This window comes from Rutidosis leptorrhynchoides, chromosome 2 (genome assembly GCF_046630445.1).
Source record: "Rutidosis leptorrhynchoides isolate AG116_Rl617_1_P2 chromosome 2, CSIRO_AGI_Rlap_v1, whole genome shotgun sequence".
Taxonomy (NCBI): Eukaryota; Viridiplantae; Streptophyta; class Magnoliopsida; order Asterales; family Asteraceae; genus Rutidosis; species Rutidosis leptorrhynchoides.
In genome coordinates this window covers 690,569,121-690,641,209 of record NC_092334.1, presented here as the reverse complement: position 1 = coordinate 690,641,209, position 72,089 = coordinate 690,569,121, and the positions used below count along the sequence as shown (strand labels likewise).

At 32.7% G+C, this 72,089-nt stretch overlaps 1 protein-coding gene and 1 long non-coding RNA gene across 2 annotated transcripts; both read right to left on the bottom strand.

Moving 5' to 3' along the window:
• Window positions 1-23,314: 23,314 nt before the first annotated feature.
• Window positions 23,315-26,543, bottom strand: LOC139894056 (uncharacterized). Its single transcript, XR_011774789.1, has 3 exons — window positions 26,238-26,543; window positions 25,959-26,077; window positions 23,315-24,644 (listed from the first exon to the last, which is right to left on the bottom strand). It is a non-coding gene; the product is annotated as an uncharacterized lncRNA (long non-coding RNA).
• A 25,146-nt stretch (window positions 26,544-51,689) lies between these two features.
• On the bottom strand, window positions 51,690-53,101 carry LOC139894055 (uncharacterized). The gene is made up of 2 exons (XM_071877252.1): window positions 52,704-53,101; window positions 51,690-52,503 (listed from the first exon to the last, which is right to left on the bottom strand). The coding sequence occupies exons 1-2, from the start codon at window positions 52,924-52,926 to the stop codon at window positions 51,800-51,802; spliced, it is 927 nt and encodes a 308-aa protein (XP_071733353.1). The 5' UTR covers window positions 52,927-53,101; the 3' UTR covers window positions 51,690-51,799.
• Window positions 53,102-72,089: the final 18,988 nt, after the last annotated feature.

The window sequence follows — 72,089 nt, the reverse complement described above, 5'->3', positions numbered from 1 at the left end:
ATTGTCTAGACGCATAAGCAATCACCTTCGTTCGTTGCATTAATACACAACCGAGACCTTGCTTTGATGCATCACAATAAATCACAAAATCATCATTCCCTTCAGGCAATGACAATATAGGTGCCGTAGTTAGCTTTTTCTTCAATAACTGAAACGCTTTCTCTTGTTCATCATTCCATTCAAATTTCTTCCCTTTATGCGTTAATGCAGTCAAGGGTTTTGCTATTCTGGAAAAGTCTTGGATGAACCTTCTGTAGTAACCAGCTAGTCCTAAAAACTGGCGTATGTGTTTCGGAGTTTTCGGGGTTTCCCACTTTTCAACAGTTTCTATCTTTGCCGGATCCACCTTAATACCTTCTTTGTTCACTATGTGACCGAGGAATTGAACTTCTTCCAACCAAAATGCACACTTTGAAAAATTAGCGTACAATTCTTCCTTCCTCAATACTTCTAACACCTTTCTCAAATGTTCACCGTGTTCTTGGTCATTCTTTGAGTAAATAAGTATGTCATCAATGAAAACAATGACAAACTTGTCAAGGTATGGTCCACACACTCGGTTCATAAGGTCCATGAACACAGCTGGTGCATTAGTTAAACCAAATGGCATGACCATAAACTCGTAATGACCGTAACGTGTTCTGAAAGCAGTCTTTGGAATATCATCTTCTTTCACCCGCATTTGATGATACCCGGAACGTAAGTCAATCTTTGAATAAACAGACGAGCCTTGTAGTTGATCAAATAAGTCGTCGATTCTCGGTAGTGGGTAGCGGTTCTTGATGGTAAGTTTGTTCAACTCTCGGTAGTCGATACACAACCTGAATGTACCATCTTTCTTCTTGACAAACAAAACAGGAGCTCCCCACGGTGATGTGCTTGGTCGAATGAAACCACGCTCTAAAAGTTCTTGTAATTGGCTTTGCAGTTCTTTCATCTCGCTGGGTGCGAGTCTGTAAGGAGCACGAGCTATTGGTGCAGCTCCTGGTACAAGATCTATTTGAAATTCAACGGATCGATGTGGGGGTAATCCCGGTAATTCTTTCGGAAATACATCGGGAATTCTTTTGCAATGGGAACATCATTGATGCTCTTTTCTTCAGTTTGTACTTTCTCGACGTGTGCTAGAACAGCATAGCAACCTTTTCTGATTAGTTTTTGTGCCTTCAAATTACTAATAAGATGTAGCTTCGTGTTGCCCTTTTCTCCGTACACCATTAAGGGTTTTCCTTTTTCTCGTATAATGCGAATTGCATTTTTATAACAAACGATCTCCGCTTTCACTTCTTTCAACCAGTCCATACCGATTATCACATCAAAACTCCCTAACTCTACTGGTATCAAATCAATCTTAAATGTTTCGCTAACCAGTTTAATTTCTCGATTCCGACATATATTATCTGCTGAAATTAATTTACCATTTGCTAATTCGAGTAAAAATTTACTATCCAAAGGCGTCAATGGACAACTTAATTTAGCACAAAAATCTCTACTCATATAGCTTCTATCCGCACCCGAATCAAATAAAACGTAAGCAGATTTATTGTCAATAAGAAACGTACCCGTAACAAGCTCCGGGTCTTCCTGTGCCTCTACCGCATTAATATTGAAAACTCTTCCACGGCCTTGTCCATTCGTGTTCTCCTGGTTCGGGCAATTTCTAATAATGTGGCCTGGTTTTCCACATTTATAACAAACTACATTGGCATAACTTGCTCCGACACTACTTGCTCCGCCATTACTCGTTCTGACACCATTTGTTCCTTTCGTTCTATTAACCCCTGGTCCGTAGACCTCACACTTCGCCGCGCTATGACCATTTCTTTTACACTTGTTGCAAAATTTGGTGCAGAACCCCGAGTGATTCTTTTCACACCTTTGGCATAGCTGCTTCTGATTGTTGTTGTTGTTGCGGTTATTATTGTTGTTGGGATGATTGTTGTAGTTGCTGTTGTTGTTGTTGTTGTTGTTGGGCCGTTTGTTGTAGTTGCGATTGATGTTGCGATTGTTGGGATAATTGTTGCGATTATTGTTGTAATTGCTGTTGTTGTTGTATTGGTGATTCTTATCACCGTTTTCCTCCCACTTTCTTTTGACTTGCTTCACATTGGCCTCTTCAGCAGTCTGTTCTTTAATTCTTTCTTCAATCTGGTTCACTAGTTTGTGAGCCATTCTACATGCCTGTTGTATGGAGGCGGGCTCGTGTGAACTTATATCTTCTTGGATTCTTTCCGGTAATCCTTTCACAAACGCGTCGATCTTCTCTTCCTCATCTTCGAATGCTCCCGGACACAATAGGCACAATTCTGTGAATCGTCTTTCGTACGTGGTAATATCAAATCCTTGGGTTCGTAACCCTCTAAGTTCTGTCTTGAGCTTATTGACCTCGGTTCTGGGACGGTACTTCTCGTTCATCAAGTGCTTGAATGCTGACCACGGTAGTGCGTACGCATCGTCTTGTCCCACTTGCTCTAGATAGGTATTCCACCATGTTAACGCAGAACCTGTGAAGGTATGCGTAGCGTACTTTACTTTGTCCTCTTCAGTACACTTACTTATGGCAAACACCGATTCGACCTTCTCGGTCCACCGTTTCAATCCGATCGGTCCTTCGATTCCATCAAATTCCAAAGGTTTGCAGGCAGTGAATTCTTTGTAGGTGCATCCTACACGATTTCCTGTACTGCTAGATCCAAGGTTATTGTTGGTATGTAGCGCAGCCTGTACTGCGACTATGTTTGAAGCTAGAAAAGTACGGAATTCCTCTTCATTCATATTCACGGTGTGTCGAGTAGTCGGTGCCAATTCCTTCAAAATAGTTAAATGGAACAAGTTAATCATACAGAATATTAAGAGTAGTTAATAGTATTTCGTAGCATAATATGAACTCATTTATAAAAGCTTTTTCTTCATATTAGCGTTTTATAAGTTTAAATTCGGGTAGTACCTACCCGTTAAGTTCATACTTAGTAGCTAATATACAATTCAACTACTACAATTCTATATGAAAAACTGATTATAATAATATTTCGCGTTCAAACTTTTATACAATATTTTACAAACTTACAATACCGCTTATTTTACATAAAGCATGAAATATAGCACACAATAACTTTGATACAAGATAGTTGTGAAGATAATTCTAGCTAGTACACAAGTCGTTCAGCAAAGGCAATAAAGACACGTAATTCATACGTCCAGAAACAAGTCATGCATTCTGGTTTTACTAGGACTACTTCCCATCCTTGGTCTTGTGCAACATAACCGTTATGGCAGTTGATAAGACAGCGTGTTGTAACGTCGTCAAAGGGACGAGGGTTACGTAATGTCCAACAGTCCCGTAACAATCTAAAAACTTCATTTCTTACCCCAATTACCGACTCCGTCACTTGTGGAAACGTTTTGTTTAATAGTTGTAGCCCGATGTTCTTGTTCTCACTTTGGTGAGAAGCGAACATTACTAATCCGTAAGCATAACATGCTTCTTTATGTTGCATGTTAGCCGCTTTTTTCTAAATCACGAAGTCCAATATTCGGATATATTGAGTCAAAATAATTTCTTAACCCGTTGCGTAAAATAGCATTTGGGTTCCCTGCAATATATGCGTCAAAGTAAACACATCGTAACTTATGGGTTTCCCAATGTGATATCCCCCATCTTTCAAAGGAAAGTCTCTTATAAACCAAGACATTCTTGGAACGTTCTTCGAATGTCTTACAAACTGATCTCGCCTTAAATAGTTGTGCCAAAGAATTCTGGCCGACTCTAGACAAGATTTCATCAATCATGTCTCCGGGTAGGTCTCTTAAAATATTGGGTTGTCTATCCATTTTGTGTTTTTAAACTGTAAAATAGACAAGAGTTAGATTCATAAAAAAATACTTATTAATACAAGCAATTTTTACATATATCATAAAGCATAAGAACACTATATTACATATATTACACCACACGAATACAACTATCTTATTCCGACTCGCTCGTTTCTTCTTCTTCGGTTTTGGTTCGTTTTGCCAAGTTTCTAGGGATATATGATGTTCCCCTAATACGAGCCGTCGTTGTCCACATTGGTTTAGAAAAACCTGGTGGTTTAGAGGTTCCCGGGTCATTGTTACAACTTAAGGACTTCGGGGGTTGACGATACATATAAAGTTCATCGGGGTTGGAATTAGATTTCTCTATTTTTATGCCCTTTCCCTTATTATTTTCTTTTGCCTTTTTAAATTCAGTTGGGGTAATTTCTATAACATCATCGGAATTCTCGTCGGAATCCGATTCATCGGAGAATTGGTAATCCTCCCAATATTTTGCTTCCTTGGCGAAAACACCATTGACCATAATTAACCTTGGTCGGTTGGTTGAGGATTTTCTTTTACTTAACCGTTTTATTATTTCCCCCACCGGTTCTATTTCTTCATCTGGTTCCGATTCTTCTTCCGATTCCGATTCTTCTTCCGGTTCTGACTCTTCTTCCGGTTCTGACTCTTCTTCCGGTTCCTCTTCGGGAACTTGTGAATCAGTCCACGAATCATTCCAATTTACATTTGACTCTTCATTATTATTAGGTGAGTCAATGGGACTTGTTCTAGAGGTAGACATCTATCACATAATATCAAACACGTTAAGAGATTAATATATCACATAATATTCACATGTTAAAAATATATAGTTTCCAACAAAATTTGTTAAGCAATCATTTTTCAAGTAAACACGGTCGAAGTCCAGACTCACTAATGCATCATAACAAACTCGATAAGACACACTAATGCAAAATTCTGGTTCTCTAAGACCAACGCTCGGATACCAACTGAAATGTCCCGTTCTTATTGATTAAAAACGTTCCATATTAATTGATTTCGTTGCGAGGTTTTGACCTCTATATGAGACGTTTTTCAAAGACTGCATTCATTTTTAAAACAAACCATAACCTTTATTTCATAGATAAAGGTTTTAAAAAGCTTTACGTAGATTATCAAATAATGATAATCTAAAATATCCTGTTTACACACGACCATTACATAATGGTTTACAATACAAATATGTTACAACAAAATAAGTTTCTTGAATGCAGTTTTTACACAATATCATACAAGTATGGACTCCAAATCTCGTCCTTATTTAAGTATGCGACAGCGGAAGCTCTTAATAATCACCTGAGAATAAACATGCTTAAAACGTCAATAAAAATGTTGGTGAGTTATAGGTTTAACCTATATATATCAAATCATAATAATAGACCACAAGATTTCATATTTCAATACACATCCCATACATAGAGATAAAAATCATTCATATGGTGAAAACCTGGTAATCGACATTAACAAGATGCATATATAAGAATATCCCCATCATTCCGGGACACCCTTCGGATATGATATAAATTTCGAAGTACTAAAGCATCCGGTACTTTGGATGGGGTTTGTTAGGCCCAATAGATCTATCTTTAGGATTCGCGTCAATTAGGGTGTCTGTTCCCTAATTCTTAGATTACCAGACTTAATAAAAAGGGGCATATTCGATTTCGATAATTCAACCATAGAATGTAGTTTCACGTACTTGTGTCTATTTTGTAAATCATTTATAAAACCTGCATGTATTCTCATCCCAAAAATATTAGATTTTAAAAGTGGGACTATAACTCACTTTCACAGATTTTTACTTCGTCGGGAAGTAAGACTTGGCCACTGGTTGATTCACGAACCTATAACAATATATACATATATATCAAAGTATGTTCAAAATATATTTACAACACTTTTAATATATTTTGATGTTTTAAGTTTATTAAGTCAGCTGTCCTCGTTAGTAACCTACAACTAGTTGTCCACAGTTAGATGTACAGAAATAAATCGATAAATATTATCTTGAATCAATCCACGACCCAGTGTATACGTATCTCAGTATTGATCACAACTCAAACTATATATATTTTGGAATCAACCTCAACCCTGTATAGCTAACTCCAACATTCACATATAGAGTGTCTATGGTTGTTCCGAAATATATATAGATGTGTCGACATGATAGGTCGAAACATTGTATACGTGTCTATGGTATCTCAAGATTACATAATATACAATACAAGTTGATTAAGTTTTGGTTGGAATAGATTTGTTACCAATTTTCACGTAGCTAAAATGAGAAAAATTATCCAATCTTGTTTTACCCATAACTTCTTCATTTTAAATCCGTTTTGAGTGAATCAAATTGCTATGGTTTCATATTGAACTCTATTTTATGAATCTAAACAGAAAAAGTATAGGTTTATAGTCAGAAAAATAAGTTACAAGTCGTTTTTGTAAAGGTAGTCATTTCAGTCGAAAGAACGACGTCTAGATGACCATTTTAGAAAACATACTTCCACTTTGAGTTTAACCATAATTTTTGGATATAGTTTCATGTTCATAATAAAAATCATTTTCTCAGAATAACAACTTTTAAATCAAAGTTTATCATAGTTTTTAATTAACTAACCCAGAACAGCCAGAGGTGTTACTACGACGGCGTAAATCCGGTTTTACGGTGTTTTTCGTGTTTCCAGGTTTTAAATCATTAAGTTAGCATATCATATAGATATAGAACATGTGTTTAGTTGATTTTAAAATTCAAGTTAGAAGGATTAACTTTTGTTTGCGAACAAGTTTAGAATTAACTAAACTATGTTCTAGTGATTACAAGTTTAAACCTTCGAATAAGATAGCTTTATATGTATGAATCGAATGATGTTATGAACATCATTACTACCTTAAGTTCCTTGGATAAACCTACTGGAAAAGAGAAAAATGGATCTAGCTTCAACGGATCCTTGGATGGCTCGAAGTTCTTGAAGCAGAATCATGACACGATAACAAGTTCAAGTAAGATCATCACTTGAAATAAGATTGTTATAGTTATAGAAATTGAACCAAAGTTTGAATATGATTATTACCTTGTATTAGAATGATAACCTACTGTAAGAAACAAAGATTTCTTGAGGTTGGATGATCACCTTACAAGATTGGAAGTGAGCTAGCAAACTTGAAAGTATTCTTGATTTTATGAAACTAGAACTTTTGAAATTTATGAAGAACACTTAGAACTTGAAGATAGAACTTGAGAGAGATCAATTAGATGAAGAAAATTGAAGAATGAAAGTGTTTGTAGGTGTTTTTGGTCGTTGGTGTATGGATTAGATATAAAGGATATGTAATTTTGTTTTCATGTAAATAAGTCATGAATGATTACTCATATTTTTGTAATTTTATGAGATATTTCATGCTAGTTGCCAAATGATGGTTCCCACATGTGTTAGGTGACTCACATGGGCTGCTAAGATCTGATCATTGGAGTGTATATACCAATAGTACATACATCTAAAAGCTGTGTATTGTACGAGTACGAATACGGGTGCATACGTGTAGAATTGTTGATGAAACTGAACGAGGATGTAATTGTAAGCATTTTTGTTAAGTAGAAGTATTTTGATAAGTGTCTTGAAGTCTTTCAAAAGTGTATGAATACATATTAAAACACTACATGTATATACATTTTAACTGAGTCGTTAAGTCATCGTTAGTCGTTACATGTAAATGTTGTTTTGAAACCTTTAGGTTAACGATCTTGTTGAATGTTGTTAACCCATTGTTTATTATAACAAATGAGATGTTAAATTATTATATTATTATGATATTATGATATATAATATATCTTAGTATGATGTATATACAGTTAAATGTCGTTACAACGATAATCGTTACATATATGTCTCGTTTCGAAATCATTAAGTTAGTAGCCTTATTTTTACATATGTATTTCATTGTTAATACACTTAATAATATATTTACTTATAATTTAACATAATTAATCAAGTGTATCAATATCTTAATATGATTCATATGTACCTAGTAAGACGTTGTTATAACGATAATCGTTATATATATCGTTTTCGAGTTTCTTAAATTAATAGTCTCATTTTTATGTATATAACTCATTGTTAAAATACTTAATGAGATACATACTTATAATAAAAACATGTTAACTATATATATAACCATATATATGTCATCGTATAGTTTTTACAAGTTTTAACGTTCGTGAATCACCGGTCAACTTGGGTGGTCAATTGTCTATATGAAACATATTTCAATTAATCAAGTCTTAACAAGTTTGATTGCTTAACATGTTGGAAACATTTAATCATGTAAATATCAATCTCAATTAATATATATAAACATGGAAAAGTTCGGGTCACTACAGATATGATATGTCAAAACATTGTATACGTGTCGATGGTATCCCAAGATTACATAATATATGTTAGAATACATGTATAATACAATATAAGTTAGTTAAGTTATGATTTGTATAGATTTGTTACAAATTTCATGTAGCTACAACAAGCAAAATTATCCAATCTTGTTTTACCCATAACTTCTTCGTTTTAAATCCGTTTTGAGTGATTCAAGTTTCTATGGTTTCATTATGAACTAACATTTATGAAACTAAACAGAAAAAGTATAAGTTTATAGTCGGAAATAGGTTACAAGTCAATATTGTAAGATGTAGTCATTTCAGTCGAAAGAACAACGTCTTGATGACTGTTTTGGAAAACATACTTCCACTTTGAGTTTAACCATGATTTGTTGGATATAGTTTTATGTTCATAATAAAAATCATTTTTCCAGAAGAATAACTTTTAAATCAAAGTTTATCATAGTTTTTAATTATCTAACCCAAAACAGCCACCGGTTTTACTATGACGGCGTATGTCTGGTTTTACGGTGTTCTTTGTGTTTCCAAGTTTTAAATTATTAAGTAAGCATATCATATAGATATAGAACATGTGTTTAGTTGATTTTAAAAGTCAATTTAGAATGATTAACTTTGCTTGCGAACAAGTTTAGAATTAACTAAACTATGTTCTAGTGATTACATGTTCAAATCTTCGAATAAGATATATATATATATATATATATATATATATATATATATATATATATATTGAATGATGTTATGAACATCATTACTACCTTAAGTTTAGTAGGTAAACCTACTGGAAGTGACAAAAATTGATCTAGCTTCAAAGGATTCTTGGATGGCTTGAAAGTTCTTGAAGTAGAATCATGACATGAAAACAAGTTCAAGTAAGATTTCTACTCTAAATAAGATTGTTATAGTTATAGAAATTGAATCAAAGTTTGGATATGAATATTACCTTGAATAAGAAAGATAACCTACTGTAATTAACAAAGGTTTTTTGATCTTAGATGATTACTTGGAATGGATTTGCAAGATTGAAAGTAAGCTAGCAAACTTGAAAGGATTTTCGAAGTGTTCTTGAAGTGTTCTTCCTATGATGATTATAGCTTGATTCTTGAAGTAATTTTTGATGAAGATGATGATTAGTTTACTGAAAATTTCGTTCCTAAGAGTGTGTGTGTGTATGTGTGTTTAGAGAGAATTAGAAAGAGAATTGGAAGTGAAATGGATTGATTGGTGAGTGGTGAATGGTGAGTGGTGAGTGGGGTTAAAAGGAGTTCTAGTTAGTTGACTAGTTCATGGTAGAAGTTAAATTTGATTAGTCATGCATGACATAACCAAGAGTGGAATCTCATGCTTGTTCCTATTGGTATATACCCATAGTAAGTACGTCTAGAAGCTATGTATAATACGGGTACGAATACGGAATGACTACGAGTATAATTGTTGATGAAAATGAATGGAAATATAATTGTAAGCATTTTTGCTAAGTAGAAGTACTTTGATATGTGCCTTGAAGTTTTTCAAAAGTGTACTAATACATCTTAATACACTACATGTATATTCATTTTAACTGAGTCGTTAAGTCAACGTTAGTCATTACATGTAAGTGTTGTTTTTGAAAGCTTTAAGTTAACGATCTCATTTAAGCTTTAAGTTAACGATTAGTCATGCCAGGGGTTGCCACCCCTTGGACCCCGCTATCGGGGGCGCTACCCCCGAACCCTCGTCATAATTAAGATAAGTTCAAACAAGTGTGCACTCCACACTTTCCCAAACTTGTTCGATATTTATCAAGGTTATTTTGGTTAACAAATTAATCCCATTACACTTAAATCATATTGGTGACACAAATCACCAATAATGAATATATCTTAATATGATATATATACATTAAAATGTCGTTACAACGATAATCGTTTCAAGTTTCATAATTTAATAGTCTCATTTTATGTATATAGCTCATTGTTAATATACCTAGTGAGATACATACTTTTCATAATATCATGTTAGCTATATACATATCCATATATATATATCATCATATAGTTTTTACAAGTTTTAACGTTCGTGAATCGTCGGTCAACTTGGGTGGTCAATTGTCTATATAAAGCTCATTTCAAATAATCAAGTCTTAACAAGTTTGATTGCTTAACATGTTGGAAATATTTAATCATGCAAATATCAATTTCATTTAATATATAATCATGGGATAATCATGGAAAAGTTCGGGTCACTACATCGGTTTTCAATGTATTTTATTACTTTTAGTTTGTAAAATTATTTTGTGGCTAACGATGATGTCGTTGAAGTGCAACTCGAGTCGAACTAAAAGGTATAACATGTGAAAGATTTAAATGTTATTTTAAATTAACAATATATGTGCATCTCCGCATTTCGCTATGGAATTGTCGACTTTTAAAAATTTAAAGCAAAATCAACGTGTGTGAAAAGTACCCCAAATATTTAGCGTTTTTTAAAAAGTGTCCGTTTTGCGTATAGTTAGTGACATTGTATTCCTAAAATTATTTCGAGTTTAACGATGGTGCCGGAAAAATTTAACTCGTTGCGAGCGAGAGGATATGACCCGTTGAATATTTTGGGTGGAGTTTATTTAAGATTTTTTTATGAAAATGGTTATTTGACACTTAACCCCCCTGTTTGAGGGGTCGATTTGATTTATTGGAAAAATGGAGGGGAGGGGGGGGGGGGCTTTGTAAGTGAAATGAAATTTAGGTTAAAAAAAGGTGAAAAGACGAAAACGCCCGTAGTTACTATTTATCATTTTTGTCTAATAGTTAGTATAGTAATTTCTGACGCTCATATTTACCGCGCTAGATTGAAGCTTCAAGAATAGTTAGTATAGTAATTTCTGACGCCCATATTTACCACGCTAGAGTGAAGGGTCAAGAATTTTATACTACGCATTTTTGAACGTCAGAAAGTAAAGTAAAAAACGTTTAAAACTACACATTTTTTTGTAGTGATGTATGTTGTAATCAAATTTCAAATTATATCTTACAAAATAATGACCTGTGTTACACAGTACAAAGTTTATGTAACAACTTCTCCGCTGCAACACACGGATAACCCTTTTTATTCGTTAAATCAAATCGAAGTGCAAACATTCCTGGAGTAATATTTTTCCTTATACTCCATGTGTGTGTGTGTGTGTATATATATATATATATATATATATATATATATATATATATATATATATATATATATATATATATATATATATGAAAGATCAAGGGATAAGGAGTAAAATGGGGATAAGTAGATAAGCAGATCCTGACCACAGATCTGATTAAATTCAAAAAACACGCGGAAGGTCAATATAGTAAATTGACAATTCTCATTAAAAGGCGTCAATGAAAAAAGAGCAATTACGGAGTATTAATTACTGTGGGGTTTATGTTCTTCACACATTCATCCTAAATTTTTCCAGATCTACACTAAAATCACATGTGGATTCCTAATAACTATGAATATAGGGTTGATGTTCGACGTTTTCATATGTATTTTGCACAATTTAACCTGATTTGTCGTCAATTCGATTTCAATATTAGGGTTTCAAAATTTAGGGTTCGCTCATTTACAAAAGTTGCAGCGTCGACACAAGCTCATTAAAATATTGCGACCTGCTTCCGTTGAGTAATAAATACTCCATAATTGGCACTTCAGGGAGGTACTAATTCATTCAATTTTCTTTTATTTATGTATTTGCGTATATATCATGTTCATATACATCTAGTTGGTCCTCAGTGTTACAGATTTGGTAATATATTTTACTGTTAATGTGAAACATAGGTTCGATAATTGTATAGAGTTGTTACAGTTCCTCAAGGATTCTTACATACATCACTAAATTTGTTGCTAAAATTTTATTAGGTTATAGGTCACAGTTCACAATTAATGGTAGTTCCTTTATAGAGAAAATTATACTAGGCAATTTGTCCTGATGAAGAAGCAAAGGAAGTGAATATCAAAATTTTAGATGTAACAATAGAACATTCAGAAAGAATTGAACATGTTAGTTCAATTATGAACATTTTGATTATGCTGATCATTTGTAATACACCGTTAACTGACTCTTCATTACAATTGATATACATCCCAATATGTTTTCATAATGGGTATGTCAAAACCATGTTATAGTATTCAGGTACTGAAATCTTAATGCCAATTATCTGTTCATGAATTATATCTATTGTCTAGTGTCAGTTTGTTCATATTATTGTCCAAACCTTTGAATATATACAGTCTGTTCATTCTATAAATTTGGCCAATGATGTCACAAGTCAGCACCGTTTTCTCATATTGGTTTTTCAAATTTTAAACTGATGTGGTAGCGGAGGGGTACGTGATAGTACTATATTTTACTATGAAATACGTTACAAATTACACAAGTTTTAATTATTTATTTACAAAATGGATATACCTAAACCTTGCTACAACACTATAGGCAGTGTACCTAATCGTAGAGTAGTATAGTTTTTAGTAAGTCCGGTTCGTTCCACAGGGAGCGGGCTTATTGCACACTATATTTTTAAACAACTATATTTGTACAAAATATATATAATTATATATAATAATATATAAAAGGGGGTTTACCGTTTAATGACCGGTTTGTCGATTTATATTTTAAGCGAAGCGTATAGTAAATGATGATATTTAAATAACAATAAAATAAATAACCATAATTAAAATGACAATAAATAAAAGTACGAGGAAATATGAAATAAAATATATTATGCTTATTTAAACTTCCGTAACCATGATGGTTGACGTGTTGATTTTAGTTTTATGCCCATGGGTTAATTGTCCTTTGTCCTGGATTATTTAATATGTCCGTCTGGTTTTTTGTCCATAACAGTCCATCGGTCATAAATATAAAATGCGAGTGCCCTCGTCAAATTATCCTTATACCCGAAGTTAAATATTCCAACTAATTGGGGATTTAAACTGTAACAAGATTTTAATACTTTGTTTAATAATTACACCAGGGTGTCGACTGAGTGTAACCCAAGGTTTTAATATTTTGTTATCAATTATACCAAGTGTCCTTTGTACATAATTTCACCCCTGTTTTAATTATTCTAGTGGCTATTAATCCATTCCCGTGTCCGGTTAAATGAACGATTATTCGTGCATATAAATACCCCGCCCATCGTGTCCGATCGAGTGTATATGGTAATTTATAGGGACGTCCAATTGTAAATCTTTATATTAACATTAACAAACTATCATTTAGTTAAACTAATATAAAGCCCATTAATAGCTCATAGTCTAATTTCCACAAGTGTCATTCTTTTGTCCAAACCCCAATTATGGTACAAAGTCCAATTACCCAATTTTAGTAATTAGCCCAACATCATGATTACTTCGGCTCAAATAAGCATAATAATAAATTAGTTACGAGACATTAATTTAAAAAGGAGAACATAACTTACATTGAGTATTTATCGCGTAGTGTTACACGGACAGAATTTCGACTTCAAAAACCCGTAAAATAACCTTTACATAACCCAAACTAATCTAATATAACACTAATCTATATTTTATATATATATATATATATATATATATATATATATATATATATATATATATTATATATATTTATTTATATTATACTAGGGAGTATTATTATTATTATGTTATTAAACTCGGCAGAATTCGCGACCTTTTATAGGGATTCTGAAATTTCTGTGCTCCGCAAGTCACGGCACTTTGTGCCTGAGAACTCCGCGAGTCGCGGGGATATGGAATACAGCTCACACCCCTTTGGATCTTCTTTGCCGACGTTTTATATATATAAATATAAAATATAAATAATTAATATAATTATTTATATATTATATTATATTCTTGTGCATAGTAGACTTGTAATTTTTAGTCCGTTGCGTCGGGCGTTGATAGTTGACTCATGTCCTGGTTCCGGATTTTCGAACGTCCTTGCGTTCAATTTAATATCTTGTACTTTGCGTTCCACAACTTGTACTTTTCTCATTTTTAGACGTTTCTCATCAATAAATTGAACCTTTTGAATTGTATCTTGTACATTTAAGTTTTTTGGATGTTTGTGTCTTCAAATCTTCGTTTTCGCCTTTTGTCTTCGCACTTATTTATTTAAACAAATACAATGAAAATATAATACAATTACAAATGAAAACCTATTATTTAGGAGGGATATTGCTATGAAATATATGTTCCTTTTTAGCCTTATCAAATATCCCCACACTTGAGCGTTGCTTGTCCTCAAGCAATACAGAACTTGAAATAAAAACATACATGAATCACTTTTTTATTCATCACACTTTGTACATCAGTGATTTTGATATGGTGGTATAAACAATGATAGTAATGATAGAACCATGGTTAAAGGTGGGTGTGTCATCCACAGTTGCCTCGGGTTTAGGTCAACGACACTTGCAATCAAATAGCCGATTTACTTTCGGTTTCCAAAGCAAAGTGCACATTTGAAAGGCGGTTTACAGTCCCACATGACTATGAAAATGTAGATCCTTAAGGAAATTGGATCTTTATGAAAACATTTGATCTTTTGAAAATTCAATCTAGCTTTTACCCTAGATAAGTTTTCCGGAATAACCCTTCACCGGTGTTTGCAAAATATTTTTGTGGGTTTTGTGGGTTTCAGATTTGAAAATTTTAGCTCAAAACTTATGGTTTTGTGTCACCCACTTGCTAACCTTGTATTAGGAAAGCAACACGTCCAGTTTACTTGCTCCGTATATTACCTTTCGGTAAACTACCGTCCGGTTGTAAAGGAAAGCGATGAACAAGAAACTGTTAAGGCAACGTCTAATGACATGCATATGATTATGGTCTTAAAACGTGTCGGATGCTAGTACTATCCTTTGTAGGAGCAATAGTAAAGATCATCCTATGATTTTTCGGTCTGGCACAAGGTCCTGTCTCTGACCATGCTATGCAACCACCGTTCTTACGGTTGACACCCGATTTGGTTCAGGTGATCTAATGAATTCCAGGTGAATTCCTAGGATTTTACGTTCAATGGTAATGAACGCATTGAAAATGGGTTTTCAGAAAACAAATCGGTTTTATTTTTGATCAAAATATTTTCTCGTTCAAGCTCGAGTTTAGATATCATTGAATTCCATGAGTTTGTAATTCTCAATCTTTAAGGTCAATCTCTAGGATTGAGTAATATCAGTCTTAAAAGCTGATTTTTGATCTTTAAGGAGATTATCCTTTCTGGGGATCTGATTCATTAGTCTTATCAAGCTAATTTGCACGGTGCCCCCCCATTGTACGAGATAAATCCTTCTCATGGTTAGGATAAATCTGACCACATGGCGACCCTGTTTGATGTTGAGGTCCGTGGATTTCCTGCTGATTTTAGAGTTGACTTTTCTAGATTTTTCGTCAACCTACAGCTGGTCTGGACGACAACTTCATGACCTAAATCAAGAAGCACGTTTCTTTTTTCGGAAGACTTTACTTCCTTTAAATGATGGAATTGATTCATCGTGTAGATCCATCTTTCATTACAGTAAATCGGGTAAAACAGTTAATTTAGTCCAAAACAAAAGCACTTGCAATAAACTTTACATAAACATGTGATAGATAGTTTTTAATTGAATAACTTGGTACATTCTCCCCACACTTAGTTTCTTTCTTTGCCTTTTTATTCTCCTTTATTCTATTTTAAATGAATTCAATCGTTTTAGGGTGTTTCTCAATTTATGTCCTTTCCGAGGTAATGATAATTTCGGTATTAACACCTAGTTTTCATCGTTCATAAATATGTATAAACATGATTTTGACTTCATTTAGTTGAAAAATTTTCAAATTTTCACAAAATTTGGCAATTAAACCAAGTGTAAACCCGAAAGAATTTATAACCCTTCCCCACACTTGAGATCATGCAATGCCCTCATTTGCATGAAATCAGACTATAATTATAAATTCATGAGGGTGATTAGTGTAGAAAAGTAATTAAAAATACCCAGTTTTTAATTACAAAACTCGTCGAATGATAGATGGCGCGCCTCATCGTTCATTCCTTCATGTTTTATCACACATATTTTTCTTCAAAAACGGTTGCTTTTCTGAACTGTTTGCTAATCTTTAAAAATACGTCTTTTGTCCTAATTTATTATGCATGTTTATTAACGAGTTATGCACTAACCCGAACCCCTAATTTAACGTTAAGTGGGGTTAAACTTCCCCACACTTAGCTGACGACATGTGAAGTCAGTAGAATAAGTTCCAAGAATTAGAATAGTGAGCCAGTTATTTACATCTCGGGTGGTGTATAATATATCAATGGGTTTAAAGTTTAGACTCTCCCGATCGTCACTACTTAATTCTTTTTTAAGTGTAGCTTTTAGTAAATGGATATGTCTCTTTTTTAGTTCTTGGTCAAATGGATCGATATACACCGACATACTTATTTCTATAGGGTGGACAATTCCTAATATTTCCTTCCTTTTATTCTCAGGATCAAAATTTTCACCTCTATTACCCAATTGGGTGAAATTTGAGGTGTCATTATCTATTACAGCTTGTAGTTCATTTCCGGTGGATGACTCGTCTATTGAGAATATTGGGTTGGAAGGTTGTGGAATGGTGAAGTTTGGTTTGGCCTTGGGGGTAAAATTTTCAACGTTATCGTTTTCTCAAGAGTACCAATTTGTCACCCTTACTTCTTCTTCATCATCCATTGATGGATTGATGATTTCGTCGGTAGAGGCTAATGTGTCAATATGTTGTGAAATTGGTAAGACTGAATAAAAAGTATCATCGGGATAGTTGGTGATTTCGGAGCTCTTGAATTCATCAAAATTCGATGATATGAGATTTTATTGTACAATACTCCTCAGATCAACAGGTGTGTAGTCTGATAGAGTTTCAGCTTGCCGGTTTACAAACTCTCTCATTTGTTCATTTTGAGCATTGAGTTCTTCGAGTTTGATTTTCATATAATCTAAAGAATTTTCAGGCACATAATTTTCCTCGTCTTCTGGTTGTTGAGTTTGGATATATTCTTGGGAATAATCCCAATTTGAATTGTATTCTTCGTAATCGTTCCATTCAGGTTCCGTGGGTGCGTAATTTTCCATAGGAACGTAATAGTAACATTCCCATGTTGAGTGATAATCTCCACAAATTTCACAACCAGTTATTGTTTCGTCGTTCGTGATCCAAGATTGACCGAATGAATTTTTATCAACACTCGTTTGAGAGTATTGATTTAATTGATTTCGGATATCAAAAAGAGTTTCCATAGCCTTGTTTTCAAAATTTTCCATTTTATTGCGATGGCCAAATTTTAGCTACAATGTGGTGCATTTACTAATTATCCTATTAGTTATAAAAATAGAAAAACTTATATAAGTTGTCCAATTAATAGACTTTTCTGCTTTTGTCCACATTTCGAATAGCCAAAAGATGCAGCAGGGAGCCAGAACCCTTTAAATCGGAAGCTCACAACTCAGCCACTAACAAATCCAACTATTACTACGAAGCAGAAAATTGTCAACGTCCATTAATTTAACCACTTAAATAATTTTTCTTTCCGTTTGAGATATTAGATAAGAAATAGAGAAAATTTCTAAGTCCTAAAAACTAAAGCGTCGAGAAATAAGAAAGAAAAAGAATGCGTGTCGAAAAACGTCGAAAAATAAAAATAAGAAAATAGCGCGTCGTAACTTAAAAGTCTAAAAATTATATCTAAAAAGTTGCGCCTAAAGGTCTAAAGGTAAATGCAATTTTATTCAGAAAACGTCAATTACTTAAAGGCACTAAAATCTATTTAAAACTAAAGCGAAAAACGGCGTCGCAAAATTCTAAAGCGCCTAAATTTTAATCTAAAGAAAAAGCACTTAAGGGATTTTACGGCAAAGCCTAAGAATCTATACATATAAAATAACTACGGAAAAACTAATTTTAAAACTAATTGCGAATGAAAAATATACAAAATATTACGATTACACTAAATAAAAGGATACAAATTACAAAAAGTGATAAAATTACTTATTTTTATATTTATTTTATAATAGTATTAATTTTTATATATAAATAAAACTAATTAAAATTAATTATTACTAATTAATTAAAATTAAAACTAAATATTAAATTAATTAAACTAATTAGGGTTTTAAAAATAATAATAATTAATATACTCCGTATTAAATGCGATTAGGGTTCCGTGGTCAGGTCTGCCAGGGCGGCTCCGCGAGTCGCGGTGATCCGTACCAGAAAACCTCCGCAAGTCGCGGAGATTGAAAAACGTGTTTTTTTTTTTTATTGTTTTTCTAAAAATATATAAAAATATATTTATACAAAAATAAATTAAAAATATAGCGTTTTGCCGAGTCCCCGGCAGCGGCGCCAAAAACTTGATGTGGTAGCGGAGGGGTACGTGATAGTACTATATTTTACTACGAAATACGTTACAAATTACACAAGTTTTAATTATTTATTTACAAAATGGATATACCTAAACCTTGCTACAACACTATAGGCAGTGTACCTAATCGTAGAGTAGTATAGTTTTTAGTAAGTCCGGTTCGTTCCACAGGGAGCGGGCTTATTGCACACTATATTTTTAAACAACTATATTTGTACAAAATATATATAATTATATATAATAATATATAAAAGGGGGTTTACCGTTTAATGACCGGTTTGTCGATTTATATTTTAAGCGAAGCGTATAGTAAATGATGATATTTAAATAACAATAAAATAAATAACCATAATTAAAATGACAATAAATAAAAGTACGAGGAAATATGAAATAAAATATATTATGCTTATTTAAACTTCCGTAACCATGATGGTTGACGTGTTGATTTTAGTTTTATGCCCATGGGTTAATTGTCCTTTGTCCTGGATTATTTAATATGTCCGTCTGGTTTTTTGTCCATAACAGTCCATCGGTCATAAATATAAAATGCGAGTGCCCTCGTCAAATTATCCTTATACCCGAAGTTAAATATTCCAACTAATTGGGGATTTAAACTGTAACAAGATTTTAATACTTTGTTTAATAATTACACCAGGGTGTCGACTGAGTGTAACCCAAGGTTTTAATATTTTGTTATCAATTATACCAAGTGTCCTTTGTACATAATTTCACCCCTGTTTTAATTATTCTAGTTTCTATTAATCCATTCCCGTGTCCGGTTAAATGAACGATTATTCGTGCATATAAATACCCCGCCCATCGTGTCCGATCGAGTGTATATGGTAATTTATAGGGACGCCCAATTGTAAATCTTTATATTAACATTAACAAACTATCATTTAGTTAAACAAATATAAAGCCCATTAATAGCTCATAGTCTAATTTCCACAAGTGTCATTCTTTTGTCCAAACCCCAATTATGGTACAAAGTCCAATTACCCAATTTTAGTAATTAGCCCAACATCATGATTACTTCGGCTCAAATAAGCATAATAATAACTAAATTACGAGACATTAATTTAAAAAGGAGAACATAACTTACATTGAGTATTTATCGCGTAGTGTTACACGGACAGAATTTCGACTTCAAAAACCCGTAAAATAACCTTTACATAACCCAAACTAATCTAATATAACACTAATCTATATTATGTATATATATATATTATATATATTTATTTATATTATACTAGGGAGTATTATTATTATTATGTTATTAAACTCGGCAGAATTCGCGACCTTTTATAGGGATTCTGAAATTTCTGTGCTCCGCGAGTCGCGGCACTTTGTGCCTGAGAACTCCGCGAGTCGCGGGGATATGGAATACAGCTCACACCCCTTTGGATCTTCTTTGCCGACGTTTTATATATATAAATATAAAATATAAATAATTAATATAATTATTTATATATTATATTATATTCTTGTGCATAGTAGACTTGTAATTTTTAGTCCGTTGCGTCGGGCGTTGATAGTTGACTCATGTCCTGGTTCCGGATTTTCGGACGTCCTTGCGTTCAATTTAATATCTTGTACTTTGCGTTCCACAACTTGTACTTTTGTCATTTTTAGACGTTTCTCATCAATAAATTGAACCTTTTGAATTGTATCTTGTACATTTAAGTTTTTTGGACGTTTGTGTCTTCAAATCTTCGTTTTCGCCTTTTGTCTTCGCACTTATTTATTTAAACAAATACAATGAAAATATAATACAATTACAAATGAAAACCTATTATTTAGGAGGGATATTGCTATGAAATATATGTTCCTTTTTAGCCTTATCATAAACATTATATGATAACTACCAATTAGACCATCTTATGGAGGTCTTTGATAGCAAGTTAGCTACATCAATATGACTTTTCTAGTTATCTGCATATACTCGCATTCTAGACAGGTTGAAGCCAAATCATACATGAGTTATTACATACAGGAGTTGTTAAGAGGTTACACGAGGCAGACGGTATATTTTTATTAGACCATCTTATGCTGATTGCTCTGGTATTTCTGCTGGTAAGTTTTATTGAGTCTTGTGAATTGATTTTGGAGTTCTCAGAAAAAGATATGGAGTACAATTTTAACATCATTTTTTTTTTCCTTTTTACTAATATTTGGTACTATGATGTTTGATGTTTTTGCTAATTCTGTTAGTCCATTGTTTTAATTTGATTGGAACCATTAAGTACTTTTTTTTCTAGCTAACTTAAAAAGTCAAAACTTGTACATATGATTTTACTTGCTTAGTTTTCAGAAAAAAAATCTTTTACAAGAAAAATACTTGTAATCATTTTTTTTTGTAAATACATAGCTTTGTAAGTATCTTTATTCTCATGATTTTAAGGATTCATAAACTTCAAACCCTTATTTATCTTTGATGTACTCTATCTAACTAAAGTTAAAATTTGAGATACTTAATTTTTCAAAGCTTAATGCGTGAAATAATGATTTAAAAGATTTATGGTGTGTACAACTTAATTTTAGTGATTATAATTTTGTCATTTAGGATCAACATGAAGGGCGTTCACTTAAAGCTAGCGTTGAAGAGTACAAATTTGAAATGGCTACTTGTTTTTGAAATTGGTATGGTTTCTTTCTAGTCTTGTATGTTTAACAGTTTTTTTTTCTTAAGGTGCATCTGAAATTTTGTGAAGACTTTTTTATATTCAAAATTGTTGCTCGATAGTTTCAATTTCAGATGATGAATATTAGTTAAGTGTAATGAATATTAGCATTTCAAATGATGAATATAGTTGCTAGATTATTTTATTATTTTATTCTACCTCTTAATAATGATTAATTATTAAAACATTGTAGTTTTAACATGTACCGAGTATCTCTAATGTCAGTTTCATGGCTGGAAGTGAACCAAATGACTCGATCAACGGGCAAGAAGTTGCAGCCAAATATGTTAGTATAAGAACGTAGATGAATCAAATTTAATCCAAAATTATGAAGTTGAGGTGGAAGCAAGTGAACACTAATTTTTATCCTTCTCTATAGAACCCCTTGATCCTACAAGGCGCTGCAACAGAATGATAGACGAATCTGATGTAAAATCTTATTATGTACGATACATAAGTTAAATCTTATACAATTGTATTGTTGAAAAACAGTTGCCTTTTGTTACAGTTTGTGAGTGTATATCCATGGCTTTGTTATAGTTTGTGATTTCTAGACATGTTAAATATAAATGATGAATTATATGCATGCCTCTTTGTATGACCAGACTCAGCTGGCCACATTCCCTCACAGCCAAAGTAATTCTCTTCAATTGTAGGTTACTTATATTTGATTATTTGATGGTTAAATACAACAGGCTTACAGTATATCAGTTTAAGGTTTTTGTAATCTGGAACGTGTACAACTTTGAAAGAAATCAGATGTACGATAATAATTTCTCAACCATTTAACATTCCTTAGAAAATAATTAGATGTACAATAATAATTTCTCAGCACTTTAACATTAATCAGATGCATGTTAACACGTTAACATTCATCATATGCATGTTAACACGTTAACATTCATGTATGTTAACACGTTAACATTCACCAGATACATGTTAACACGTTAAAATTCATTAGATGTATGTTAACATGTTAACATTCATGTATGTTAATATATTAAGTAATAAATATAAAACATCCATAAGTTGTATGTTAACATCCATCAGTTGTATGTTAACATTCATCAAATGTTATGTTAACCATTACTAAATGAATGTTAACATTCACTAGATGTACAATAATATTAACATTCATGAGATGTACAATAATAAATTATGAACACGTTAACATTGTATGATAATATATTAAGTAATAAATATAAAAAAATCATCATATTTATGTTAGCATTCACCAGATGTACAATAAAGATTAACATTCACGAGATGTATGTTAACATTTACCATATGTATAATAAATATTTTTCAGCACGTTAACATTCAAGAGATGTATGTTAACATATAATAACATTTTAAGTGACAAAACAACAAAAATTAGATACAATTAATGTTTATTATAATAACATTTCTCACCACTTCACTTTTCTCTTTGCTCCTTCAACCTACTCGGTATTACTTGGCCTTCACAATTCTCCTCTTGTCAGCAAATCTAACCCTCTTCATTTGCAGTGTTAAGGATGTTACCAACCTATGGATCTTGGAATCAATTGGATGATAGATAAAAAGGCCATCAAAATGAAACTGATGATGAATCACTAGAAGAGAAAACTGTTGCTTTTGTGGTTGGCGAAGTTTGTATGTGGAGTGAGACTGTTGATACTTCAAATATTCAGGCAACTATATGGCCTCGTACTGCAGCTGCCACCATCTTGTGTGTTGTTCAAGCAATGATATGGCCTCGTACTTCCCTTGATACATGTTAGGACCCATTTAAATAAATGTGCCAATTTGGGTTTCGATTAGAAAGGGGAGTAATGTGTCAAACTGGTTGAATAAAACAAACCTGACTATTTGGGTTAAATAATTCGATTGGACGAGTTGGTATAATATCAATACTTGAACCATTTTGCACCAACAAAGTAACCAATTTCGTACAAATACTTTGAAATATGAATACTCAGACTCTTTGCTACCTACAAACAAAATTAAGATATTGAGCAAAAACCTGACTATTAAGTTCAAATAGTTTAGTATTAAAGCTAATAAAAATATATAATAACATATCTTGTGAGCGTATTAACATTCATTTGATGTATGATAATATTTCAAATGAAAAAAGGTAATCAAATTCAGTTGCCACCAACTATATGGCCTCGTACTGCAGCTGCCACCAACTATATGGACTCGTACTGTAGCTGTCACCGTAAGGTAATCAAATTCTTATAAGATTAGAAATGCATCTTGAATGTTATTTTGGCAATGATAATCGTTAGACCCATTTAACTCATTAAAGACAATATGTAATATGAATCAGCCCATTTATACAGAATATGTTCTTCATATGAGTTCGGAGGTGAAAAAATGTATTTGTCATTCACAACTGATATAATCATATTGGTACACTAGTGTATTAAAAGAAAAACAAGTTTTAACACAGAAAGATTCATGTTAACTTGAAACAAACTGTTTCGGCTGCCCTCGGCCCGATCATCCAATTCGCTCCAACAGACAGGCATGGTTCTGTAGTCAAAGCAACTTCGTCACTATGAGTCTACTCTACTGCATTTAAAATATATATATATAATAATATTATTAGAATATAATATAGTATATCATTCGTGTTTCTGTTACAACACTGCGAAAGTCAATAGTTCGAATGAAGAGAAAAAAAAAGTGGAGGTCTTTGCTGTTTACTGTTTACTTTACCCAGCTTAAAGAACTGTGCCATAAATTCGTAAGAACTGCTATTTGTAGAGCTTCTATAGCTTCGAGCCCTTTAGTTCGTTATCAAGCGTATAGCTTAGAGGGTGATCGCTGGCCACAAACTTGCAAGAGTCAGCTATTTGTTCACACTCAAGCATTCGTTCCCCACGTTGTAACAATAATGACTTCTTTTGACCTCAACCCGTTTGACCCACTGATTTTTCACTCTCTTATCTCCTATTTTCTACATTTTCCTAAAAAAAAAAATACATATCCTATCTAAAGACACAGCTCTATTTCATATGTCAATGAGGCATGGTTAATAACATCACATAACAACATATCATCATCGAAAAAAAATCAAAACTCTATGTCTAAAGAACATGCACCTGACATGAAAAGCACTTCATAATAAGTCGTTGAACATAATCGGCGAAAACATTTCCTTTTTCTTCATAAGAAGATGATCAGGGCTATTCCTTTTGATATATACCACAAAACCTCAATGTAAGAGCATCTAAGAAAATCTTTGGCGTTATCGAGCTAAAGGAGGTCCGCTGAATGCAAGCAATAAGCTCTGCATTTCTGTCTTCAACCTTTAACCATCTAACTGAATCTAAAAATTCTAACATATATTAGTAGAAAACATTAATTTAAATAGAGAAATATAACAAACGACTTTAATGCACAACAACAAATTTGAAAGAACAATACATGGGTTGATCCATCTTATCATATATTTGTCATCTCAGTATCTCACTTTACATACCTATCCCCTTACTATGAAACAAACACATATTAACTTAATCATGAATAAAAAACAGACTATATACACTAGAAGTAAGGGGAGAGGAATAAAACAGAAGGGAAATATACACAACATCATAATCTATCATTTAATCTATATACTCTGTAATAAAAACATTACACATGATGTCAACAACAAAATCAAGAAATTTGCACTCAAAAGACAAATTAAAATAGTTACCTCATAACAATCATTTAAATATAAGCATTCCGTCATAATTTCATAGCCCTCATGAGGAAAATTGGGCGGGTTAAAATGGTTGATCAACTGATCCATATATATGTATATAATTGATTAGAATTATAGACAAGATTATCTTAAACTAACGGTAGTAAATAGACTATACAATGACAATACAATGTATCGTAATGACCAATTGTTTCACTAAAAACACTTTATTTAAACCTGTCCACACAACGCTGCAAACTAAATAAAATCAAGATAGTCGCAATTGAGCTTCTATCAGGTCTAAGCTGAAAACGTGTACCGAATCAAGGTAACGTTGTAAAAGCACATTCTTATCAAACATATTGAGTCGTATCTTACATGTAACCACTTATTCTTACACACGTAAATCAGTTGCATATAGAGCTAGCTTAACTAAACACAGTTTTCAAATAAATAAAAGATCAAATCAATTCAAACTTGTCCAAATCATACTAAATTACTATATAGAACTTGCTTAACTAAGCATAGTTTCATATAAACACTTTTGAGTTTACATGAATCTTCTATAGTCAATCTCAGACTTGCACCATGCTCAATTGGCTAATGAATCAATCTTGAGCTTAAGCTAAATGCATTCAACAAAAATTTAAGCTTTGCTAAGCTCAACTTGACTCATTTATCATCCTACTCATATGACTTTCAAGTGTCTATGTGTGTGTAAGAGAGACAGGGGTATGAAATAGGTGCTGCCTGAGCAATAATACTAAAATAGAGGTTCAATGACTGAGAATTTTAATCAAACATGTGTTGTGCAACTAAAATGTAGTGTAATGTTCCATGTATCAGTAGTCAATTTAAAATAATAAATTAATCATATTCAATCTTCAAACTCAATTGCTTATAGATTAGCTTCAATTTTCTCAACTTGATAAACTAAAACTGAATTGAATATACCATTTTGCTAGAAGAAGCTGGTTCTATCAAATAGTAACTAGTCATCTTCAATCACCAAAACATGGTGATTCTCTGGTTTTAGAAGATGGATTTCAGACTATGAACAATTGAAAACGTATCTGCAATCAAAATAAAAGAATCAGAATTACTAAAATCAGATGATAATCTCAACTACGAACTACTGAAAATAGAATTAATGAAATTGAATCATAATTACAGCCATAAGAAAGCAACTAACATAGAAATTGATATTGAATTAAACAGAATGAATCGATTAACCTGAATGAGTATGAACGCTTCTCTAATCTGAATCGATTAACCTATATGAGTATGAACGTGTCTCTAAACGTATGATGAAGGGGTTAATTGGTTGTATGAAGTGAAGTTGAAATAAAACATGTAACTGATTTAGGTTGGATTGGCCATGGAAGTGACGAGCAATAGATGAATCATGTAATATGTAATAGACCAAAATACCCCTGTTGATGTTGACAGAATACATCGCCGGATCACCGGATAAGATAGAGAAGAGGTCGATGAGAACGGATTGAATGGTTAGATGACTGCTTATCCCCTTATCCCCAATTAACCCACTTAGCGCTTGATCTTTGCCCTATATATATATATATATATATATATATATATATATATACTACTTCCGTCTCATTTCAATAGGGCAGTATTCCATTTTGGGCTGTCCCATTCTGATAGTCTACTTCCATAAATTGAAAGGAAAGAAGATATTTCATTGGTGTATCTGGAGAGAGAAGATATTTCATTGGTGGAGAAATGAAGTTAGTGGAATTTTCTAAAACTGCGTGTTTTTTGTCTGTGGACTATTGGAATGAGACGGAGGGAGTATATATATAAAGGCACACATATGAATGTATGGCTCATGTATTAAGATCAGATCCACAAACATCCAACTAAGAAAAAACCACAAAATGATGAAATTATTGACCAAAATTGTGATCCAGTCTAGTGTAATCATGTGTTGTCAAGTAGTGCGCAACATGGTCCTTTTACTGCCTCCTAGCCATGTGCACTAATCTTGGTGAATGGCCCATTTTGATTCAGCATATTTGAACATTTCTATAGATACGTACTTTTATGGAATTTTTAAACAATTAACGTATCTAGATGATATCATGATTAGAAATAGATATTCAATCCCCCTACACCACATTATCATTATCTATACAGAGAACTGAAAGATTGAATTATGGAACCTTTTATTTCGAACGGTGATATCGGCATACTCAGATGAGACTTAACCACAATCGCGATCATATGGCACCCCCACACGTTAGGAGAAAACCCAAATCGCGACGATGTTAGTAGTACCATCGAAGATTAAACACCCCCTTATTTCTCGTCATTGCCCTTCGCAATTGTTGACACTGATGGCATTTATCCGCCATCGCTATTATCTATAATTCGGTGTTTTCATTGTCATCAAATAGCATAATTGATGGCGATCTGTTCTGTGTGTATCTAGCCTTTTTTATTGATTGTGGAGTTTAAAGAGTGAGCATCAAATGGTTAAAAATGGAATTTTAACTTTAAAGGGTGATGTTTCTGGCTAAGAAGAAGAAAAAAAGATATTTTTAAGAAGTTTATTTTTATTTTTTTTAGTCAAATGTTTTATTAGCCACTAAATTTTTACAAAATGAAATAGACATGAGAGAAACAAACGTGAATTGTAATTGGTTCTTTTTAATAGCTACCAAATTGTGTGAAACAACAACAACAAAACTCAATACTACATAAGTGGTGTATGAGGGAGGTGAGATATAGACAATTATTAGCAAAGATATGCATATCGTGTATATTATATTATGTATATTTGATTGTATCTATTTTTGTATATGATTATAAGGCTTAGCATATAGTTAGCTGGATTGATAGACTTACCAAGTTTAGAGATATGTATTGGTGTATATATGTACGCGATCAAATCAATGAAAGGCATCGAATTCTAGTCATCTTTCATGGTATGAGGCCTACCAATCCCTAAACCTTTCTTTCTGTCGATATTCATCATCTTTTTCTTCTCCTTTTCAATGGCCGACACACCAAAATATCATCCAGCTTTAACAGTCACAAACATCAAGAATGCAATCCCTATTGTTCTTGAGATGAAGAATAGACAATACAATTCATGGGCGGAACTCTTTCGCATTCACTGTACTGCCTATGATGTGTTAGATCACATCATATCATCGACCGAATCTGAAGACTCATCTTCTTCTGACACTATTGCCACGGCCCCAAAACCCAAAGATGCTACCTGGAACCGTATTGATGCGGTTGTTTTGCAATGGATCTATGGAACCATTTCAACTGAACTACTCACTATCACCTTAAAAACTAAATCAACTGCTGCTCAAGCGTGGGAAAGACTTCGAAACATCTTTCACGATAACAAGAACTCTCGTGCCGTGTACCTACGTCAACAACTGGCCAACGTAAAACTTGATCAATTCTCCTATGTTTCTAATTATTGCCAAGAAATCAAAGTTTTGGCTGATCAACTAGCTAATGTTGATGATGAGGTCAGTGATGACCGATTGGTTCTCCAACTCGTCTCCGGTTTAATCGAAACATATCGTGTTGTTGGTTCCCAAATAACACAGAATGATCGCCTACCTTCTTTCTTCTAAGCAAGATCCAGATTGATTCTTGCGGAGACCCAAATAAAAAATCAAGTAGCCTCTTCTTCACCTACAATTTCGAATGATACAGCGCTCCACACATCTGCAGTTCCCACACCGGATACTCGTCATTCATCAGGGCAATTTCGCAGTTACAACACCACTTCCAATCGTGGTCGCTCCGGTGGTCGTAATAATAGCTATCGTGGCCGTAACCCTAACAATAGGGGACGTGACAGAGGCAGTAGTTCTAACCAAACAAATCAGTTCCCTTATTGGGCTGCATATCCGCCATGGGCCTGGCCCCCTTGCCCATACCCCACAATGGGCTGGAATCGCCCCAAAACTTCAAATGCTCAGTCCGGTATTCTTGGACCACGACCGCAGCAGGCCCACAATAATTCAACCACTGATGGATCTAATTATTTCCCTACTGACATTGAGCACGCTATGCACACTATGACTCTCAATCCTCTCGACAGTACATGGTATATGGATTCTGGCGCAACATCCCACATGGCAGGTAACCAAGGTAAAATCCTATCTTATTTTCCATTAAAGTTACCTAAACAAATTATTGTCGAAAATGGTCAAAGCATACCAATACTTGGATTTGGACACTCCTCATTACCAACCGCCTCCTGACCCCTTAAGCTTAATAATATTCTCCATGCTCCTCATCTTATTAAAAATCTTATTTCCGTACGTCGTTTATCTTGTGACAATAATATATCTCTTGAATTTGATCCACTTGGTTTTACTGTGAAGGAATATCCGAAGGGCACCAAGATCCTACGATGTAACAGCACGGGCGATTTATACCCTATTACACCATCTATCCTCCAGGAACTTTCCCAAGCAACTACTTGTCTTGCAACTTCTAGTGATATTTGGCATCAACGACTTGGTCACCCGGGGCCTAATATACTAGGGTCTCTTAGCAATAAACAATTTATTTCTTATAATAAACCTTATTTATCTTCTTTTTGTCAATCTCGTGTGCTTGGGAAACAAATAAAATTACCGTTTTATGATTCATGTTCCTCTACTGTTATGCCATTTGATATAATTCATAGTGATGTGTGGACATCACCGATTGCAAGTACCTCCGGTCACAAATATTACGTGTTGTTTCTAGATGATTACTCCAATTTTTTGTGGACTTTTCCACTTGGTGCGAAATCTGAGGTTTATAATGCTTTTATGCAATTTAGCACCTTTGTTAAAACACAATTTGGTAAACCTATAAAGTCTGTTCAATGTGACAACGGAACCGAGTACAATAATCAAAAATTCCACCAATATTGTCAAACGAATGGCATGACATTTCGTTTCTCGTGTCCACACACCTCTTCTCAAAGTGGAAAATCCGAACGTAAAATACGAGCCATCAATAATATTATTCGCACTATCATGACCATGCATCGATTCCCACAAATTTTTGGCAACACGCTCTCGCAACCGCAACATACATCCTCAACATTCTTCCAACAAAACTTCTTAACTTCCAAAGTCCCACTCAAGTACTCTTTAATCATCTCCCATCATATACACATCTCCGTACTTTCGGGTGCTTATGTTATCCATTATTTCCATCCACCGCAATAAACAAATTACAACCTCGCTCCACTCCATGTGTTTTCTTAGGATATCCACCGAATCACCGAGGGTATCTTTGCTACGATCTATCAACTAAACGCTTCATAATTTCACGACACGTCATATTCAATGAACGCGAATTCCCATTTTCCAAAACTCACTCAACTGATTCAAAAACTTACAATTTTCTACAAGACACTCTTCATCCATTCTTCATGTTTCCAAATTCTGATAATGGCCCAAGTTCAAATACCAACATCACAGGCCCATCTCCAAATACACCTTTACAAATCTCTCCTTCTAACCCATCATGTAATCGATCTCCTAGTCCAACATCACCTATGTCTTCTTCAAATAATTCCACACCTAGTCCATCTACTGTTCAATCTCATTCCTCATCTTCTCCTAGTGATAGAAATTCGTTAGACAATGACATATCTATTGACCCTTCTCCTACTGCTCAATCTCATTCCTCTAATACTACGAATTCCAACCCCTCTACCACTTCCAACTCTGCGCCCTCTTCTCAGCCTACTCGAACAATTGTAACACGTTCCATGACCGGTATCACCAAACCTAAAGTTCAATTTAATCTCTCCACAACTACCTCTCTATCTCCGCTTCCAAAATCTCCACACCAAGCTATGTCCGATCCAAATTGGAAACAAGCCATGACCGATGAGTTTCGTGCTTTGATGGACAATAAGACCTGGACTTTAGTACCTAGGAAACCTGACATGCACATCATTCAGAGTATGTGGGTATTTAGACATAAAATAAAAGCGGATGGTACTTTTGAACGCTACAAAGCTAGGTTAGTTGGTGATGGTCGCTCACAACAAGTGGGCGTTGATTGTCTAGACACGTTTAGCCCGGTAGTAAAACCGGCAACCATACGGGCTGTTTTAACTATCACATTGTCAAAGTCGTGGGATATTCATCAACTAGACGTAAAGAACGCCTTTTTACATGGTAAGTTACACGAGACAGTCTTTATGCATCAACCATTTGGTTTTCGGGATCATGCACGTCCCAATCATGTATGTTTATTAAAACGCTCACTCTATGGTCTCAAACAAGCACCACGTGCTTGGTACCAATGATTCGTTGAGTTCGTTTACACTATTGGTTTTAGTCATAGTCGTTGTGATCATTCGTTATTCATCTACAAGAATTGTAGTGACGTGGCTTGCATACTCCTATACGTCGATGACATTGTCCTTGTTACGTCTAACAGCAAGCTTCTCTCTAACCTAATGCAGCTGCTTGCCCGCGAGTTCTCCATGAAAAACTTGGGGCCACTTAGTTCTTTTTTAGGAATCGACGTACAAAGAACTAAAACAGGTTTGTTTTTAAACCAAAAATCATATGCTGAAGAGATTATTGACCGAGCAGGCGTAACTCATTCGAACTCCGCTAACACGCCTGTTGACAAAAATGGGAAGTTAAGCTCCTCTAATGGATCTCCATACCCGAATCCCACTCTCTTTCGCAGTTTAGCCGGAGCACTACAATACCTCACCTTCACACGTCCCGATATTTCCTATGCCGTGCAACAGGTTTGCTTGCATATGCACGCACCAACAGACAGCCACATGCTCGCACTCAAACGAATCATTCGCTATATTAAGGGGACTATTTCTCATGGATTACATCTTACGAAATCAAACGTCAATTCCTTGGTCGCTTATACCGACGCCGACTGGGGTGGTTGTCCCGACACTAGACGCTCTACATCGGGATATTGTGTTTTTCTCGGCTCAAATCTTCTCTCATGGTCTGCTAGACGACAACCAACAGTGTCACGATCTAGTGCGGAAGCTGAATATAGGGGAGTCGCTAATGTTGTCTCCGAATCTTGCTGGCTACGCAATTTACTACTCGAGCTACATTGTCCCATTCCGAAAGGTACCATAGTATTTTGTGATAACGTAAGTGCCATTTATTTGTCTGGAAATCTCGTCCAACATCAACGTACAAAGCACATTGAACTAGACATTCATTTTGTTCATGAAAAAATAGTTCGTGGTTACGTTCGTGTTCTTCATGTTCCAACACGTTTTCAACTTGCGGATATCTTCACAAAAGGGCTACCGAGGGTACTGTTTGATGAGTTCCGAGACAGTCTAAGCATTCGGCCTCCTCCCGCTTCGACTGAGAGGGTGTATTAGCAAAGATATTTATATCGTGTATATTATATTATGTATATTTGATTGTATCTATTTTTGTATATGATTATAAGGCTTAGCATATAGTTAGCTGGATTGATAGACTTACCATGTTTAGAGATATGTATTGGTGTATATATGTACACGATCAAATCAATGAAAGGCATCGAATTCTAGTCATCTTTCAACATTCCTTCCCCTATTCGAGAATAACGACAAGTCATTCTCCACCTCGAGTAAAAACACTCTCAAAAGTATATAAAGTCATCCATCTCTATTCGACGGATAGAGAGATTGCTTCTGAGTGGACCTCCGGCCAATAAGTAGGAAAACATTTTAAAAAAAATAAAATTAAATTAAAAATAAAATTGAGACGCCATGAAAATGTTAAAATCAAATTTTCATGGGTTTTAAATCATGCCTAAAATTTACTTTAGACTCTAAGAGTCAGTCAAGTCGCCAATAAATCGATGCTTGCTGTCGACTCAATAACCAAATTGTGTGAAACTTGTTTTTAGGGATGGCATCGGGTCGGGTTTAGGTAATCCCGAACCCGATTAGGAAACCCCGCCCCAAACCCGGCCCGAAACCCGTCGGTTCCCCATTTACTTACATACTATCGAGTTTCGGGTTTCCCCACGGATAAACGGGTATAACCGATTAGTCATTCTGTATTTCCTTTTCAATAAGTTACCAAATTAAAATATCGAAAACTAACTTAACTACTTCATGTTTAAAGTATTATAAAATATAGCATACAAAAAGTTGATTGAAAAGTTTCTAAAATACTCAAATACACAAAGTATATAAAATATCACATCTCGAAAACTTGTTGTATATGATTATATTGAATAAAATTATACTCGTTTTCAAAATAAATAAGAGAAATCTTTCATACATTAACTATATAATACTAATACTAAAATTTTACATAAAAATTATTATCAAAATTCCTCGGGCCGGGTATACGGGTATGCGGGTCGGTTATACGGGTCGGGTAAACGGGTTTGTATCCAAAACCATACCCGAATCCAAACCCGGAATTTTTTTTGTAACCATCCCCATACCCGGCCCATGACCCAGCGGACTCGGGTCAGACCAGGCCCAATTATAACGGGTTTCGAGTTTCCCCATCGGGTACGGGTCATTTTGCCAACCCTACTTGTTTTATAAAAATGTTGGCTGCAATGTTGTTCTTTTTTTATTACTGGGACCCCATTATAAATATATTCAATAGAAAGTGCTTTTTACTATTCACTTAATTATTTAATTAGAAAAGGTTAATTTCGTCATTTTACCACCATACAAACTATCCAGAACTTTCTCCCACTCTCCACAAGCACAAAAATCATCAACATACCCCATCTCTGTATCCACTATGTATCGTCATTTATTTGGGTGTGGTGCCTATGGTCGGACATAATCGCTACCGCCGGTCGCTTACCTTCCATCACCATCCTCCATCGCCAGACTATTTCTGCAAACGTTCGCCGCCGTCACAACCTTCCACCACCCCTCACACTTCGCGGCGACTGAGGTATTTCATGCTGTTTCTATTGTGATTTTAGAGTTTTTTGTGTTTTTTATTAAATTGGAATTATCTTAGTTTTAAGGTAATCTACAGGTTTCAATAATCCTGTAGATGGGTACGATTTGATTTTCAAATTTATTTGATTTTTTTGTTTATAGTTACTGATTTTTTTGTTGCCGCTACAAATACGAACGGGTTTCAGTTTTTTTTTTTTAACTCAATTCCAAAAACAAATCGACCATTTGTTTGTTTCAACCTGTTGAATCTTTGTTGTGTTGTATTCAATTCAACATTTCTTATAATTGCTTCTTGAACAATTGTTACATATTTAATCAATACAATTTTGGAAGAAGCAAAAATAAATTAATAATGGAATAAGAACAAAATTTTTATAAAAAAATAAAGGGGGTGGTTGTAATTAACTCGATATAATCTATTCGGCTTAAATATGTAAGAAGAAGGTATTGTGTTTCTCATGATGATTGTCTCAGGAGCTACAAATCAATACCATCATTTCATACTCATGTATAATTTTTCTTTAGTCACTTTTATGTTGTGTTTAATATTTTTTTTTTCACATATTAGATTAGATATGGAGTATGTTGATGTACTGATGTGTTTCATGTCATTGTTGCTCTATGTTGATGTATTGTTGTGTCTCATGTCATTGTTGCTTTATGATTATTTTTTACAATGTAGTTCAGTATGATCATTAATTTTTATTTGTTTGTGTTTATTGTATTGACGACTTTTATAAATATGATGATGCAGTAGCACTTAAAACAAACTAAACCATGTTCATAATTGATTTTTGCAAATTTGATTGTAATAAATAGCACTTTAATTGTTTATTTATAATCTCGAATTATATCAACTTTTGTATAGAGTCATGGTGGACTCATGACAAAACTGCCAATAGGTATTATTAATCCCAATTTCTTATTTGACAAAATAAACTTTTATCTTTTGATGAAACAGTTGATTCTTACATAGCAATGATGGGATAAAATTTGCAGGAAAGATTATTATCAAGAAGGCAACCATGTCTATAGTGCGCTTAACGTTTTAGAGGTGTTACGTAAACCGTGACATGGAGAATATGGGTTAATTCCAATATAAATCCGAGCAAAACTATGGTCTTTTTCCGTGGTAACTCCGCTTCTCATTTCAGGTAAAAACTGAATTAAACAAAAGGTGGTTAAATGGGCAGGTTGGTGACGGGTTGGGTCATAACGGACAGTTTTTTGTTGTCGTGACATGTCCTACTACTACTTTTTGTTCAACGCTTTATGAAATTTGCTAGAATTTGATGTATTGAATTAGATTACAAAATTAATAATATTATAGAGTTAATAAAAGTAGTTAAAAATTAAAGCGAATAAGGACATTTTATACATTAATAGTTATTTTTTCTATAATAGAGGAGGGCAGTGAAATTTAGAAGGGCAATGTGACAATGAAGTTTGTTCAGAGTCAATAGTATCTCAAATACAAGCTTAAACACGTTCCCGTTAATGTTATCTCACGTAGTACGTAAATATATAATGTTTAATATGTTGTCTCACGCAGTGTGTAAACATGCAATGTTTAATATTCTACACAATGCATTGTTAATACGTCTGCTGAACCACCGGTAGTGGTAGTTCGGGTCCGATTTCAATGGATGAATCAGTAAGAGAGTTAGCTAATAGAAATTCTTTACAATGCAGAATAGATCCTGGAAGAAGGAAAAGACTGGCACTTTTGTAAACAAAGTTGCGGGAGAAAAACACCTCAACCCACCTCTTTTGTGCATAATACTCTTTTGGGCAAAAATGCAGGGTCTTAAAATGAAACCACACAACCCTTTTGTTGTAATAGCTGTAAGGTAAAACCACCATAAAACACCTCTTTTGTACATAACCTAAACTGTATTATGTAAATTTATTGATGCAGCTTGCACAGAGCACGCAAATTATACAGCAAATGCAAGTGTAACTCCACGTAATCGAAAAAGGCCCGCAGCAACACGCGGGTGACCAAACGCTTGTTAATTTAATTGTGATGTTTATATAGTATTTGATTTTCATATTTTCAGTTTTAATTAATGATGATGATGATGATGATGATGATGATGATGATGATGATAATAATAATAATAATAATAATAATAATAATAATAATAATAATAATAATAATATTAATAATAATAATAACTAGTCCGGGTCCGGCCCGCGCGATGTGGCGGGGGCGTTCAGCCTGCGTATTCATATTTAATGTAGCTTTATATATTTACAGAAGGGAAACGGCCAATGTGTTAAGTGCCGTTGTCGGTGTCGTCGTCTTTAGTGTTTTTTAAAATCTGTCATGTTTGAACGTAGTTAGTTTCGTTTTGTTGATAAAATTATTTCGACTTTAACGTTGCTGGCCAAAAAATTTAACTCGCAGCAAGCAGGAAGATACGGGCTGTCATTGTGTTTAGCGTTTTTTAAAAAGTGTCCGTTTCGAACGTACTTTTTATCGATTTTTTCATAAAATTATTTCGAGTATGATGCTGATGTCGGAAAAATTTAACTCGCGGCGAGCGAGAAGATACGGGCTGTCGTTGTGTTTAGAGTTTTTTAAAAAGTGTCCGTTTTGAATGTAGTTAGTTTCGTTTTGTTCATAAAGATATTTCGAGTTTAACGGTATGGTCGGTGAAATTTAACTCGGAACGAGCAGGAAGATATGGATTGTCGAAGTGTTTGGAGGGAGTTTTTATTTTAATTGAGAGAATTTACGTTTTATCCCCTTGAAATTCAGAATAGTTTTTGTAAGTTGGTTATAGTTGAGGATAGAAGAATGAAAAATGCAAGTGTGAAAAAGGGGGGTACTGTTGTCGTTTTAACCCTCTGCAAACGACCAAGATCCACACCACTTATAGTATATATATATATATAATATAATAATAATAATAATAATAATAATAATAATAATAATAATAATAATAATAATTACCCCTATATTACTAATTCTCGTGGAGAATTGTGTCGTTTGACACAAAACCAAGAACAAACACAGGTCAAAATGACATTGACCCAAAAAACAACCCAAAAAGTTCAAAATACCCCTAACTATAACCAACTTACAAAAAATACCCTGCACTCCAGGGGGTAAAACGTAAATTTCTTCACTTAAAATAAAAACTCCACCCGAACACTTCGACTGCCCGTATCATTCTCCTCGCTCCGAGTTAAATTTCACCAAGCACTCCGGAAAACTCGAAATATTTTTATGAACAAAACAAAACTAACTACATTCGAAACGGACACTTTTAAAAAAACGCTAAACACAACGACATCCCGTATCTTCCCGCTCGTCGCGAATTAAATTTTTTTCGACAACAGCGTCGTACTCGAAATAATTTTATGAACAAAACGATAAAAAGTACGTTCGAAACGGACACATTTTAAAAAATGCTAAACACAATGACAGCCTGTATCGTCCTGCTCGCCGGGAGTTAAATTTTTTCGCCTGCATCGTTAGACTCGAAATAATTTTATCAACAAAATGAAACTAACTATGTTCGAACCGGACAGATTTTAAAAAACACTAAAGACGAAGACACCAACAACGGCGCTTAACACATGTGCCGTTTTCCCTTCTGTAAATAAAGCTACGTTAAATATGAATAGCAGGCCGAAAGCCCCCGCCGCATCGCGCGGGCCGAACCCGGACTAGTAATAATAATAATAATAAGAGTTAATTATACATTGATCACAATAGCTTACGCAAAATTATTGTGACGACCCGGAAATTTCCAACCAAATTTAAACTTAATCTTTATATGATTTCGATACGATAAGCAAAGTATGTAATGTTGAGTCTAGAAAATTTTGGAAATATGTTTATATATGCAATTACCCTTCAACTACCTCCGACGATTCACGAACCATTAATTGTGTATATATATGTGTATGTATGTATGTATGTATATATATATATATATACACTGAGTTGAAGTAATACAATTTAACCATTACAATTAAAAATATAAAATGAGATATAGAATAAATAAGTTGTTATTAAAATGAATATATATATATATATATATATATATATATATATATATATATAAATTTCTATATATTGTAATGTTTGAATATTAAATATTCAATATATGTTAGTGTACATATTACATAAATAATAAAATGTAATATTAATATAATAAGTTTAATTATGAGCTAAATTATAGTTGATATAGTAATATTATTATTACTTTCAATATTAACATCTATATTAGTAATTATTAATATGAAAATGAATATATATATATATATATATATATATATATATATATATATATATATAAACTATTATATTATTATTATTACTAATATTATTATGATTAGTATTATTATTAGTAATAATATCATTATTAGTATTTTATTTTTATTAGTAACATTTTGATAAAATTATTATTAATATTATCAATATTATGTTTCTATTATTATGAGTATTCTTATTAAAATTATTAATAGATTTATATCATTAATATTACAAAACTTAAAACAGATATTTATGACTACAGGTTTATATATATATATATATATATATATATATATATATATATATATATATATACAGATATATATATAGAAATACAGTTATATGAATATATTATATAAACTTTAATAAAGCGTACGGTTCAGTTGTCCATCTCTATCCCTACTGTAAGAAATTTTTGTAATTGTCGAATTTTTGTTACAAGTCATTCTCAATCACGTATAAAAATAGGAATCGTTCATTGTATATATTACTCTGTAATTTGCAAAGGAAGGAAACCAAAAATACAGAAAATAAATTCGATATACCCTTGTTCTTAATCCATTTTATCAAAACCTCGAATTTGAATTCCATTTCAAAATCTTTAAATGCAAGATGGTTAGGAATGATCTAAGTAAACTATCTGTAAGTTTTTAACTTCCAATTTATCCTAACGAATCCAAATTTTTCGAGTCAAAGTTTACAAAATAAAAGTCAACTGTTTGTTCTTCATCAAAATTCGGATTTGTTTTTGTGTTTCAAGTCAAATTGATTTTCCATAAAGTTTCTATGAATGATTTTGAATCTCTTTCATGTAGAAATCTAGGTCCAAAACGTTCTCAAATTGGAAATCAAATTTATTATTTTTATTATCATAACAGCGACGAGACTGTGTTTTTTTTTCTTTTCTGTTAGTTAACATCGCGAATGTATATTTTTTTTTCTGTGTTACGTCAAATAAACAATGATATTAGGAATTAGGAATTAGGAAGATTAATCGAATGAAAATTGAAATTGAGGGAGAAGAAGAAGATAGGGATCGTGTTATACGGGTTATGTATATTCGGATTAGGATATAAAACAGAAAAAGGGAAACAGCCCAACGGTTAAGGGTGTTGGTGTGGTAGCGGGAGGTCACGGGTTCGAGACTAGGCGGAGACATTGTTTTTTTTTTAAAGCTTAATTGAGGTAGTTTCCATGTCTAAAATTTTTATTATTATTATTATTATTGTTATTATTATTATTATCATTATTATTCTTATTGTTATTGGTATTATTAGTAATTAAAATTGAATATAAATACATATACCAAAATTCATAATACAATTGTTATTATTACTAATAATATTATCACTATCATTACTAGTATTATTATTAAGTAGCATTATTATAAATATTATTAATACTATTATTATTATTAAATTTATTATTTTAAGTATTATTATCATTATAATGATTATGAATATTATTATTATCATTTTATAAATATTAGAACTCTTATGATTAACATAAGTATATTATTAGTATTAATATCATTTTAGAGTTATTATTAGTATTACCGTTAGTAATAAGATTGTTATAATTACTATTATTAAGTATTAAGTATTAATATCAAAAATTATTATTTTCATTACGAATATTATTAAATTATTCATTTAATAAAAAACTATAGATATTATCATTATTATGAGAGTTATTATTAAAAACTATTATTAATATTATTATTAATAGAATTATAATTAATAGTATCATTTTTATTAATTTTAGTATTATTAGTATTATGATTAGTAAAATTTCTATAAAAAACTTCATGTTTATTAAATTTACCATTATTGTTAAAAATATTATTTTTATAAAAACTATCATTTTATCCTATCATTATTATTATTAATAAGATTATCATTATCAGTGCTATTATTATTAAAACCTATTATCATTACTAACAATTTATTTAAAGTTATCATTAAAACAAAAAGTATTATGATCAATATCATTATTATTAAAAGTATTAGGAATATAAAAAAATAAAAGTTTTAAAAATATTATTATTAGAATTATAAGTATATATTAACTATATTAATAAATCATTTTAGAAATATTCATATATATAACAATTTATGTATTTTTAATATAACACTAAACATATATACATAAACATTAATATAACTATAAAAATATTAATCATTCTGAATGTATACACAAATTAAAAATATATGTTATTAATATAAAAGTAGTGTAATTAATAAATTTATATACATATTCATTTGATTACGATTATATGTAATAATGAATATACAAATGATCTAGGTTCGTGAATCCGAGGTCAACCTTGCATTGTTCAGTTTCGTCATATGTATTTTTACTACAAAATACAGTATTGTGAGTTTCATTACTCCCTTTTTATATATATTTTTGGGACTGAGAATACATGCGCTGATTTTACTAATGTTTTTCGAAATAGACACAAGTGATCAAAAACTACATTCTATGGCTGGATTATGAATATTGAATATCACCCCGTTTTAGCTTGGTAGCCTAATGATTAGGAAACGGGTATGGCCCCTAATCGACGCGAATCCTAAAGATAGATCTATGGACCTCGACAAGTCCCATCCGGGGTACGGATGCTTTAGTACTTCGAGATTATTATTATTATACAGACGAGATGTTCTGTGATGACCCGGAAATTTCTGACCAAATTTAAACTTAATCTTTGTATGATTAACATTTCCGACACGATAAGCAAAGTCTGTAAAACTGAATCTCAAAATTTTTGAACTACTTTTATATATTTAAATACCCTTCGGTTGTTTTCGACGATTCGCGAACATTTATATATAAATAGATACATATATACTATAATTTGAAAAGGTAACAATGTATTAATTGTTTGAGACCGTACATTAAACTTATTGGTTTGAATATCTATTTGAATATATATGATAAGTTGGAATATTTATTATTAAAATTTATTTATAAATAACTTCCAACGTGTATTTAAAAACTGATTTATGTATATTAAAAAGATATATACATATATATAATTTCAAGTTATTTAGTAAACGATAGTAACATTCGTTTATTGATTCGATTGATATTTAGATAAGTTAACTAAAGCATTTAAGATGAACCAGCAAAACACTAATTTGCTACAGTATTTTCAAATTGCTACAGTACTCAAAATGCTACAGTGTTTTCGAAAATCACTACTTGCTACAGTGAAATTGACTTTGCTACAGTGAATTGCTACAGTAAAAATTGACTTTGCTACAGTAAACACTATTTTAAAATGTATTTTAACAAATAGCGAGACGATGATTTATAGATGTAAATGACCAAAACACTCAAATGTATAAGTTATATTTTGAGTGATATAATTTAGGGATAATTTAAGGCTATATTTTGACTAAGGTACATGTCCCAAAATGTAATGTACAAGTTTTCTCAGCGTACGAAGGGACATTCGAAAAACCGGAACCGGGACATAAGTCGAGTGACGACGTACGTCTTATCGAAACAAAAATTACAAATCAACTATGCACGAGAATAAAATATAATATATAATTAATTAATTTAAATTATATATTATATATATTATAAAAATATGTCGACGAGCTAGTTGCCAAAACATTGTGAGCTGGAAAAGTTTCCCATGCGATCGCATGGGAATTACACTGCCCAGCCATGCGATCGCATGGCAGTGGAAATCAGGCCAGGTCTATAAAGCTCGCAAGTTTTGTTCGAATATATTTACTTTTTTTCTCAAAATCTCTCTGTCTCTCAAATATATATATATATATATATATATATATATATATATATATATATATATATATATATATATATATATATATATATATATATATATATATATATATATTATAATTATTATTATTAAGATTAATATTATTATTATTAATCTTATTATTTTTATTAGTAATATTATTAGTATTATACATAAAATACTACGACGAGGTTATGTCCAAACGATTTCAAAACAAGTTTACGAGCAAGCTAGAGTTAAGGAAATTATGGGTTATTGCCAAGGAGGTTATGGGTAATGTTCGGGGGTATATTTGTGAATCAAACCTAGTGTTTATCATCTCCGTTACATCTACGTACTTTTCTACAATATTAAATCTCAATATTGATACGTTGAGATCTATGGTTATTCGATACTCTGAGTTTCGATCACATTACGATGAACGACTTTATATGCTGATAAGGTGAGTTTCATTGATCTCTTTTTAATTGCTTTTGCAATATATATTTTTGGGCTGAGAATACATGCACTTTATTTTAAACGCAATGGATACAAGTACATACTAAATTCTACACTGAGTTTGAACCGAAAATCCCTTAGCTTTGGTAACTGTTAACTGCCAGTTATAAGAACTGGTGGGCGCGAGTAGTAGTATATGGATCCATAGGGCTTGATATCCCCGTCCGAGCTAGAGCACTAGCCTTTTAACGGACGTATGCTATTTGAGAAGCGTACACGTTGGTTTGCGTGTATTTATTAAGATGATTATACAAAGGGTACAAATTATATATACGTTAAGTTTAGTTACCAGGGTGCTCAATTTCGTAGAATATTTTGATAAACGTTTCTGGATGAAACAACTGAAATCTTGTGATCCACCTTTATATACAGATTATACGAAACATTAAAACTATGAACTCACCAACCTTTGTGTTGACACTTGTTAGCATGTTTATTCTCAGGTTTCCTAGAAGTCTTCCGCTGTTTGCTTATGTGTTAGACAAGCTATGTGCATGGAGTCTTACATGGCATATTTATCAAGGAAACTTTGCATTCACCAAATCATCACCATGTATCTTATTTTGACTGCATTGTCAATGGAAGTACTATTGTAAACTTATTTACGGTGATTGTCTATATGTAAAAATCATCACATGTCGAAAACCTTTGATTTAAATATTTATTTATGGTGTGCCTTTTCAAAAGAATGCAATGTTTACAAAATGTATCATATAGAGGTCAAATACCTCGCAATGAAATCGATGAATGACGTGTTCGTCCATATGGATTTGGAGCGATCATCACAGTTGGTATCAGAGCGTTGGTCCTAGCGAACCAGGTCTTGCATGAGTGTGTCTAACTGATATTTGTTAAGATGCATTAGTAAGTCTGGACTTCGACCGTGTCTGCATGTTAAAAGTTTTGCTTATCATTTCTTGTCGAAAATTACATGCTTATCATTCTTAAGTCTAGACACATTTTACTGCATTGATTGCATGAATAGTGTATAGACAAAATTCATATCTTAGCGTATCTGTTACTATAAACTTTGACTGCCATCTTCCGAAAATTTCTCCGTAACTTACGGAATTTTGGTATTATATATACATATGTAAATTATGTATTGAAGAGTACCAATCTAAATTCTATAATCTATTTCATATCAAAAATCATATATCTAATTATACAAGATGGATCCCGTATCCAATTTAAATTCCTTAAATTCCGACAGCTATTCCGATATGGATATTCACCTGAACTCTGAAGAAAGTGTAACCGGAATGGATCAACCAATCAGCCATCACCTATTCTGGATGAATTGGGTATGGGTTCGTAGCCTACTTAATCATTGGAGACAAGAAGAAGGTGATCCCTTCCATCCACCACATTCACCTCTTGGCGAAGAACCTGAAGCACTTACCGGCGAACCTATTCGTAATACTATTTTCTCTCTCATTTCCAGAGTATCTCATCATGATTATATATTATCTCACATTCTAAATCTTATTCGTCCGCTCGTCCGAACCACCGATCATCCCGGTATAATAGAAGAAGTCAACGAGCTTCGCGCTCGGGTAGTGGCTTTGGAGAATATGGTGCGAAGGTTACAAACACCAGTAGCAGCACCAGCAGCATAACCAGTACCACCATTATCAACAACAACAGTACCATTACCACCACCAACAACCACATCCGCATCCCACACCTCAATATCACATCTAAAAACTGTACTTCGGACATCAACATCATACGCACCGTAGATACCAAGGAGTGCCAACAACAATAAATGATGAAGTACTGATTCATAACTTCATCGAAGAAATATTCTACGGTGATTATGTAATCTCTAAAATCTTAGAGATTATTTATCCCAATTCTAACCGTAAATCAGATAAATAGAAGGAAGAATAGAAACCCTGACAAGAATGATGCGTAAGGTACAAACTAGACTTGTTTTACCAACAGCATCAATAGTACCCTTAGCCTCACCAGCACAGTTAGTGCTGTCAACATCATTAGAATCATCAGCACCTCTAACATCACAAGCTCTGCCGGTTCAAGAAAGCACCGTGGATATTATTACAAGTCAACAACGCATATATTTGTATCAATGAGTTATGAAATATTAACCCATTCCCTCTGAAGAATTTATATGTATATCTTATATATATTTTAAAACCATCATAAATCTTTTCGTACTAAGCTATTAAGTATGAATTGAAAAAGGTTAAATACTACTCGGTTAAATTCATATTACTAATATGCTATGATGTACATCCTTCCTTAACAACTTAACCATTGTTAACTACAATCTCTGTTTCAACTTAGTGAATTCCATTTCATAATAAACCAAGTGTATTATTCAATTACATAGTTGATTTTACATTTTCATTTTCGATGTACTCGAAACTTTCTAGAAAACATCATTCGTACCTTGCGAAGTTAGCAAGAGTTTCATGAGCACCAACATGATTCACTGAGAAAATATCAATAAGACTGAGTATTGATTACATTAGTGAAATACTCCGTAAAGATTATTAAATCTTTAATGTTTTAGAGATTATTCATTTCTAATTCAAGTCAAAAATCAAATTAGCTTAATATGATATTAACTCATCAAATCTGTATTACATCTGAAGAAAATATACATACATATATTTTCATAAAGACGATAATAAAAATTCTTTTGTACAAAATATTACTTGTGAAATCTTTAACGGGTAGGTAATTCCCGGGAAACATATAAGTTCACAATTAATATGTTATACTGTACATTCTTCAACTTTGATTCAAAAATTATTAACTATGCTCACAGCGATATACAATCGTTTCCATACAAATTCAATTACATATTCTGATGTTGATGGATCATAATCCAAGTCAAGATTTAACGGGTGACATCATTCTTAGATCTCTACATCTTTCAAAGCTATACTTTGACTTCAAAAATGTGAAAGATCCTTTAGCATTGTTATTACTGAAAATAACCTTGCAATTTCTTTTCAAAGTATCCAGTATTATCAACCGTTCAACCAGTCAACGACGACCTTTCAGACTTGTAACTTTGGCATATACATTTTTGTTATCGGGGAATCTTTCATGTTCCACCACATTAGCAGTAAATTTACCAACAACTTCATTGATCTTTGACCTTCCGAAAAATCCTTATACTCATTGAAACCATCTCATGTACTCATCCACAACTTGTAACGGCAATTGCCATACTAACTATCGGGAATTAGCAAGCAGTATTTTGAAATCTTGTAGCACGTCTACGCCAACAGTTATATGTGTTCATATAACGTCTACCTCCTGGACTTACATACTTCGAATGTGAAGTTTCCAAAAAACACCCCAAACTACGAAACTAGTTCTCCGAATTTTGAAAAAATGTTGATGAAGCAGCAAAAACTGTAAACGACCTTAACAGTCAAAAGTTTGATGATAAAGAATAGTATGGTGGTAAAGCTGAGAAAAAGAGAAGGTTTGGAACTGAAAAACGGATTGAGTAAAGTATGAAAGTGGCTGTGAATAAATCACAAAGACTGAACCTGCCTTCAAAGAATCCAAATGATTCAGTGACTGCTGAAACCATTAGTAAGAACCTTACTTCTTATTCTAAACCTTCACAGATAGATTTTCCGCATCATCCTCTGATATTAGAAATTCTAAGATATCATCGTATCTTTCAATATAAATATCCTCCATATTTCTGGAGATAATTCCATAATCATTCTTATCAGAAATCAATTTTCTCCTTACGATATCTGTGTTACACCATAACAGAAACTATTTTAGTTTCTAAATTCTGAAACTTTCAAGTTTAAAATATAAATGTTTTGAAGTAATGTTGGGAATTGAAGCATGAGTTAGTATAATATAATGACACTTGATCAACGTGATTATATTACAATAAGTCATGCTGAGTTTCTAATGGAACTTGATAAATGTTCACAGATCACACCATCATCATGACCCATGTTACATAACTCTTTTATTCTATTTAACCTCTAAACATATCAAGAAAATATTTTCTTAATGATTCGGTCTTTTCCGGATATTCTGGTAATTTGACAAATCAAGATCGTGCCATTACGATTACCTTCTCAGAACATTAACTATGTTCATCCAAAACTCCATACCTACGAATTCTGGACCATTACAAGAGATGTCTAATCGCAAGAAGAAGAAACGAAGGGACAAAGCTCTGAAATAGAAATTGGAGTATAAATCGCAGCAAATAGGAGGGAGCATTAACTGTGGATGTCAATGATTATAAAAAGACAAAAGCAGGGACTCTGAAAAATAAGGAAAGATATAAAGTCCGATGACAATACATAAATTACAAACCGTGTATATCAATGCGTATAGCAATATAAAGACACGGGAGAATGAAAAACACTATAACCCCAAGGTAATGGTAGAAGAAAATAACTTCCTCTGATGGTAGATGAAAAAGAAGAATGACAGATATGAAAGTTAGGAGTATATCAAGAATCAGAACTGGATGAAGCATTTCACAATCTTTTGAAAGTATGAAATGAGGAAGAAGATGTAGGAGTAGTGAAAATAATGAAATGGAAGTGGTCAATTTATAAGTGAAATATCAGACATAGCAATCGAGGCAGATTACGCATTTAATCAAAGAAAATCCTAATTTCCGCAAATTCTGAAGAATCAAATCTTATTTAGATTATGAAGATTTTCTATTCCTTAAAATCCGGAAATCAATTGTTACTACAACAAGAGATAAGACGCATCTCTATTCTCCATTTCACTTGATTACGATAACTTCTCTCATACGCTTCGAGTAATTGGATTGTTGTATCTATATTATTCAACCGTGATAAAACTCTACTTATCGGCTCATATTCGTCACGAAAACATTTTTATTGTTAGCCATGACGACCTCACTCAAATTTCGGGACGAAATTTCTTTAACGGGTAGGTACTGTGATGACCCGGAAATTTCTGACCAAATTTAAACTTAATCTTTGTATGATTAACATTTCCGACACGATAAGCAAAGTCTGTAAAACTGAATCTCAAAATTTTTGAACTACTTTTATATATTTAAATACCCTTCGGTTGTTTTCGACGATTCGCGAACATTTATATATAAATAGATACATATATACTATAATTTGAAAAGGTAACAATGTATTAATTGTTTGAAACCGTACATTAAACTTATTGGTTTAAATATCTATTTGAATATATATGATAAGTTGGAATATTTATTATTAAAATTTATTTATAAATAACTTCCAACGTGTATTTAAAAACTGATTTATGTATATTAAAAAGATATATACATATATATAATTTCAAGTTATTTAGTAAACGATAGTAACATTCGTTTATTGATTCGATTGATATTTAGATAAGTTAACTAAAGCATTTAAGATGAACCAGCAAAACACTAATTTGCTACAGTATTTTCAAATTGCTACAGTACTCAAAATGCTACAGTGTTTTCGAAAATCACTACTTGCTACAGTGAAATTGACTTTGCTACAGTGAATTGCTACAGTAAAAATTGACTTTGCTACAGTAAACACTATTTTAAAATGTATTTTAACAAATAGCGAGACGATGATTTATAGATGTAAATGACCAAAACACTCAAATGTATAAGTTATATTTTGAGTGATATAATTTAGGGATAATTTAAGGCTATATTTTGACTAAGGTACATGTCCCAAAATGTAATGTACAAGTTTTCTCAGCGTACGAAGGGACATTCGAAAAACCGGAACCGGGACATAAGTCGAGTGACGACGTACGACTTATCGAAACAAAAATTACAAATCAACTATGCACGAGAATAAAATATAATATATAATTAATTAATTTAAATTATATATTATATATATTATAAAAATATGTCGACGAGCTAGTTGCCAAAACATTGTGAGCTGGAAAAGTTTCCCATGCGATCGCATGGGAATTACACTGCCCAGCCATGCGATCGCATGGCAGTGGAAATCAGGCCAGGTCTATAAAGCTCGCAAGTTTTGTTCGAATATATTTACTTTTTTTTCTCAAAATCTCTCTGTCTCTCAAATATATATATATATATATATATATATATATATATATATATATATATATATATATATATATATATATATATATATATATATATATATATATATATATATATATATATATATATTATTATTATTATTATTATTAAGATTAATATTATTATTATTAATCTTATTATTTTTATTAGTAATATTATTAGTATTATACATAAAATACTACGACGAGGTTATGTCCAAACGATTTCAAAACAAGTTTACGAGCAAGCTAGAGTTAAGGAAATTATGGGTTATTGCCAAGGAGGTTATGGGTAATGTTCGGGGGTATATTTGTGAATCAAACCTAGTGTTTATCATCTCCGTTACGTCTACGTACTTTTCTACAATATTAAATCTCAATATTGATACGTTGAGATCTATGGTTATTTGATACTCTGAGTTTCGATCACATTACGATGAACGACTTTATATGCTGATAAGGTGAGTTTCATTGATCTCTTTTTAATTGCTTTTGCAATATATATTTTTGGGCTGAGAATACATGCACTTTATTTTAAACGCAATGGATACAAGTACATACTAAATTCTACACTGAGTTTGAACCGAAAATCCCTTAGCTTTGGTAACTGTTAACTGCCAGTTATAAGAACTGGTGGGCGCGAGTAGTAGTATATGGATCCATAGGGCTTGATATCCCCGTCCGAGCTAGAGCACTAGCCTTTTAACGGACGTATGCTATTTGAGAAGCGTACACGTTGGTTTGCGTGTATTTATTAAGATGATTATACAAAGGGTACAAATTATATATACGTTAAGTTTAGTTACCAGGGTGCTCAATTTCGTAGAATATTTTGATAAACGTTTCTGGATGAAACAACTGAAATCTTGTGATCCACCTTTATATACAGATTATACGAAACATTAAAACTATGAACTCACCAACCTTTGTGTTGACACTTGTTAGCATGTTTATTCTCAGGTTTCCTAGAAGTCTTCCGCTGTTTGCTTATGTGTTAGACAAGCTATGTGCATGGAGTCTTACATGGCATATTTATCAAGGAAACTTTGCATTCACCAAATCATCACCATGTATCTTATTTTGACTGCATTGTCAATGGAAGTACTATTGTAAACTTATTTACGGTGATTGTCTATATGTAAAAATCATCACATGTCGAAAACCTTTGATTTAAATATTTATTTATGGTGTGCCTTTTCAAAAGAATGCAATGTTTACAAAATGTATCATATAGAGGTCAAATACCTCGCAATGAAATCGATGAATGACGTGTTCGTCCATATGGATTTGGAGCGATCGTCACATGTTCTGTTTGGGGATATTCTATGCATTAAAGTTAAGTCGGTTATCAAGCGTTCACCATATGAATGATTTTTAATTCGCGGGTTACGCGTGTTATTTTGTAATCGGGTTACGTGTACAATTAAATATATGAAATCTTGTGGTCATTAAAATGATGGAAATGAATGTTTATGATAAACTAATGAACTCACCAACCTTTTGGTTGACACTTGAAAGCATGTTTATTCTCAGGTATGAAAGAAATCTTCCGCTGTGCATTTGCTCATATTAGAGATATTACATGGAGTCATTCATGACATATTTCAAAAGACGTTGCATTCTAGTCGTTGAGTTCATCAAGATTATTATTAAGTCAATTATAGTTGGATATATTATGAAATGGTATGTATGCCGTCAACTTTCGATGTAATGAAATATTGTCTTTTCAAAAACGAATGCAATGTTTGTAAAATGTATCATATAGAGGTCAGGTTTCTCGCGATGTAACCAAATGTAATGTATTCGTCCAGATGGATTAGGACGGGTCATTAGAATTATACCGTAGTCCTTTTCTTTTTAAATTTATACCGGTAGTCCGTGTGGTTTGATAAATGCACGATGTTGATCCTAAACTAACTCCATGTAATTAGTTAACGGGACAAATCAACCGGCGTCAAATTTATGACTAGTGTCGTGCATTTATCAAACCACATGGACTACCGGTATATATAAAAAAAAAAAAAACTACTTTTTACCACTTTTCTCACGTTCACCTTCACCTTCATCTTCATCTTCATCTTCATCTTGGTTTTAATATATTAATTTTATATTATTTTCATCCATTTTTACTCCTTTACCAATTATATTTTAATACAATATCACAACACTCCTCACCCACACCAAAAACCCACACCACCAATACTTCACACCAAAAATCCACACTACCTAGTCGGCAGAAAAGTGCAAAAAAAAAAAAAAAAAAAAAAAAAAATACTCACATTACCAACTTACACCCCTTCCCACTACAAATGGTCTAACCAATCTTTAAGTTTCTTTAAGTCTAACCAGTAATCATGATGAAATCATTCCAAAATTTAACTATGAACTGATTATTCAATTCTTGATGGAATTATTATGGAATAAAAAATTAGCCAGTTTTATAAGCTGACTCCACTTTCACTGAGTCGACCACTATATTATATGGTTATTCTATAACCAATTTAATTAGGGGTGTTAATCGGTTCGGTTTTCGGTTGTTCGGTTTATTCAGTTCGGTGTATTCGGTTTAGAATTTTTTTGGGCAAAACCGAAAATCGAATTTAAAGTTAAAACCAAACCGAACCGAAAATCAAATTCGAATTCGGATTCGGTTCGGTTTTCGGTTAGAACCGAATATTATGAAGAAACTGAGAACGATGGTAGTTTAATTGTGGCGTTACTGATGTCTTAGTTATTTATATCCTAAAACAATGACGTACTATTAAATTATAAAGAATTCGATGATTTATTAATATTTACAACTTAATTATGACGTTGCGCTCTTTTCACTGGTGTCATTAGTTAAAACTCCAATTTTTTTCCCACTAGATCCCATATTTCACTGGTAGCACGTGCTACCACTCGAGGCTAAATAGATCCGCCCCTGGCGACATGTTGGGCTTCTTTTTTATGGCGTGCTAGCTTCCTTCAAATGGCGTGCTCAGCCCATATCCCCTTTTTCACTTTCGATGATAGCCTAGTGGTTAGGGGACATGGACATAAAATAGAAGTCATGAGTTCAATCTCAGTCACATGTCCTTTTAAGCATGAGTTACACGATATTCTTCTCACATGTTGACCGTGGAACCGGTAAGCGTGAGGCCGTCCGAGAGTCGATTTTACCTTGTTTATCGTAATGCCAAAAAAACTCTAACACCACTAGTGGTCTAATAGTCAAAGTCAAATAATTAATAGATCATATTCTTTAAAATACAATAAGTTGCATAATAGCTGTATTACTCAATCTTCCAAGCATAAAGAAACAGGCAAAACATACAACTTAAACCGGGATATAACCCTTCAACTGAACCACAAACCGCTGCCGGAGATTGTGACAGTGGTGACGGAAAAGTGGCCAGAGATGACGTCGGTTTAATGACGAACAATGCATTCCTTAAACCAGGACTAAAAAGCCAATCATGAACATCCCAATAAACTTCAATCTTGATTTTATTAAGATGAATCAATTCATTGCCTCTAAATTTCCATTGAAGATGTTTTACATGGATCATCAAATCACCATCAATTCTTATCTCCATTTCTTGATCATCAACTGTATTTCCAATGTTTCTGTTTTTGCACTCAATACAAATATCATGAAATTTTCCTTTTTCATTGAATTTAACTCGTGTTTGAAATTTTTTCTTCCCAAAAACATGCTCCTTACGCGAAATTAAAATCGGATCGATCAATGAAGGCCTACAACCTGTTTTTCTATAAGCATTCTTTTTCATGTCACCTAGAACAAGCACCACTTCATCACCAAAAACAACTGCAACATAATACTCTGATATCGGCTCTGTTTCACCATGAAATTTCGCGTTTTTAAGGTCCCAAAAAAGGCCTAGTGATTTCCCATCTACCAGAAAGCTTTTCGATCCTTGTTTTCTCCAAAAGTTCCATGGCTTCAGCTCAACTTTGCATGTGTTTAGCGGCGGATCTAGAAAATTAGAAAAATAACGTACCATCATTAATCATTTCTTCTTTTTTTTTTGAAAGGCAACCATCATTAATCATTAATAAATCACCATAACATAACAAACGTAATTCTAACTAAAAAAGTTTTAAACTTATTTAAGTAACAATAGTAACATTTACTAAACATGAAATTATATTGGGATTTAACAAGTGTTACTTTACATGAAGATTCACTCCTGCTAGCGTCTTCGGTTTCCTGCCCATCTATGGAAACCGATAAACCATGAAGCATGAGGTTTTTGCACCAAGTGACGGTGATCAAACTACATTGATCACCGATTTTGGTCATGTAAACGGACATGAAGACACTTTGGCTAGATTTTGTTACACTCGAGTCTTCGGCTGAAAAACAAGCTGGGATTCCAATTTGGTCTTGTAATAACATCTTGTTGATAAATTTTGTAATAATGGATTTATGAAAGATGTTGTAAAATGGGTTTAAATCTGGCAGGAAGTTGTAAAGGAGTTGAGGAAGTATTATTAAAAAGGGGTTCTAAACTGGCAGGTAGCAAGATGAAAGAAAGTGAGTGAAGAACTTTAAACCATAAAAAAGTTGTACTAATTTGTGAAACCTATGCATGTGACATGAACGATTTTAAAAATGAGTTTTTATATCTTTTTAGTACATGCTGGACCCAAATTTGTTCTCAAAAACAATTTAGAAAATAATGGATGGGGACAACCACCAATTAATCATTTTGATCCAGCTTTTATAATTAAAAATATCTGTTTTTCTAAATGAAAAAAAAAAAAAAAAAAAAAAAAAAAAAACTCCAAGTAATTATTAGAAAAAATCATACGGATAGTCATTGTGCTTTGTAAAATATTTTGTGGATAGTCCCAATCATATTTTTTTTTCATGAATAGTTAATTGCTTTACACTTTTTTGCCTAGATATTCCAATAATTAAATCTATACCTCGTCGTTTACGGTAAAAAAACTCGCCGGATTTAACCTACGAAAGACACAATTTCACTTGACATCAACTTCTAACAACAAACCCTAAATCGAAAGATACGGTTTCAGTCGTCATCATCTTTTAATAACAAACACTAAATCGAAAGACGTGATTCAGACCTCCACCATCTGAACGATTGAGGGCATTTGTTATTCCTCACGTTCGCCACCATCTCATTTTGAATTTGGAGGTGGATTTGAAGTATAACTGTAATTTGAAGGTGGATTAGAAGTCTAATTATGAAAGATAAAAATTTCGAGGGTATTGGCAAATTGCCTAGGGCGCGCTACCTTAAATCATTTGGGCAAATGGCGGGTTTTTTTTTTTTTTTTTTTTTTTTTTTTGTTGTTGTTGTGAAATAAGATCGGCCTCATTGCTTTCTAACAACCGGTCTATATTATATGGGGTTTAACCGGTCTACATGTTATTTATTAGGGATATGCAGATCTAACAAAACACGTTATTTTTTACATGTCTAGATTAGGGCAAGAGAATATTTAGACCAGTTTTATGTATTTAAACGTGTTGACATGATTACTTCATTTATTTTGGCAGGACAACATTAACACTGGTTATATCAATACTTTTTAGACGTGTTAGAATTGAAGCATTATGACCGATTGTTCTTTTAATTTTTTGATTTTTTTTGCAAAACATACTATTTAGACCTGTAAATGTCGAAACCGGTCTAAACGTGGGGTCTAAATGTGAATAAATGTAGTAGTGATACTATATATTAGTGTTCATATCAACTTATTATTAGTTGACTTATGTAATTTTTTTTCTTTTTTAGCTTTGTAATACTTATTATTAGTTGACTTACGTGATTATGTTAGCTTTCTTAACATGTAACGAATTTATGTGATTTCGGTGTATTTGGTTTGTTATGAAGGTGTGGGTAGAATTTGATATACATAATTTAAATTGCAAAGTCACATGTAAATAAGGTGGCGACATGTTTGGTTGCACCATTTTGAATCCGCTCCAAAATCCGCTCCAAGATGTGCAATGCTTTAGATAATGCCTAATATTAGGTCTTTTAATAATTTCTTGATAATATCGTATTATGATATGATGGTAGTTTTGTTTTTGTTGATGATAACATGACATTTGATATTAGAAGTTATGAGTCCAAAACGCATAACCACAAGGTTTATCTCACAATAATAATTAAATCAAACAAAGCAATAATCACACAAAGATAATGATTGACAGACTCTATTCTGCGTGATCTAACCCACTACGTTAGGGCAATTAAGATGGTAGACAAGAAGTATGTGATGAGGGCCAAACATTACTACCAGTAGGACAAGATGTAAGCACTTGATTAAGAAAGAATAATCAGTGATTAAAATTCACAAGGTAGGTTACTTACAACTAATAAAAAAGACAAAATATGATAATAAGTAGTGTTAGATTTAGAAATGGTAGTCCTTATTTAAAATTATACAAAAAAAAAAATTTACTATACCGTTTATTTCAATTTTCAATGGCGTCGCTCAAAACAATTTAAATTATCCAATAGTGTCATTAGTTAAAATTTTAAAAAAATTTCACTAAATCGCGTACTGGTGTTTCATGCTATCACTCAATCTATACTAAGACCACCCCTGATATACAAGGTCGATATGTGATAATATATATATATATATATATATATATATATATATATATATATATATATATATATATATATATGAGAGATTAAGGGATAAGGACTAATTTTAGGATAAATGGATAAGTGATTTTTCTTTTTTATATCTTTAGTTCTAGAGCTAATTAACGAGAAAAACATACTTGTGGGCCTTCTAATTTTGAGACAATCCGTAATAATTTGGTTCCTAGTAAAGTGGAGATTTTTGTGTGGAGAGCAAGAAGAAGAAGGCTAGCAGTCTTGTCGGAATTGGGTAAAAAGGGTATAGATCTCCATTCGGTCCTTTGTCCAATTTGCGGGCAAGATGTGGAGACGGTAGAACACTCTTTGGTGCTTTGTAATCTTGCGCTTGATGTTTGGGAGAAAGTTTCAAAGTGGTGTGGTTTGGGTGCGTTCACGAATCTAAGCATTAATGAGATCTTCATGGGTAACTCGAGTGTGCATATGTCGGAGACGGGACGAAAAATTTGGCAAGCGGTCGAGTGGACTTGCGGGTACTTAATTTGGAAGAACCGCAATCTCAAAGTGTTCAAGAATAAATGTTGGAACTCTCCGGTAGCATTAAGTGACATGCAAGTTAAAACATATGAATGGGTCGCGAAGAGATGCAAAACGAAAAAAATTGATTGGCTAGGGTGGCTTACTAACCCTTGTCAATTTGCTACATAGTATCTCCTTTCATTCATATTTGTATCTATTTTCATGTATTTTTGTAAATTGTGACATGCTGCGTCTTGCAGCTTCGAGAAGGCTATTGGGTCGAAAATGTGGCCCATAGCTTGTGACGATCTTGTATATTTCGTGAGTTTAATATATACATACCTTGCTATTCAAAAAGAAAAAAAAATATATTATTGTTTGTTGGACAATTATTCTGAAATGTTTGTTGGACGACCCATTTCATTGTTGGATCGGTCCCTAAAGATGACGTATTAATAGAAGAAGAATAAGACTACGTTTTGTTGGATAAGGTCCTTAACAAATCAAATATATAATGTATTAACAAGAAAATATAATGAAGATTGAATTTGATAAGTAATTGAGATTATTTTGGTCCGTAACGGATTTAGATAGACTCGAGTACAAATTAATGGATGTTGGGGTGTTTCGGTATTTGAAGGTGTTAGAGAATAAGGGGTTTGGTTTGATAATCTGGATTGGTTCTTGAATCGTGAAACACTTTTCTAATTAAGTATTTCGTCCCTTACAAGCCTCGAGTTTACACGAAATCCTAATTGGAATGCAAGAAGAAAACAAAATCACGTATAGAGAATATGTATGTTTCTGTATATATGTTCATTCTGAAAGCAAAAACATATTCCTATATTTATAGGAAGTGAAAATGTGCGAGTGAAAGGACACAACCTTTCAACCACAATTTCTAATGGAAAATGGTGGAATTTTAAACATTTTCAATACCACAATTTTCATAACAGTATCAAGTTAACTCTTACGGGCGTGTACTCCACACTCTCCAAACCCGTTATAAGTATAACTTGAATACCTTTGCTTTTAAGTAAATCCCAATCAACTAAAATGCTTATCGATAACACAAAAATTACCAACAATTTCCCCCCATTTTAGTGTACTCCTTGATTTACTAAAAATTGCACAAACAGAACAAACTAATGCATAAATGGAAATGTCTATGAGGTTTGAATTTCCACTTAGTATATTATTCACGAGAATTCGCGAATCAGGGTGTCCATGAGGTTTGAACCCTTCGACCCATTTGAAAACTATAAAATATACACATCAGTTTCTTACATATCTCTAATACAAACTTGACATTATTACAAGCCATGTGTCCCAATTTTTCAGTGAACATATCGGCAGCCTAAGTCCAAAGCTCCTTGAAGCGGCAAAACTTCATGTTCACATAGGTAGCTCTTTTATTCTTTCACCCGCATATACAATTTTTCAAAAGAACTATTAAGAAGTTAAACTTCAACCTAACTCCACTTACGGGTCTAAACACATTCTTTGGGATCAGAATATTTATGTGTTTCAATTTTTAGATAGTAGGCTTTCCACATTGAATTCAAGCTTCAAGCGTTGTACTATAAGGGAATTGGTTATCCCACTATGGAAGATCTAAATAGACTTCAATCTCACATCATTAGCCAACTTTTGCACGCTTCCGGCTAATGCTTTTGTCAAGTGATTTAGTCAAACTTTGTTGTGACCCAACAAAATTCACATATATCACTCCATTCGTGATCAACCCACGAAACACTATTGGTCTAAGGCATAAGTGTCTAGACTTTCACTCGTTCAAATACATACGTTAGTCACAAGACATCCCATGACTATGGATCACCATGAACTTTAATCTCATTCATTATGACTTCAATCAATTTCCCTTTACAATCCTTTTATCCAAGGACTTATCAAATTCTTATTTACCATAACAAACACGCGTGTACTCAAGTCAATTGATTGATAAGTCATCGCACATGTCCACTTTTCTACAACTCACCAATGTAAATTTATAATTGGTACACCCTTGATAATGTATCCACATTATCCTTATGCACACAATTATTACCAATACATTGGATAGTGAGATTATAACTATAAACATACCTTATTCAATCCACTTCTAGAACCAAGAAGAAATAACCACAAGTTCATAGTGTCAATAATCTCAACATCAATCCTTTGATCCAAGATACATCATCTATACCAATTGTAAAATTCAACAACTTGTAGATGTATAATTCATTGATCAATAGTAAACTGAATACATTTTAATAAACTTTAAGGATTCACATTGTGAATTAAACCGTAATCCATGGTTGGCTTCTACAAGTATTAAAATACTTAAGTTCATCACAATGAATTCCACTAGACCATGCTTAATCTTGCTAACACCATGCTATATTGGTCACTTGATGCAATCACATACATCATACCACCAATTTACAAAGCAAACCGGTGTTTGAAACAAATAAGCAACATCTAATCCTCATTTCATATTAAAACATATTTGTTTTACTAACTTATACCATATTGATGAACCATCAAATGGTTTGTAGACATACCTCACCAATGAATAATGACTTCATGGTCATTTTATTTGATAATTAAACACTCATTTCACAATCATGAAAATTGTTTTGTGACATTTTCAACGGATTATCACCACCCGTTAAATAGTCTAACAATTATTACCCATTGTCTTACCAACAATCATAATTATGGGTTGAGTGTTCATGTCAACATTCGATATTTAAATTTAGGGGGCAGATCAAGGATCAAATTCTTGGTTTAATAATTTGGATTGGTTCTTGAATCATGAAACACTTTCCTAATTAAGTATTTAATCCCTTACAAGCCTTGGGTTTACACGAAATCCTAATTGGGATAAGACAAGAACAATTTTTTTTCCAGGCAAGAAGAAATCAAAATCACGTATAGAGAATCTGTATATTTCTGTGTATATGTTCATTCTGAAAGCAAAAACATATTCCTATATTTATAGGAAGTGAAAAGGTGCGAGTGAAAGGACACAACCTTTCAACCAAAGGATGTAACCCTTCAACGAAAAAGACGCAACTTTTCTTCACACCTAATGGAAAATGGTGGAATTTTAAACATTTTCAATACCACAATTTCCATAATAGTATGGGGCAAATGACCCGAAAAGGTAACCTAAAATACCAAATTTGATAATAAAGGTAATATGACTTTTTCAAATGCCCGAAAAGGATTACGTGTTTCAATTTTTGCCCGAAAAAGATTATGATTTGAAAAAAGTGTGCAATTGAGGTAATATCGTCAAATTTATTAATGATCGTTAGTCAAATTTCGTTAAGTACTCACATGTGTTTGACATGTGAAGGACAAAATCACACAGTTGGTGTCCCTGAACCTTATAAAAAATATAAAAAATTAATAAAAAGTTCAAAAACTTCAAACTTAAATTAATTTAATTTTTTATTACTTTTTTATATTATTTACTTTTTTATATTATTTACTTTTTTATTTCTTTATTACTATTTTTTATTATTTCTTTATTTCTTTATAATGTTCATGGACCAACCGTGTAAATTTCTCCCAAACATGCCAAACACATGTGACAACATAATAAAATTTGACTAACGATCGTTAATAAAGTTGACGATATTACCTCAATTGCACACTTTTTCAAATCATAATCCTTTTCAGGGCAAAAATTGAAAAACGTAATCCTTTTCGGGCATCTGAAAAAGTCATATTACCTTTATTATCAAATTTAACATTATACGTTACCTTTTCGGGCCATTTTCCCTAACGGTATCAAGTTAACTCTTACGGGCGTGTACTCCACACTCTCCAAACCCGTTATAAGTATAACTTGAATACCTTTGCTTTCAAGTAAATCCCAATTAACTAAAATGCTTGTTGATAACACTAAAATTACCAACAGAAGGACCCTACAATCATCACTTGAAAATTATTCATCTTCAACTGTATGCCCACTATGTTCCTAAACATGAAGATCCACATGATCAAGTAATGACATATTCATACTCTTAGAGAGCATATTACCTTTAATGTAAAATGTGGCTTATCACAAATGATAGCGGCTAACCCCTAAATGAGGTGATGACACTTCCGATTACAGTATTCCCGATCTTGGCATTATGCACCATTACTATATGCGCTCAACACAATTAACACACGCACCTTTATTGTGCATGATCATGTTGCATAAATACGTATGTGAATCCGCACATACGAACAAGTCCCTCCAATTTAATATGTTAAACCAATAACTTTAACATCTTGAATTCTAAAAAGGGAAATAACTATATACATTTGTTTCGTAAAAGTTTATTATGTAAGCGCTCAATTTTTTTGTAATCATTACTATTACTAAAATATGCATGCTCATTGACTAGGTATGTCGCGTCAAGCATCATCGGTAAAGTTCATACACTATCGTTTCATCTTCATAAGTTATGAAAACATCACACATTACCACGTGTACTACTGTAAAATGCTTTTAAATATTGGTTTTGCTTCAACTATCGGTCTTAAATATTGGTATTAAACAGGTTCCCCGAGCTTGGTACAACGATTTGTTGATTTTGCTTCAACTATCAGTTTCAAACATAGTCAATGTGATCATTCTTTGTTTATTTATCATCATGGAAAAGATGTCGCGTATTTACTTTTATATGTCGATGACATTATCCTCACCACATCCTTTGATATGTTGCGCAACCGTCTCATGCTACTATTCTCTCACGAGTTTGTTATGAAGGACCTAGGGCCCTTGAGTTCTTTTTCAGGTATATCGATCAGTCGCAATGCCCACAGGCTGTTTCTCACTCAGAAGGCATACACACATGACATTATAAATCGAGTTGGTATGATCTCTTGTAATGCCGTTACCACTCCTGTTGATACTCTTGGAAAATTAAGCACAAAGACTAGTCCACCGATTTCTAATCGTTCCGAATACCAAAGCCTAGCCGGTGCATTGCAATACTTAACTTTTACTCGAGCCGACATCTCTTGTGCAGTTCAACAAATATGTCTTCATATGCATAATCCTCGCAAGCATCATCTTCTTGCTCTAAAACGCATAATCCAATATATACAAGGCACATCTGATCTTGGATTACACATTTCAATCTAGTTGGATACACCGATGCTGACTGGGGTGGTTGTCCCGATACACGTCGATCTACATTAGGATATTTTGTTTATTTAGGTGATAATTTTCTCTCTTGGTCCTCGAAACTTCAAGCTACTTTATCTCGCTCTAGTGCCGAAGCCGAATATCGGAGAGTTGTTACAGTAGTAGCTGAATGTTGCTGGCTACGCAATCTTCTTTTAGAATTACACCTTCCTGTTTTTAAAGCATCATTAGTGTTCTGTGATAACGTGAGTGCCATCTACCTCGCGAGCAATCCGGTTCAACATCAACGCACCAAGCACATTGAGTTGGATATTCACTTTGTTAGGGAAAAAGTTGCCCGCGGTCATGTTCGAATCTTACATGTTCCAACACGATATCAGATTTCAGACATTTTTACGAAGGGTCTTCAAAGATTACTATTCAACAATTTTCGCTCGAGTCTTTGCATACATCCACCGATCGCTACGACTACGGGGAAGTAATAGCCTATATATATTTATTGTATTTATCTTATTAGTCAAACATAATAAATTAGGAATAGATTGTGGTGTAGAATCTCATCCGAATATAAAAGGAGAGTTTGTTAGCTGGCTTGAAAAACAATTCATGTAAATTTTATATATATTGACTTATATCAATGAGAAAGATCGCGGTTCATATTTTACAGTATCTTCATCTTTCTCACTGGTGTTGTTCTTCAATCATTAAATTTAAAGGTCAGCATACCTTTTTCCTTCCTTAATAATTTCTTCAGTTCATAAATTTGCATAACATCAACATTATGACATCATAAGTAGCAAACCCCAAATTAATTCTTACATTAACGAAAATATCACTTAAGAGTTGATAATAAAAAATCATCCTTCACTGATACTCATATAAACCAGCTAATGGTATTATATCCTACATTTCTTGATTTTAAACCTATTGCTCCATCAATTCATGATCGAGCACATCGTCCACCCAAAAGCAAAGTTGCTATTTATGAAAGTTCGTACTATTACGATAAATTTAGGGTTCCTGTTTCCGATTTCTTTCTCAATGTTCTGGACTTATTTAACGTAGGAATAGGTCAACTACATCTCATGCCATTGCCAGAATTATTCAATTCGAGCTTTTTTTCAAAGCTTCTAATCAAATCCCTTTACTAGATGTATTTCACAATCTTTTTTAAACTTGTGCTTGTTGACGAAAGTTGGCTTATTTGTTTTCCACGTGCTTGCTTTACTAGCACATTAAAATCCAGCATATCATTGGTTAGAAAGAAACGTTTTTCTTTATTGATCATCAAATTTGTTGAAATATGTCCAAACTCTCATTTGACAAAATAAATCATCCGCAAATTTCTGCATATGCACAAAGATGAACCCTGAATCAAAAACATTGTACACGCTTCACAAAAATGCTAATTTTCCATTTATCAAATTTACAGGAGAGTGTTACTATAACAGCTTAATCAAAAATGCTAATTTTCCATTAGCAAAAATGCTAATTTTCCATTAATCAAATTGGCTGTTGATTCGTACACCACCTGTTTTTAGCCGTACACCACCAAATGTGCTTTACAGTGTTGTACTGTACAACACTGTAAAGCATATTGGTGGTGTACGGCTAAAAACAAGTGGTGTACGAATCACTCCCCAATCAAATTTCCCATTAATCAAATTTACGTTGATCTGGATAAAATTTAAACTAATGAATCTTAAAAATAGGTCAACAAATCCTAAAATATTTAGAGGGTGTTTGGGTAAGCGATTTGAGAGTGATTATTTAATTATTGGGATTTGAAATTACAAATAATCAACTTCTAGTGTTTGGCAAATATAATAGAAAAATTAATTATTTGCGTTTCCTAGGTGAGAAAACGTGGAAATCAAACAGCAGGTGATGTGTTACTGCTGCCAAATCGTGATTTTCCAGAAAATGATCCAACTAATTGTTTTACCTTAATACCCTTGTAACAAGCTTATAACTAATAAGTCTTGCAGCTATTGTACCCTGTTTGTTTTTAGCTGCTCCACAAAAGTATTTGACAAACCAACAGTAACTAGCAATAGCATTTATTTATATTTATATTTATATTAATCAAAAGCAATTACGGAGTATTACTTTATGTGTATCGAAGTCTTTAAAAAAATCGAAGTTTATAGCTATCTTCTTCTGTTTATTATATACTCCGTATATAATAAGATTTTATTCATATAACATATCCTGAAAATATATATAGCACTCCGTATACTTTTTCTATTTACTTTTATCAACAAATTTTGAAATTACGTTTTAATCATAGTATCTCGTCCATTCTATTATTCAGTTGTGCTATAATTTGATGTTTATATCTCAATCTATTTTCTATATGAAAATGTGCAATATTAATATCTTCTATATACATATAAATTTTGACTCCCAAATTCATAAATGAGGTCTTTACCCCAACGAATTTACCATCAATTAATTACTTAGATAACCCTTTAACCATGGATCAAAATAAGCTTACACCCATTTAACCATAGGACACTTTAATTAAATTTCTTTTTATTAGATAGATAAACACCGTATTTATTTAGTTTAAATTTCTTTTTATTAGATAGATAAACACCGTTTTTATTTATTTTATTTTTGTAGTTTACTGAAATTTAAAATCAACCCCTCCCCTCCAACCCTGTATAACCGACAACCACACTCACACCGTTCAACTTCGATTACATGTCTAATATTCAAGATCTGATCCAAATCAATTGAATATCGGCGGCACTGGAGAAAGTACGAAGGCTATCCCGGCCGTTCCTCCATTGTCTTGCTCAGAATGGGCTGCAATCACATGTAATTGGCCGTCAAATTTCGTCTGTGTGGTCTGGGATTTCAAAAGTCGGCATAGATTGTATTAATTGGATTCAACGATTTCCATAAATTTAGTTAATTCCACTGTCATACTATGTAACTGCCAATATTTAATTTGTGGAATTCGTTTACTTTCCCCTTTCATATTCCTGATTTACTTTCCATCTTCTGTAACTATGCCATTCAATATGTTTGGTAGCTGGCTATAAATTGTTAGGTCATATGATGGTATTATGCATTATTAGCAACAACACATATTGCAATGGCACTAGCTAATGAAAACTCCACAGCGCAGGCAACCCAAAAAACTTATGTGTACCTTCGTGAACTACAGATTGGTAAGGAGGCGGAGGTGAGGATCATGATATGCCGCACATGGGATACCCACACATCGTATGGGAAATACCTGACACTGAGTTTATTGCTACTGATGAGAAGGTTCTAAATCCCTGTTTATACCCTTTGTTATATATATATATATATATATATATATATATATATATATATATATATATATATATATATATATATATATATATATATATATATATATATATATATATATATATATATATATATATTGTTTAAATGAATATATGATATAAAATTTGGGTGATGTGTATGTATATGTATTAGAATATAGATGAGGGAAACATCTATTTCAATTGTACCATGTTTTTAATGGTTTGTGTGGCTACATGTTCTGGTTATGGGCCTTTTTTATCCATTTATGTTCTCTCATATTTAGAATATACCTGATGGAAACATCTATTTCAATTGTAAACCTCTTTTCAATTTGTAGGAATCTAATTGCCGAAACCGGTATTCAGCCACGGACAACTATACGTCGCGCTATCAAGAGTCACAAATCCTGATGGTCTTAAAATAGTCATGATCAGTGAAAATGAAGGGAGCCTGCATAACCACACAAGAAATGTCGTTTACAAGGAAACTTTCATCAACCTAAAATAAAATATATAAAGGTTATGCCTCTCTCTACATATTCACACATATTTTAGTTATTAGTGTTTACTACTTAATTCATGTGATTTTGTTTTCCTTACTCTAACGTACTTAGTTTTGTCTCATTTAGCAATGATATACTCCTGTGACAGTTTAAATACGGGTGTCCACATTTCTAACTTCAACCTTTGGCATCCTATTAGTACTACATCCCATACAACTTGACTTTCGTTGACATCGTCTTCCTTGGTCAACGCTATCGCCTAATAAATCCCACGTCAGCTTCTCCACTCAGCAAACCAGTGTGTAATAATGTTGTTTTTGTTTTTCCCTTTGATTGTTCTTAACACCTTACTCACCCCGCTATATTTAATCGCAATTTGAAACAATCTCGGTTTAGGGTTGATTGTCCCTTTTTTTTTTTTTTTTTTGCTGTTTGTGTATCTTTCTACCCTGCACAAATGCTACCACCAACTCACATCTTAAAAATGCCATTTCCCAGAATGCCATCATGTATATCGACTATACAATTAGTATATTGGATTTCGTTCCATTTCTAAGGGCTGTTTCCTTTGCATAGGTCAACCAATTTAAACCTGTTATACAAAAAACTACAAAATAAGAACTAGGTCCCATGTTAAAGCTTGACCAAACTAAACATTTGTTTCTTACAAGTATGTAGGAACTCTTATACCATAAATATGCAAATGTTGCAGCTGACAGTTGACTTTTTGGTATTTCTGGACAACTTGACTACATTGGACGCAAAACAATTTGATAATTTTCACTTCAGCTGCATATTGAATGTACAATGACTATATTACCTTTTATTACATTGGTTATGCCTATATACATGCAACACTCGAACAAAATAGTTGACTATTTTATTGGTTCCTGGCCGAGTTGCGTGCATGTAAACAACATTCAACAAAACCCTAATAATTTTTGTTTCAAATGCACGTATACATTATATCAGGTTTGTTGCCAATCCATCTATATATTTTACATTCATCGTTCTGCTGTGTACCTTTAACATCGCAATTACCAATACTTAATTTCAGGAAATCAACTCAAGTATTTTTCGCGTTTGGAAACTGCATCTCGCCCACAAAGGAGCACTAGAAGCACTAAATATATCCTGCCATTGCAGTTTTCTCGATCATTTACTATCGACTATGATACATATGAATAAATTCAATTTCAGTTATGTGTTGCGTATAACTATTTCCCGTTCTCTGGAATTTGTAATTAACGAATTCTTTTAAGTTGCAACCTATATAACTGTATAACTGTTTTGTGTTGCAATCTTTCACATGTCCAACAAATAATCCGCCACGTGCAACGCACGGGCATTGACCACTAGTATTATTAAAGAATGACCCTTTTGGTAATTTTACATCTTAAGTTATTAAATAATCCGATTTTTCCAAACACTAAAAAAATTAATTATCAGATTATACGATATCAAACATCATAATCAAATCCAAACACATTTTATTAAAATCACGTTTTGCTATAGCCGATTATTTAAAACGCATAATCAATTTTAAAAATGCTAATCCAAACACCCCCTTAAACTAATAAATCCTAAATAAAATTAGGAAATTTTGATTTTAATCTAATTAAACTAGGAAATAACAAGAATTCAGGAGAAATTAAGGCGTCCACATAGAATCAATTCTCAATGATCTGGATTGCTTTAATTTAAAACCATTATAATAAATGATTTCATGGTGACATTGCAATCATCTGTCGATTCTCACAATTTCTTAACTAGACCCCTAAGTGTAACTGTCGTTATCCTAGTTCACTAATCAATTAACCTATTAATAATATCGGATGCTTTCCCGCACCTAAACTACTAATATTATTATGAAAGTATAATCAACTAATGCTGGTTTCCCGCACGCAAATTAAAAACACAATCAGTTATTGAATATTATAATTCAATTTCAGGTTAATTAAGTGTCCCTCACTAACCTCACAATTACTTTAACTAGTTAATCAATTCAATCATTATTGTCTAATTACACTGGTGTCCTGCATGCAATCTAACAATACCTAAATTATCTTTCAAAAATCTAGACAAGTTTATCAGTCTTGTTAACTTTCATTAATTCGACCAACAAACTTATACTCAAATCAATTAATAAGCATAAGTAACGGTGGTTCATAAATCAAATTAACTTAATCAAGAACAATAACCAGTTATATAAATCATAGATTCAGCAATCCATCACCTAGGTTCAATAATCTAAGTGGATACAAAAGATTTGGCTAGACATGTGTGATGACCCGAAAATTTCTGACCAAATTTAAACTTAATCTTTGTATGATTAACATTTTCGACACGATAAGCAAAGTCTGTAATATTGAATCACGACAGTTTTGGAACTATATTCATATAATCAATTATTCTTTGACTGTTCTCTATGATTCACGAACAATATATATATAACTTAATGTGTGTGTGTGTATATATATATATATATATATATATATATATATATATATATATATATATATATATATATATATATATATATATATATGATTTCAAGTTATTTAGTAAACGATAGTAACATTCGTTTGTTAATTCGATTGATATTTAGATAAGTGAACTAAAACGTTTAAAATAAACAAGCAAAACACTAATTTGCTACAGTATTTTCGAATTGCTACAGTACCCAAAATGCTACAGTGTTTTCGAAAATCACTATTTGCTACAGTAAAAAATGTATATATGTATATGTATATACTACGAGACGATAATTTATAGAAGTAAATGACCAAAACACTCGAAAGTTTAAGATACACTTTGAGTGATATAATTTAGGGATAATTTAAGTTTATATTTTGTAAAGGTACGAGTCACGAAACGAAAAGTACTAGTTTTCTCAGCGTACGAAAGGGCGTTCGAAAAACTGGAACCGGGACATAAGTCGAGTGACAACGTACGACTTATCGGAACAAAAATTACAAGTCAACTATGCACGTGAATTTAATATAATATATAATTAATTAATTTAAATTATATATATTATATTTATATTTTATTATGTCGACAAACGTTAGGACAAAAACATGTGGGCTGGAAAAATAGGGCCATACGATCGCATGGCCTGTGGCCTTCAAACCCATGCGATCGCATGGGAGGTCTAGCCAGGCGAGGTCTATAAATTTCATCGATTTCGGCTCAGTTTACACACATATATATTCATCTTACTCCGTATTTATATTATTATTATTATTATTATTATTATTATTATTATTATTATTATTATTATTATTATTATTATTATTATTATTATTATTAAGATTAATATTATTATTAATCTAATTATTATTAGTATTATACCTAAAATACTACGACGAGGTCATGAGCGTGTCACTTTCAAAATATGTTTTCAAGCGGGATAGAGTTAAGAAAATTATGGGTTATTGCCATGGAGGTTATGGGTAATGTTCGGGGGTATATTTATGAATCAAATCTAGTGTTTATTATCTCTGTTACGTCTACGTACTTTTCTACAATATTGAATCTCAGTATTGATATGTTGAGATCTACAGTTATTTGGTAATCCGTGTTTCGATCACATTTTGGTGAACGACTTTATATGCTGCTAAGGTGAGTTTCATTTGCTCCCTTTTTAATTGCTTTTGCAATATATTTTTGGGCTGAGAATACATGCATTTTATTTTAAACGCAATGGATACAAGTACATACTAAATTCTACACTGAGTTTAAACAAAAAATCCCTTAGCTTTGGTAACTAGTAACTGCCAGTTATAAGAACTGGTGGGCGCGAGTAGTAGTATATGGATCCATAGGGCTTGATATCCCCGTCCGAGCTAGAGCGCTAGCCTTTTAACGGACGTATGCTATTTGAGAAGCGTACACGTTGGTTTGCGTGTATTATTAAGATGATTATACAAAGGGTATAAAATATATATACGTTAAGTTTAGTTACCAGGGTGCTCAATTTCGTAGAATATTTTGATAAACGTTTCTGGATTGAACAACTGAAATCTTGTGATCCACCTTTATATACAGATTATGCGCAACATTAAAACTATGAACTCACCAACCTTTGTGTTGACACTTGTTAGCATGTTTATTCTCAGGTTTCCTAGAAGTCTTCCGCTGTTTGCTTAGATGTTAAACAAGCTATGTGCATGGAGTCTTACATGACATATTTTTCAAGGAGACGTTGCATTCACCAAATCATCACCATGTATCTTATTTTGACTGCATTGTCAACGTAAATACTGTTGTAAACTATTATTTATGGTGATTGTCTATATGTAGAAATCATCAGATGTCGAAAACCTTTGATTTAAATTTCATTTATGGTGTGCCTTTTCAAAAGAATGCAATGTTTACAAAACGTATCATATAGAGGTCAAATACCTCGCAATGAAATCGATGAATGACGTGTTCGTCCAAGTGGATTTAGAGCGATCGTCACAACATGATAGTAATAAAAGCAATCAAACAAAGGGCTATCTGTGGCAAGTTTTCGCGCCACAAAAGGGTCCTTTTGTCGCTGCAAATGGGGAAAAATGCATTATTTCATGTGTGGAGACTTCATCAAAAAATCTCGCCGCAATTGCTTGGTGAACCCAATAGTGGATCTGACTGGTCATAAAGGCGAAAATTTTATCGTATAGTAGGTCTTTTTGCGGAAAAATTTTGTCATCGCTTCTTTGTCATCCGTCCTCTTTTTTCTTGTAGTGTGTAACAACCCTACTTTTTCCGTTACTTCCGTTAACTGTCTTTTAATTAATTAAACGGTGATTGCATGAAACTTTGTGTATTTAATTTAATTAAATGCATACTTTTATTTCGAATAATGAGATACGTAGAAAACGTTATGGTTTTAATAATTGCAAAGGGTGTCTTTCGGGACAACTAACTAACGAGGTAAATATTACTCCCTCTGTCTCATTCCAATAGTTCATGTTTGACTTTTCAGGTCTTTTTTTACAAACTTTGACTTATATTATCTTTGTTTGTGTTATGTATTATGTGATGATATTTATATGAATATATTGAACTTTAAACATGTTTTCATTTATATATATATTTTACTAAATAATATATAACACAAATAAAGATATTTTAAGTCAAAGTTGGTAAAGAAAGACTTGAAAAGTCAAACGAGGACTATTGGAATGAGACGGAGGGAGTAATAATTATTTTCATAACTATTAACTTAGAAAAATAAATTAAATTTATTAATTGTTCTAATAAATTGGATCACGTAGTTGCATTTAAACGTTCGGTTGATGTTTCGGAAATTCAGTATGGTTAACCGGCACTAGAAACGAGCCCCACAATCAAACGTTTTAAAACGGGCCCATGGACTCCTCCATGGAACCCCACGGCCGAACCCACCTCACCCCCACCCTTTTATTTTAATTTTGGGCTACAAGTGTTTAAGTGAGTCCATGTTAGTTAGGTTTAGGGCCTAATGTGTTTTAATAAAAGAGCTAGTTATCCCTAATCTCGTCATAACCCTAACATCAGTCGACATATCCCTCCCTCCCTCATCTTGGTTGACGAACACACATACATCACCATTAATTTTTGATTTTTAGCTCTCGCTTTTGTGACAAAGTTTGTTCCTTGTGATCTCCTCTACGTATAGGTACCAGCAATTTAACGTTTGGAGGTATAAAATCCCTGACTCAAATTTTATAAATTTGATTTTTATTATAATACTTAGTGTAATGTTAACTAGTGCTCAATTCTATGTCTAATGATATGCGTATTGATGTTTGATTTGCTCGTATGTGTTGTTTATGTGAAATTCATTATTGAATCTGACCTAAACCATATGTATGCTATAATAGTAGGTAATATGTATCTAGATGGAAAGATATCAAAAAATTAATTTGTTTTCTCGAAAGAATCATCGAATTTCTTTAAGAATTGCTCCCGTTATGCTTATTTGAAGTTTTGACTTGTTTATGCTTTGAATCCAAATTTTCTAAGCAAAATGATTTATGATTGAGAATGTGAATTGTTTACCAACTGAAAGATAATTAAAAATCATTCAATTTAGACTTAAGAATCATGTAAATTGGATTCGTAATGCACATGATATGCTAGTTTGATTGTTTGTGACTATTTTTGTTGATCAACACTTAAAACTGATGCAAACGACCATTTTTAATTAACTTCTGGATTATAATATTATGATTTTTAGAAATTTCATGATTATTAATTCACGTTTAATGTAGATTATGCATGCTAATTGTTCCTAGATATTCGGATATATGCATCCGAAAATGACTACCTGAATAGGACCAAATCTGTCTTGTGTGCACAAAGTTTGGCCTAACATGAAATAGAAGTTGATTGGAGACATGTCCTTCTGATATGTTTATATTTGAAAGTTAAGAAGCATATTAAATTTGTATGTCAACATTTGAAACCATATACATTGTGTGCTACATGCGTCACAAAACGATATGTCTGGATTCTGTCCAAATCAGAACACCCGACTTTCATGCTAACATTGTACAAATTGGATAAACAAAAAGCTTATATATTTTTACCACTTAAACTTTTGGATGTTAGTAATCATCTCCCACTGGCCATGTGTCAATTGCATTTTTCTAAAATAAATGATAAATGAAAGAAAATTGTTGCGCGTGCAAAAATTGAGTTGGTGAAAATTGTATGTAAATTGAGTTATAGAAATCATTTGAGGGCATGGTTAGACTTTTTAGAAAGCTTATAACATGTTATTTTGATCTGGAATGAACCACATGACCATGATTTATAAATTGTGATTTATGCTTGTTGATTTGCATGATTTGCATGAGCACGTATTGCCAAGATAACTAGTAAACACGTTAATGAATAACGGAGATATAAAACTTGTTAGTTGTCCTAGGTTTAACTTGTTGACCAATATTTCATAACCTCCTGATGTGTTTGAATTTGGTTGACCACTTTGACCAAGTTTGACTTTTGTTGACTCGCATGAACTGTGTTGACTATGTGTTGACTTTTACTACGTAATCGAGTCAGTCTGAGCACTAGGATAACATGACAACTATGGAATAATATAGTGTGATATGATAAACTTACTTGAACAATCTAAATGATTAGTTTGCGTTACACGATAGTAATCGTCCAGTTTACTTACTGCTTTTTGACTATCATTTAGCGTGCGCTCAAGGTGAGTCTAATACTTTTAGGATGAGATACATGCTAATTTCGAACTATTTCTTAAAATATTTGCAAATGTGTTTACTTTTGACACGAGTACTATTATACATATGAGTTATTGTTCGGAAACCCCTTAGCTTGAATACTTTAATTACCTTTTGGTAAGCGCGAACTAGATGGACGGATCCGTTAGGTTAGACAAGCCTCACCCTACTAAACTTGGGTGCATATTTTTCGTACAATTTTACATTCGAACAAGTGTATGTGGTATATAGGGTAATGGATAAGCGTAGTTCTAAACTACTCGAGGTGTTAAG

What these genes read in the sequence shown, in the direction of transcription:
- LOC139894055 (XM_071877252.1), bottom strand. Translation starts at nt 52,926, where the DNA reads ATGTTATTACAAGACCAAATTGGAATCCCAGCTTGTTTTTCAGCCGAA. An exon ending in TAGCAGGAGTGAATCTTCAT is followed by an intron (nt 52,504 to 52,703) that starts GTAAAGTAACAC and finishes CTAATTTTCTAG; the next exon opens with ATCCGCCGCTAAACACATGC.